The following is a 54,940-nucleotide window of genomic DNA, read 5'->3' as shown; positions in this document are numbered from 1 at the left end:
GGGAGGACGCAGTTGAAAAAAAAACTTCGTCAAAGAAATTATTCGAGAATGTTCCCACTGTCCCAATGTTTTCACTCAACTTGCAGTTGATCCGTGGTGTGATTTAGTACCTCGAGTAAAGAGACTTGCTTTTAGGTCACGGAGACCACTAGAGAAGTTATTAGGTTGACAGACAGGTATGAGATGCTAATTGTTAGAGATTCAATCGACTTAGTTTGTAATTTTCATTATAATATTATTTTATATCAATCAAGTATGCTTTGACTTTTGAATTTTGTTGTATTGTCAATGTGAAAATATTTTTTCATTCCCAAATAAAATTTCGTGTGTTCAAATCGTTTGTTCTCGAAAGGAATATTTTTTCCACATATTGCGCCGCTAACAGGATAACGTATGTGTTAATTTACGTTGATGACATATTGGTTGCTAGCGAAGAGAAGTCAAACGTCGACGAAGTAGAAACATTACTCAGAGGTAACTTTGATATAAGTAACCTTGGAATGGCGAACCACTATTTGGGTTTGGAAATTTTTCAAGACAAATTGTCGAACTTTTGTATTCGTCAGAGAAAGTACATTAAGGACTTGGTCAAAGAATTTGGAATGGAGAATTCGAAAGATTCAAAGTACCCTATAGATCCAGGATATGGAAAGTCTGAATCAGAGCAACTGCTTGATAACACAAAATATCAAAAATTAATTGGATCACTACTATACATAAGTGTCAACTCTAGGCCTGATATAGCCGCTAGTATTTCAATTTTGGCTCAAAAAGTGAGTGCACCAACTCAAGAAGATTGGACGGAATTGAAACGGGTCCTCAAGTACCTAAAGGGAACCAGTGAGTATTTCTTGCGACTAAACTGTGTTAATGCCGAGCAATATATATTAAAAGGCTACGCCGACGCAAATTGGGCAGAAGACAGGGTTGAAAGGAAATCAAACTCTGGTTACATATTTCAAATTAACGGCGGTACTATCAGTTGGACATGTAGAAAACAAACATGTGTATCTCTTTCGTCTACAGAAGCTGAATTTGTTGCCCTTTCCGAAGCATGCAAAGAAGCCATATGGATTAGACGATTATTAAGCGATATGCGAATCAGTCAAGAATTACCAACAACAATATTTGAAGACAATCAAAGTTGCTTACGGCTCATTAAGGAAGAAAAACTTAGCAATAGGACAAAACACATTGACACCAAAGTTCATTTTGTGAAGGATCACATTGAAAAACAAAATATAATATGCAAGTATTGCCCTAGTGAGTTAATGGTAGCAGACATGCTAACGAAACCGCTCCCTGTATCAACATTTGTAAAATTCAGAAAATCTGTTGGTGTTGTAGTAGAAAATGATAACGAACACACCCAATGTAAATAAACCGATTACCAATTGTATTTGCTATTATAAAACAACCCTGTAATTGTAAGAGATTAACATGTATGTATATGGATATAGAGAAATAAATGACGCCGCGCCATTATTGGTGTGACTAGCAAAGAGTTAACAGCTTCAGGTGTGTGACGGACATCATAAATCAGAGATTGTGAAATAAAAGCCAACCGAAGGAAAGCTGAAAATTTTAACAATTAAATTAAACTGAAGAAAAGAAAAAAAACTTGAAGAACTGAAGAAGCAAAACTTGAAGAACTGAAGAAAAACTTGAAGAACTGAAGAAAAAAAACTCGAAGAACTGAAGAAACAGAAAGTGAAATAAAACAACTTAATTGGAAAAGAAGTGGTGGTGTACGTGAGTTTGGAAAAGAAAATTTTAAGATGGAGCGCGAGCAGCTGATGGCCCAGTTAAAACAAGGAGGGATAGATTTCCCCGAGACAGCTACTTTAGAGCAATTGCAAGAATTGGTAAAGCAAATTGTTGGGGCCAGTAAGTCGTCAGCACCACGACAACCAACCAATGAGTCATCAACATCGCCGTTAGCAAGCATGGCAACGGCAACAACACCAACTGTACAAACAAACACAGACACATCGTGGCAAGCACATATGGCAGAAGAAGGCGAAACAGATGTCACTGAATTGCGAAGAAAGTTGAGAATTCTAATGCTAGAAAAAGAGATACGCGAACTAGAGAGGTACAAAGAGGAACCTAAAAAGAGCGTTGCCACCTTCGCAGACATTCAGGGGACATTGCCCAAATTCACCGGTGATGATGAATACACTATCACAAAGTGGGTCTCCGAGTTTGATAAAGTCACGAACGTTGTGGGCTGTACAGCAGCGGACAAGTTTCTTTTCGCACGCCGTATGATGGCAGGTAGTGCTGCCCTATTCTTGCGAAATGCCAAGTCGGAGAGCTGGGAAGGCCTAAAAGAAGAGTTATGTGCTGAGTTTCGGAAGACAGTTGGGGTAAAAGAAATCCTGAAAAAACTGGACAATAGAAAATGGAACAGGGCCACAGAAAGTTTGCATCGATACGTTTTAGTTATGCAAGAGCTGGCAGAGGGTGCTCCTATAAACGAGAAGGAATTAGTAGAATTTATCATCGAAGGGATGCAAGAAAAATCAGTGGCCGCATCGATTTTCTTTAGCACCACAACAATATCAGACTTTAAAGATTTGATCCCACGATATGAAAAGATGACATTCGAAAAAAGCCAGCGGCAGCTTAAAGGCAGTTTAGTGGATCACACCTTAGCCGAGGTCAGGTGTTTTAATTGCCAAAAACTAGGGCATTATGCAAACAGTTGCACCAAGGAAAAGCGGCAAACGGGGGCCTGTTTCAAATGCGGACGAACTGGGCACCTAAGATTCCACTGCCCACTTAGAGCGGTAGCAGCGGTTCCCCAGGAGGAAGAATTAAACTGGAATGCAGAGGTAAGAGTAGCTTTGGGTCCACAAGTGACTGGGTCTAATTCTCGTCTTATCTCTTCTCTTATTGATACTGGTAGCCCATGTAGCTTTGTTAACAGCTCTGTGATCCGATCGTTGTGTCCCAGGTTTAAGTTGAAGGAAGAAACATTTTCACAATTTCGAGGTTTAGATGGAGGATTTTTAAAAATGTGTGGGCGAATAGCTGCAGTGGTAGAGTTTAGAGGCAAGAAAAGAAAAATGAATTTTATTATTTTGGTTGAGAGTGCCCCGTGCACCTTGGTGCTTGGGAGGGATTTTTTAAACTTATTTTCTGTAATTTTGTGCGTAAGAAATGGAAATCCGGACCACAATGGACTTTCGAATGGTTCCGGAAAAACTTTTATAAATTTGCTATTATACGCGGACCCAAACAATGAATTAAACCCAGGGCCGCTAGAAATAAAAAATAAAAAGAAATTTAATTTGTGTGTTGCTCTGGCGGGGGTCGACGAGGGAAAGGTAAATGAAGATCTTAACCCACTGAGGACCATGCATGAAACAGAAGTAGGTAAGGATCTTAACCCTCTGATGACCATACAACATCTTGATGAAACTGAGGTAAAGGGGGATCTTAACCCACTGAGGACCATGTATGAAACGGAAGTATATAGGGATCTTAACCCACTGAGGACCATACAACATCTTGATGAAACTGAGGTAAATGGGGATCTTAATCCACTGAAGACCATGCATGAAACAAAAGTAGATAGGGATTTTAACCCACTGAGGACCATAAAACATCTTGATGAAGCTGAGGTAAATGGGGATCTTAACCCACTGAGGACCATGCATGAAACAGAAGTAGATGGGGATCTTAACCCACTTAGGACCATACACGAAATAGAGGTCGTTGGGGATTTTAACCCATTGAAGACCAAACAACATCTTAATAAAACAGAAGGATATGGAAAGTCGAGTAATCTGCAGGCAATATGCAGCATTGACACCATAGATGGTGAAGAGGTATGGGACGTTAACCCTTCGTTGAGCTTGGAAAATAGGAATAAAATTAGGAAAGTAATCAGGGAAAATTACTTTAAGCAAATTAGTGGTAACCAGAAGATATCGGACTTTAAAGCGTCAATTTTAGTAAATTCAGGAAACGCCACGTATTGTTCGCCAAGGAGACTATCCTTTGCAGAGAAACAGGAGGTCAACAGAATAATAACAGATCTGTTAGATAAAGGTATTATACGCCCAAGTAACTCGCCATATGCATCCCCTATCGTGTTGACTAAGAAAAAGAGTGGGGAAATTAGAATGTGCATAGACTATAGGTCTCTTAACAAAATTATAGTAAGAGATAATTATCCCATTCCACTAATAGAGGACTGTTTAGAATATTTAGAGGGAAAAACGTGGTTTACCCTAATGGACTTGAAGTCGGGATTTTATCAGGTTGAGCTAGAAGAGAATTCAATAAAGTACACATCATTTGTAGTCCCGAATGGGCAATACGAATTTTTAAGATTGCCGTTCGGCTTGAAAAATGGTCCAGCTATATTTCAACGGTTCATTGCGGGAATTTTCCGGGATTTTTTGGAAAGAAACGAGATAGTAATATACATGGATGATATCGTGATAGCTTCAGGAACGCTAGAGGAGCACATTCAACTTGTAGGAAGAATTATGGACAGGTTAGCAGCGTATGGTTTAAAACTCAAAATCCAAAAGTGTAAGTTTGCTTATACCGAAATAGAATATCTGGGATACAGGGTGTCCAGGAGGGGTATTGAACCTTCGGAAGGACATGTAGAATCAATTAAGCAATATCCATTGCCGAAGAATGTTAGGGAGATGCAGGCGTTCCTGGGGTTATGCTCATATTTTAGGAAGTTTGTGAAGGGTTTCTCTCTAATAGCGAAACCTTTGTACGAATTGACAAAGGACGGGATTAAATACACAATTACAGAGGAATGTAAAAAAGCTTTTGAGACACTTAAGCAACGACTAACGTCTAGTCCGATATTAGCGATTTACAACCCCAGAAGGGAGACAGAACTACATTGCGATGCGAGTGCAGCAGGGTTTGGGTCAATTTTGATGCAGAAACAAGACGATGGGGTATTTCACCCTGTGGCCTATTTCTCCAAGAGAACCACGGATGCTGAATCAAGGTACCACAGCTTTGAACTCGAAGCTCTAGCTATCATTTATTCTCTGAGAAGATTCAGACCGTACTTAGAGGGGCTAAAATTCAAAATTCTGACGGACTGCAACTCGCTGGCACTAACACTGGCCAAGAGAAACATAAACAGTAGAATCGCAAGATGGGCTTTGGAGTTAGAAAATTACAGTTATGTTATTGCACACAGACCCGGAGCAAAAATGGCTCATGTCGATGCGTTATCCAGGGTGGACCAAGACAACAATTTAGTAGCGACGATAGAGGCGGAAGATATAGACTTCCAACTATGTGCAGCCCAGGCAAGAGATCAAGAAATAAGTGATTTAAAACTGAAGTTAGAAAAGGGAACCGTGGGTGGATTTGACATGGTGAATGGTGTAGTTTACAAAAAGGTTAATGACGTTTTAAGATTTTTTGTCCCAAAGGGTATGGAGACTGAAGTGATTAGGAACATACATGAGAAATTGGGCCATCTAGGAGTCGATAAATGTTATCTAAAAATGAAGGATCATTATTGGTTTCCGGAGATGAAGCAGAAGATAGACAAGTACCGGAAAAATTGCGTAAAGTGCATTATGTATTCTGCCCCTCATAGACCTAATGCGAGAGCACTGCACAGTATTCCAAAGGAACCGAGACCATTTCATACAGTCCATTTGGATCACCTAGGACCGTTGCCATCGCTACAGTCAAAAAGAAAGCATATCCTAGTTGTTATCGATGCGTTTACAAAGTTTGTTAGACTCTATCCAGTCCTCACAACGAGCACCAAGGAAGTCAAGGCGGCACTATTAAAATACTTCGACTATTATAGTAGACCGGTTAGATGTATAACAGATAGAGGGAGTTGCTTTACGTCGAAGGAGTTTTCAGAATTTTTGGAGGAACGAAATATAGATCATGTGAAAGTAGCAGTACACTCGCCTCAGGCAAATGGACAAGTCGAACGAGTAAACAGAACATTAGTAGGAATGTTGGCTAAACTTAGCGAGCCAGTAGCACATGGTGACTGGGTAAAACAATTGAGCAAAATAGAATTTGCTTTTAACAATACGGTTAATAGGTCTATTGGGAACACTCCAAGTAGAGTTTTATTCGGAGTCGATCAAAGAGGAGAAATAGTTGACAAGCTGTCAGAGTACCTAGAGGAGAACTTTTTGGACCCCGGGGGGGGGGGGGTATAAAGGAAATCAGAGATAAAGCGGAGGTTGCTATTGCGAGGGCGCAAAAATATAACGAGCAGCGGGCCAAAGAAAGGATTTGTAGGGTCAATGAGTTCAAAACAGGTGACTTCGTAGTAATCAAAAACGTAGACACAGCGGTAGGGGTTAATAAAAAGCTGTTACCGAAGTTCAAGGGGCCTTACGTGGTGCGCAAGGTGCTACCAAACGACCGGTATGTGGTTGGTGATATTGAAAATTGCCAGATCACTCAAATTCCTTATGATGGAGTGATAGAGGCATGTAATATGAGATTGTGGAGGACAGATGACCCAGGTAGCGGGACCCAGGGCTGCTCTGCCCCGTAGTATATAGTAGTAGCTTAATTGTACATAATATTAGTTTAAGAAGTATATGTATGTAGTCGATTAGTTTAAGTACACTATCCATTAGTATAATTATCTTAACCCCCGTGTGACCGGGGCGGTCACAAATGTCAGGTTAGCCGAGCTGTAGTAGAAAATGATAACGAACACACCCAATGTAAATAAACCGATTACCAATTGTATTTGCTATTATAAAACAACCCTGTAATTGTAAGAGATTAACATGTATGTATATGGATATAGAGAAATAAATGACGCCGCGCCATTATTGGTGTGACTAGCAAAGAGTTAACAGTGTGGAAATCGATTGAGGAAGGGTGTTAGAGATTCAATCGACTTAGTTTGTAATTTTCATTATAATATTATTTTATATCAATCAAGTATGCTTTGACTTTTGAATTTTGTTGTATTGTCAATGTGAAAATATTTTTTCATTCCCAAATAAAATTTCGTGTGTTCAAATCGTTTGTTCTCGAAAGGAATATTTTTTCCACATATTGCGCCGCTAACACTAATGAGGGTAGTTGTGGGGAATGAGAGGTTGACGGAGAGAATTGAGGCCTACGAGAGAATGCCGACCTTGTGGATACGACTGTAATGGCGCCCCTGTTGTGCCGTTGGCTAGTGCGCCTACGGTGCCAGATCAGAAGCCGGTGGAAATGTGGTTTGAGCTGTGTTAGGGGGGCAGCTATGTCATTTGTGGACTCCAGGACAATCACGTTAGAGGGCCGGTCAGCAAGTTGAATAGATGGCGTCAATGATGTACTCCTTGGCAGATACCGTCAGGACGCAGGTTTGATGCGGAGTGGAGTTGCGTGTCTGAGGAAGGGTTTCCAAAGAGCAAGGCGAACCCATGTGAAAGATGTGGTTCAGCGTAAAGCTGATTTCCTTGCTACATGGACGAGCTGTTTGGGTCTATCTTGTATTGCCACTAAACTTGAGTTGCGTTGTCAGTTGTCTGCGCGACTGAGACGAAATGTTGTACCATTAATGTCAACTCAATTGGGTTGTCGATAAACATGTTATCGATCAGTGTTTTTTCAAACTTGTGACCTCTATTCGCCAAAAAAAAAAAAAAAAAAAAAAAAAAACATTTTAAAAATAATTGCGCTTTGGATAACTCTTTTGTGTATTCTGGACAATATTTTAATATTTTGGCTGAGTTTTCGAGCAAATTTGGAAAACAACCCAAGATTGGAATATAACCTGCCCATTGAATCTTCGGATCGTCAAGTTTTATTTGCTGTCCAAAAAAATTATAAGTTCGGTGAAATTATTTTTTGATGATGAAGAAAATGTACAGGACATTGCATCTATTAGAAGAAATTTGAGGGACAAGTCGAATCCATTGGAATTGCCATCTGCACTGTAAGCTGATGATCATGTGGAAAGATCTGTATAATCTGTAAATTATTTCAGGTTTAAGGCGTATTTTGGATTGCCAAAGGATGCCGTAGTTTACGTTGTGGAAACGTTAAAGGATGACTTCAAAGAAAGTTACAGATCAACAGGAATACCCCCACTTTTAAAAGTGTGCGCAGCGTTGCGATTCTTGGAGGACGGAAGTTTCCAAAAGTCCCATGGCAATGATTTCAACAATTGCATGGCTCAATCTACATTGTCGAGAGTATTGAAGGAAGTTGTCCACTTGATAGCGGACAAATTGTGCCAAAATTGGATCGTTTTGAAGTTGACAGAGGAGGAAAAAAGGCAAAATAAAAATCATTTTTATTCATTTTTTTATTAGTTGGCTATATAGATGGAGGATGTTCGTCATTTGTACTTAAACTGAACCTACTGTATTTGTCACCAAATTCATTTGCAAAAGATTTGCTGCTGTCCGCTCCAAAGGCGATAAATTCACTTATTGTGATGGACCAGTGTCGTTGAAGTTTATTTTATTTTGAGGCATTTTCTTTTTCAACTTTGCTTTAAAGTGAATCCAGACTCTGCCACTCTTCAGGTGTTCGTGTTGGAGGTTCATGGCTGTTTAAACTGTCCGAAATGGACCTCCACGCTTCATCCGCTGTGGCTTTGGTTTCACCAAAACTCCCGAACTCCTCGGGCTAAGTTTGGATTTTCACTCAGTTTATCAATTAATATTTCGAACTGCTGCTTTGTAGTTATTTTCACCATATTGATACACAAAATTAATTAATGATGCCAAGAATCAATAATTGTTAACAAAATGTTTATTTTTCCTTCTATTTTATTTCTTGTTTCTTCGAAAATGTTCACTGCAACTGAAAATTGGTGGTTGCTGAAAAACAGCCGCTTCGTCAACTGAGATTCGCAACTTCAGTTGAGAGTTGCCATACGTGGATCAATTTTGACAACTGGCAACGCCACTCAACGATAATTGTTATCGATGATCGACCCCTTAGATCCTTACAGAAACGCAAATGTATTACATTCTTGGTACTTTCCTTACGAAATTTAAATTTTTTGTTCACACAAGCGAAAAGGCAGAGAACTGCAGTGGCAGTGACTGTGTGGGTTAGGGTGGTTTTAAAAAATCGATGTCGGTTTTTTACGCAGCAACCCATAAAGTGTTTAGTTTTGTTAGGTTTGTCAAAGTTTGAGCACAATCGGAATATGTTAACACTTGCCACTGGGGCCCCAAAGTTTCCATAGTAATCACGGTGCTCTTGAATCAAATTTAAATGGAAGGTGCTTACACCTGGGAAGTTTTTGCGGATTCTGAAACTACAATGTTCATAGATGAGAAAAATCAAAAAACAAAAAAATCGACGGAGCGCTTTTTAAATAAGGGGTCGATCATCGATAACAATTATCGTTGAGTGGTGTAGCCAGTTGTCAAAATTGATCCACGTATGGCAACTCTCAACTGAAGTTGCGAATCTCAGTTGACGAAGCGCCTGTTTTTCAGCAACCACAAATTTTCAGTTGTAGTGAACATTTTTGAAGAAACAAGAAATAAAATAGAAGAAAAATAAACATTTTGTTAACAATTATTGATTCTTTGCATCCTTAATTAATTTTGTGTATCAATATGGTGAAAATAACGACAAAGCAACAGTTCGAAATATTAATTGACAAACTGACTAAAAATCCAAACTTAGCCCGAGGAGTTCGGGATTTTTTGTGAAACCTAAGCCACTGCGGATGAAGCGTGGAGGTCCATTTCGGACAGTTTAAACAGTCATGAACCTCCAACACGAACACCTGAAGAGTGGCAGAGGCTGGATTCACTTTAAAGCAAAGTTGAAGAAGAAAATGCCTCAAATAAATAAAATAAAACTTCAACGACACTGGTGGTGGTCCATCACAATAAGTGAATTTATCGCCTTTGGAGCGGACAGCAGCAAATCTTTTGCAAATGAAATTGGTGACAAATACAGTAGGTTCAGTTTAAGTACAAATGACGAACATCCACCTAATTACACCAGGGAATTTCGTTTTTGAATAAAAATGGTTTTTATTTTGCCTTTTTTAACTTCGAAACACACAATTTGTCCTCTATCAAGTGGACAACTTCCTTCAATACTCTCGACAATGTAGATTGAGCCATGCAATTATTGAAATCATTGCTATGGGACTTTTGGAAACTTCCATCCTCAAAGAATCGCAACGCTGCGCACACCTTTAAAAGTGGGGGTATTGCTGTTGATCTGTAACTTAATTTGAAGTCATCCTTTAACGTTTCCACAACGTAAACTACGGCATCCTTTGGCAATCGAAAATGATCATCAGCTTACAGTGCAGATGGCAATTCCAATGGATTCGACTTGTCCTTCAAATTTCTTCTAATAGATGCAATGTCCTGTACATTTTCTTCATCATCCAAAAATAATTCCGCCGAACTTATCATTTTTTGGGACAGCAAATAAAACTTGACGATCCGAAGATTCAATGGGCAGGTTATATTCCAATCTTGGGTTGTTTTCCAAATTTGCTCGAAAACTCAGCCAAAATATTAAAATATTGTCCAGAATACACAAAAGAGTTATCCAAAGCGCAATTGTTTTTAAAATGTTTTTTTTTTTGGCGAATAGAGGTGACAAGTTTGAAAAAAACACTGATCGATAACATGTTTATCGACCACCCAATTGAGTTGACATTCATGGTACAACATTTCGTCTCAGTCGCGCAGACAACTGACAACGCAACTCAAGTTTAGTGGCAATACAAGATAGACCCATAAATCGCGATTCAAGTTGACATTTTTAAGGGTTGTTTAGGTATTCACGATTTTGCTTGTCCTATCAAAATGAGACTGAAGAAAATGTTGTAGCTATGAAAATTCTCTACAAAATTGACCTTTACGGCGTTTTCGTAGGTTTTACCATTTTTGAGATATTGAAGTTGAAATTGGGACAATGCACTGACTATATCGCCCTCTTATAAAACAATGTCATGATGGTAGCGCCTTAACTAACTTTTAATGAAAACCGCTTGCACATGATAAATTTTTGTGAATTCTGAAACAGCAATGTTCATAGATGAGAAAAATCCAAAAACAAGAAAAAATCGCTGTAGGGATTTTTAATAAATCGCCGTCAAAATTCACATTTTTAGGTGTTTTTTAGGTTTTCACGATTTTGCTTGGAAACCGCAAGTCCAATCGAAATGGAGCTAAAGAAAATGTTGTAGCTGTGAAAATTCTCTACAGGATTGACGTTTATGATTTGTTCTCAGACTGTACCATTTTTGAGATAAAGAAGCTCAGTTTTCATTTTTAGGTTTTTTGTTAGAGAGTTTCGCGATTTTGCTTGAATACGGAAAGTCTTATCGGCATGGGACCTGAGAAAATCTTATAGCTGTGAAAATTCTCAACAAGACTGGCTTATGTAATTTTTCCTAGGTTGTACCATTTTTGTAGATATATAAGTTTAAGTTGGAAAATTGCAGTCATGACATTGTTTATAAGGAGACGACACAGAATTGAATTGTCCCAATTTCAACTTCTATATCTCAAAAGTTGTAAAACCTACGAAAATATCATTAAGGTCAATTTTGTAGAGAATTTTGATAGCTACATTATTTTCTGTATTCCCATTTTGATAGGACTTGCGGTTTCCAAGCAAAATCGCAAAAACCTAAACAACCCCTAAAAATGTCAACTTGAATCGCGATTTATTTAAAAAGCGCTCCGGCGATTTTTTTTTTTTTGGTTTTTTGATTTTTCTCGTCTATGAAAATTGTAGTTTCAGAATCCGCAAAACTTCCCAGGTGTACGCACCTTCCATTTAAATTTGATTCAAGAGCACCGTGTAATTTGTATCGGGCCTAATGTGAAAATCGGGCCTAATCAAAATCATCTTTTGAACAAGAACTAAGAAATTTGCATTGCTTGAATCTTCATACGAGGACTCCAACAGATTTTCAATAGGAAGTTTGTCATCTGATAAAAACACGGAAGTTGTCATACGAAAATGAATTAAAGAAGTAAAATTTTTATTTATTTTAGTTATATTCCAATATATTTCATTAATCATTGCCAAAAAATTCTTTTGAAATTGATTTGTTTTTATTTTTATATGCAGTCGTTAACAAAATCAGTCACGACTCTTTCCTCGCATTTCAACGCCATACGTGATACCGATTTGTCGTATCAAAAAAATAAATTTTATTTATAGCTTAAGAAATCCGTCCAGGGAATGATGAATGTGTTTCTTTCGATATTTTATGGATCTATGATACTGTAAAATAAAAAAAATGTTCGTAGTATATAATTTTTCATCATATAAAAAATGCAAACTACGACTACGCCTACGACATTTGAATGCATACGACTACGCCAACCGTAATAATGGGGATTGTTATTTATTCCCTGGGGTAGTCGGCTGTATAGATGGAGCCCATGCGCACATTGGATTTGCACTGAATTTATCAATTAATATTTCAAACTGTTGTTTTGTCGTTATTTTCACCATATTTTTGATACACAAAAATAATTAATCATGCAAATAATCAACAATTGTTACGAAAATGTTTTTTTTCTTTCAATTTTACTTCCTGTTTCTTCGAAAATATTCACTGCAAATGAAAAATAACTGGTTGCTGAAAAGTAGCCGGTTCGTCAACTGAGATTCGCAACTTCAGTTGAAGGTTGCCATACATAAAGTAATTTTGACAACTGGCAACTCCACTCAACGATAATTGCTATCGATAATCGACCCCTAAGTTTTATTAAATAAAATAATCAATTTAATTTCAATTAAAATTTTCTTTTTATTCACAATCAAGGAAACAATAGTGTGTACGTACATAATAATAATATTCAATAAAAAAACTCTTGAGGTTTCTTCTTTTTGTTTTGTATGCAATTGTTACAAGTGTATATAAGGAATAACTTCAATATATCATCATGTAGCATAACATTAGAAAATTACAAATTATTACTCTCCATACAAGAAGAAGATACATACAATCTACATCTATATCTATATAAATGTGTTGTTGATATGAACAATTATTATTAAATATAGCAAGAAGTATCGTATTCTTGTTCTCTTTTTCTGTAAAACTCAAACTAATTTTATTTGAATAGCTTTGAGTTGTAACGAAATATATTAGAGAATATGATTGGGAGTTATGCATGCACAGGATGTTTTTTTCTTTGTGTGATTTTTTTCAATAAATTTAACAAAATAATTTTTTATTTAAATAACAAATGGTTTCTTCTTTTAGGAGAAAAAAAAAAAATTAGCAACAAAAAAAATTTTTAATAATTTTTATAAAATTTTAAAGTCTTTCTTAAAGATGGTGCGCAGTGTTAGTTCACAAATAATATTTGGAATTTAAACTCACGCAACGTTGTGTGGGTGTGTGGTTTATAAAAGAAATCAAATTAATATAATCTTCTTTCTTTTAAATATACAAATAAAACATGTTGTTCTAAAAGGCCAAAAATCTTAACAAAAATGATGGAGGGAGGAACACCCTCCCTCATCCTTCGTTGGTTATAATTTTGTGAGCAATATTTGCATGCATGGTGAATTGAGGAGGATGTTATTGTTTATATGGTATTTGTTTTGTTTTTCTTTTCTTATAAGGCAATTATTACTGTTTTTTGTTTTCATATATGTGTGTATGTATGTTGTATATGTGGTGAATATTCAGAAATCTATAAAGATGTTCTGATTAACTGGTTTAACTATAACACTAGCCTACATTTGTTGTTGTTAAATATTTGTGTGTAATAATAACATTATTAAAAAATTACCTTCTCTAATAGCTAAGTAAACAATTTGTTGTTGTGTGCTTATGTATGTATGATGCATGCATTAATATGTTATGATGAAACACGACGGCGATGATAATTCGATTGTTTTAAATACAATTTTTTTTTGTAGAGGACGTGTTTTTTTTTTCTTGATAGATTGGTTGGTGGGTGTTGTGAAAAATGAGTTTGTGTTTGTGTCCTTTACATATCCATTTCAAACATCATAGCATTCTTGTGATTATCCACATCTGATGATGATTCGGACTCCAGTCTAGGTCGATTATTTTTCTGATTGGATTTTTTGTCCTTGTTTTTATTGGAACCATTTTTATTATTTGCTGTCACAGCAGCAACTGCAACCGTAGAATTGTTTTTCGTTTTTAAATATTGAGCACTGGAATTGGAGGTCGGCAGTGGTGCCATAGGCTAAAAAAAGAGCAAAAAGAAAAAATATAATAAAATTAGTTATGTTTAACTTGTGAAGTTGAATTATTACAGGAAATGTTTGTATTGAAAGCCGTTTAAAAAAGTATTTGAAGGCTAGATCCATATAGTTGTTGGATTGCGAAAACTTCGCATGGTGTAGTGAGCATATACTTTTAAGCAAGGGTAGTCTCTTATACACTCGGGAACGATTTTGCTCGAAAAATAAACGAAAATATTTCCAAAGAGGCAAGAAAGACCTTCTCTTATATTCTTATTTTAGAATATTGATATGGAACCACGTTTTTGTCTCCGAGTCCGAACGACGTGACGCCACTTATAGATACGATTTTTATATCCAAAATACTCAGAAAATGTGGTTAGCATTTTGCTAAGGGCCACCTCCGAAAACCATGATATTATCGTCGATCACCCGACTTCATAATCTCTGACTGTCGTTCTTTTCTGAACCATGGAAAAGCTAATGGTCAAGATTTCAGAGAGCTGCCCATTACCTCAGATTCTCGGGAAGCTTAGAAAACAGCACAGCTGCAGCCGCTCGATTAGCGCGTACCGGAAATTAGACCAAAATTTCCAACAGAGGCGACAGGACTATCAAATGGGCGTGAACCCTGGAGACCAAGAGTCATCGAACTTAAGGTAAGGTCACATTAGGCAAATATTTGCTCCAGTTAGCGGCAGTGTGCGCTTACTGAGAGCAAGTGAGCGTAAATTATGCATTGACATGTATGCTCACTTGTTCTCAGTAAGAGCACACTGCCAGTCACTGGAGCAAATATTTGCCTAATGTGACCTTACCTTTACACTTCTAGTCTACATGCTAGTAGGCGAACATGGCAAAAGGAGGTCGTGTTGTTTTTACCGGCAGTCTATAGAACATCCCTAGAGTGAGAGGGCCGAGGATGAGCAATGTCACAGATGGCATTCGAAAATCAAAGTCTTTCGAATCGTTTGGCATACATGAAATCTCAATGTAATGTTTAAGAAACTGGATGAACCCGGAGTTGAGTATTCAACCCAGAAGCCAGGCAAGAATGCCAGCAGAGGTGAATCAAAATCGGTTCTGATTTGTATATAGCTCCCATATATATTTTCGGCCGATTTCACGTATTTTCTGTACAAAACACGCTATATATTTCCGATTTCGATGAAATTTGCAATGTGTGACTGAATTCGGTCTGGAAATAAATGTGCCAAATAATATCGAAATCGGTTAAGATCTGGATATAGCTCCGATTTATATTTTACATACTAACAGTGGTGTAGGGTATCATATAGTCGGCCCCGCCCGTCTTTGATCCTTTCCATACTGGTTTTATTTGGAGTTGATTCATCCCTTTTGCCTTCGACATCCTCCACTTTGAGGGAGACTCTGCTTGTGCAGCACCTTCCTTTGAAGTCAAGAGAGGTGAATATTTCGCGGGCAGAGCCACCATCGCTCTCAATTTGACCTTTGGAGGCTATAGGGGTCAATGTTGACTTGGCCTTTTCGGCCATTGGGGTGAATAAAAGCTTATTCAATTCAGGATTTCTCTTGGGTAAGTGAGGATGTTTATTTTCAAGCTTGCTCATCACCCCGAGATTAATCCTGATTAATTTGATTTCCCTCATCGAGATGGACCATATTTTCCTGTCAGTTGAGGTGGTAGTTTCATCCTAAAATTCGGCCTCCCTCATAATACTAGTTTTATCGGCCGATTGTCGGTGTGCTGGTGCTTCCGATGGTCCTGGCTTTAAGGAGTTACGTGCTTCTGTTAGCGCTACACAGTTAAAGAATACCAAACCAAGCCGAAATGACGCCCTGAAGACTGTAATGCGTACCTCCTTAAAACACCAGTGGACCATATTCATGAGGAGACGAAGATGTTGTCGATGCACTACCTGCTTGCACATCAATAGAGATCTTAATGATCAAGAGAGAGAGGACCAAAGATGCAAACGAAATACTAGTTTTATAGGCCGATGGTCGGTGTGCTGGTGCTCCCGATGGTCCTGGCTTCAAAAGTTGCGTACAGTTGAAGAATACCAAACCTGCCGCAATGACGATCTGAAGACTGTAATGCCTGCCTCCTCATAACACCAGTGGACCATATTCATTAGCAGACGAAGGTGTTGTCGATGCAGTACCTGCTTGCACATGAAGAGAGATCTTAATGATCAAGAGGGAGAGAGGACCAAAGATGCAAACGAAATACTAGTTTTATCTGCCGATGGTCGGTGTGCTGGTGCTCTCTATAGTCCTGGCTTCAAGGAGTTGCGTGCTTCCGTTAGCGCTACACAGTTCAAGAATAGCAAACCTGCCGGAATGACGCCCTGAAAACTGTCTCCTCATAACACCAGTGGGCCATATTCATGAGCAGACGAAGATGTTGTCGATGCAGTACCTGCTTGCATATCAATAGAGATCTTAACGATCAAGAGAGAGAGATTATCAAAGATGCAAATGAGAACGAATTTGATCACACAGATTATACACAGATTAAGGAATGTTTTATTTACCTAGATTAAAATTAGAACGACACTCGATCTTCAAGCTAAAGCTCAACCTGACTAGAGAGCACAGAACATCTTCTCTTGCTTAAACGTGGACACACAGGACATTGGTTATTAATAAAAACAGGGATGGAGGAAAAATTTGTTAAGGAATGTTTGTTGTGTTATTTGATACACTAAAAGGTCTCAAGGTGTTTGTTTAAGCAACCTTAGCCAATGTAGAATATTCTTTATCTAACAATGCCAGGAGTGCCTGTCATTTATATGGTAGACAATAATAACTAACCTACATCAAGTGAACACATCTTTTGAAAATATTCACATTGATATTATTTAATCTCTATTAAATAATAACTATAAATAAAAATATTAATAGATAAGATGAAGAAGAAGCAGAATGGCCTATAAAATATTCAAAAGAAAAACAAATATAGTATTGATAAATTTAACAAGAAAACGACATACTTGGCCTAGTGCCATCAATTATTTTATGTTTGTTGTTATTACTCTTTACAATGTCTGTTTTTGTTCACTTGTTGTAGATCAAAAGAAGAACATGCACCCTTACCATGGCACTCACTATCACTGAATTCGATAAAAATAATGGTTATAAAAAATAAATGAAAACTGTGATTTAGAAAAACAAATAAATTTGCCAATTTACAGTAAAAGATTCGCACGTCATCACAATAATTTGGCATCAGGCGAGGAGTGCAAATCTCGTTAAGTAAATAAATGAATACATAACTGGCAAAAATTGTTGTTGATAAACAAAAGACGCAAGACTTGTACTCAAAATGATGTGTAGCGTTGGGGTAATTTGAGATAAAAACAAATTTAAATTGGCCACACATAAACAATGCTGACGGTGATGGGGATGATTTTATGATCATCATGGTGGCAGGCATATTTAATGTTTGGTGTCGTTGACGTGGGTGGGTAATAGGCAGGTTGTTAATAAAGATAAATATGTCATAAATGGGCAAGTGTTTTATCTTCAATTTACCTTATTGTCTTCATAATCTGCGGAATCACCTTCGCTAAGACGCCGCTGTAAAGCTTTTTGTTTGCGATCACGACGTTTTTGATTCTTTTTACGTTGACCCAAGATACTGGAATCCAATCTGAAAGATAATTGTAAGATACATTTAGTAAATTGAAATAATGATACATTTAAGACGGAAGTAAAGTATTGAAATAATAAATATGGAAACAATGATTTTTAGCTAGTGGCCAAGTTGGGATAAAGTCCACGTGATATCTTATTTGTGGATCAAGTAGATAGGAGGTCAAAATCAATGTCTGCACTTGATATGATATGGGAGAAGTTTCCCCTTATCCATATAAGAATGTTTCCGAGGAATAGTTTTTAAAGCTAAATCTATGGCCATAGTGTTTACCAAATGGATATTTGAGATAGGAACCATTGAATGTGTAAGTCGACAACGCACAGTGGTGGCACTTACATGACAAGGTGTGACAAAAATACTTGTAGATAAGCTATCGAGCTGAAATTTGTATCAAAGGCCCGTAGCGGGCTACAAATACTATAACAAAAATATTGTAGCCCTAGGTCCAAGTTTTCGCGTTGTTACCAAATAACGAATAATCCGGATTTGAAGTATTTTACTGTTACCAACACATTTTCCACCGAATTTGCTGTAATCCCGTACAAAGAGTTATAATTGTATAGTAAACCTGCCCGCGAAAAATTGTCGGTACTGGTCCATGATTTGGTTTACTTCCTCTATGATTTAAGGTAGTTTAAATATATTAACAGAATGTTCAAAAGAAGTAGGCTTTAATAACGACCTAAGAGTTGAGAACACCACCTTATAAGGAAATGGGATATCGCTTCACTTTTGGCCACAGCCTCCATATAGGGTTACCATCCTTTGGTACTTGGCACTTTATAAGATTTAACCACATTAGTCTGCAGAATTACTTGTATATTATTGTCGCACTTCAAGACCCTTTGGAAAGAGAAATCAGTGACATACACCCAAGCCTGGGAAGCCAAGTCACTATTTGGTTCTATACTTGACTTAAAAATAAGATCAACAGTGGTTTCTGGTGGTAAATATCGGATTTACCTGATAGTTTATCTAATTAGGAACTGGAGTAGTTGCCTACTTCTCAGGAAGAGAACATCTCTTACGAAATTTGGGATAATTTATCATTGACAAAGGAAGATGAACCCATGAACACGACAGTGATCTATGTCTCCACCTCCAGTTATGAGCGGAAAGGAATTTCATTTGATAAGATCGAACATCATCTCACGCAATTAAGAGGGAACTTCGTATCAACGTATCCCACTTCAGGAAGAGTGGTATCAAATTCCTCAGAGATAATTTCACGTGACTCCTCATCTACTTAACTCCTAGTGTTATTAAATCTCGTTTAGGAATGTTATGCTTCCGAATTCTTCTGAAGCACTAGTAGGACTTAAGCAACAAGAGCTTAGCTTTGTGCAGATAAATTTTGCAGAACTGATGCTGCCAAAGTTCTTCAAACTCTCCTGACCTTAGACGTCGCCCAAATCCAGAGGTCCGTACTGCCATTTAGTCCGCCTCGAAGGGATGACGAATAGGAATGAGTGGGTGCATGATAACAAACTAATTCCGGACAGATTACCATTTTCACAGATGGGTCGAAGATGGAAGAAGGAGCGGGAGCTGATTTGTATTGTAAAGAACTGAACATCAGGCAGTCATACGACCTTAGCGATAATTGCCGAGTATTTCAGATAGACGTTTTTGCAGTGTTGAAATCTTTAGAGCTGTTAGTGGGAATTACAAATTTTGAAGGTAGGGCGGTCACTTGTATATGTGAACAGGCAGAATGGACTAGGTTCCTTCACCATAAAAGCTTTTCAAATTGTTAGGTACCAGGGCACTGCAATGTTGAGGGAAATGAGAAAGTAGATGTACTACCAAGACGGGGTTTCCAGCCTGCTGATCTAAAGGCCAAATACACGGCATCCAGATGGAAGACAACATCATAGACACGACAACGTTTCTTATTATTGACGAAATCACATCGGTGCGGCGGTACCTGGGCCATGGGAATGAACCAGTTCAATTTCCGTTGGCCGGTCGCATAAGACCTGATTTGTGGGCTTGCCCACATGCTCGCTTTTGGCGTAGTTTATAAAACATTTTTGTTCACCATTCTGTGATGTTTTAATAACAAACCCCGGTTGAGGATGGACAAAGATTACATCGACACATTTTCATCCTTAATTTGTTTGATTTCTTCTTCATAGGGTTTACCATTTTCCGGATCTTTAATATAATCGAGAAAAATATTTTTGCCTTCTGACCTATGTATAATTGGTGGGCTGTGTGAAGCCACCGTTTGCTTCTTCCTCGACAAACTCAACAAATTCTACTTTGAGAAAACCGTAGGGCATGACCCACCTGAATACAAGTATATCCCTACTCTCACGTAGCAGGCTCTGTGAAAATAAGGAAGAGACTGAGACGATCAAGTACCTTCTCTAACGGTGTCCTAGTCTAATGAACAAGACATGAGGTTGCATTTCTCCCTCACTTCTTTTTAGATCTTCCCAGCAAACCAAATGTCGGATGTCCGACACGTCTGAACAATTTCGGAAGCAACGTCGTTCAGATTTCGTTACGATTTCTAAACGATTTTTCGGAGCGGAAATAGTTCAGATTTTGTACCGATTTCGGAACGAATGTCGGAAAGAAACTTCATTTCCGAATTTCCCAAGGATTTTCTTCAGATTTCGTTACGAAATCGATACGATGTCGCTCCGACATTTCGTTCCGAAATTATGTCAACCATTTCATACAACTTTCGTTACGATTTCGGATCAGACATCGGACGTATCGTCCGAATTTTGTTCCGATTTCGTTAAGATGTCGGTACGATTGGTTTGCTGGGTTCTTACGTTCTTCTCCATCTTTCCTTGTCAATTTTAGTCAGCCGCTGCCAAACGATATATCTAGAAAAAATGTTCCTTGATACGTGCTTACTGATTTCAAAGTAATTTCTTTCCTACTGATTTTTTAGAATTCTAACAATATGATGTATAGTTGGTTTTGAAACCGGTTATGACCCATAGGGTTAGGTTATTATATTAACATAAATAAAAAAATAAAAAAAAATTGACAACAATTTAATACACTTACCTAAATACTTGTTTACGTATAACTTCACTAAAGCGTACAGTTTTCTTACAACTCTCCGATAGTCCGACAACATTCTCTTCGGGTATATCGCTGAATGATTGTGAAAAACGTAAAGCATTAAATGCATTTGTCATGCCGTCAACGGAGGTGGAATAGGCCGACGACGAGCATTCATCAATTGAAGAGCATGAATCGGTTAGCGATGGACGTGGACCATAACGGCTATAATGTTTAAGGATACCCTTATATGAGCAACTACCAGCACTAAGGCTTATAACGCTATCACGTGATTCCGAGAAACTACGTTGTTTGTTGCGTTGTTGTTGTCCCATGGAATTCGAATTGTTTACATTGGATGATGTGTTGGATGGCACATTCATTGAAGATGATATGGGATGATTGGGAGGTTTTGTTGATTTCTCACAACGTTCTGGTGAAGAATCTTCATCATCTTCATCGTCGTCGTCATCGGCATCAGCATCTGCCTCATGGTTTATAATGGTAGTGGAGGATAATTTCTCCTGTTTTTGTTGTTGATCTTGCAGCTGATGTTGTTGCTGCTGATCTTGTTCCTGCTGCTGTTGATATGCTTTAATGTCATCACAGGCTGATTCAGATAAAGAACGTCGCTTCTTATTTTTACGTTTTTGTTTTTTATTCACTTTCTTGGAGCTACTTTGTGTTAATGAATTTTCTCCATTTCCTGTGGTACCACTATGAGTATCTTCATCTTCTGTGGTATTTGCATTGCAGGTAGAATTTTCGGCTAAATGTGGTTTAATTTCTATATCAACTGATTTATCACATTCTGAACGTTCTATGGTTATATCCAAATTGGATTGTGTTGTGGTTGGTGATTTGCTAACCTTTTGCCTTTGCCTTGATTTGTGGGCAATTTTAGTTTTACCATAAATCGAATACTCTTTGAGATGTTCACTATCTAAACCAGCTAGATAGCTAGTTAAATTCTCGGCAGTTTCACTGAGTTGTAGATTTAGAATGACATTGTTTTCCCAAGCCTCAGCTTCAACACCGGTGATATGTATGTCATTTTTACTTTCTGGCAAGTGGATATAAAAGGCATAATAAGTGGGATAATAACCCGTTCCGACAGAGCTAAATTGCACATGTAGGGAACGTTCTTGCCTTTGCATTTGTATGGAATCCTCTTGGACATTGCGCACCTGCAGTATAAGTGACATGGTGTTATCCAAGACATTACAATCAAATTTATTGGGAATTTGATAATCCACATTAGCTTTGAGAAAACTCTGTAGAGAAGTATCAACATTATTCACAGCCTTTTTTAAAACTTCATCCAAGGATGATGTATTCAATTCTTCTACAGGAGAGTCGGTGTTACTTGACGACGACAGCAAATCCTCGTTTAACATATCACTTTCCACACCACTATCTTCACGATTCAAGTGAAGCAGTGCTTCATGCATTTCCTTTTGTTTGGCCAGTGAGGGCTGTACTACGGGCAGTGTTATTACCAAATGCCTGGTATCCACATCAAATTTGGCCGTGCCATTTTTCTCATCTACCCTTAGGGGCAAATCTAAATTGAGACGATATTTAGCTCCTGCTCTGTCGCTGAGCAAAAATATCGATTTCTCTGTTACATCTAATTGGCATTCATTGCTGGAATTCAATAGAGGCAGTTCTATGTCTACAACTAATTCCCGAGGTTTGGTGGCATTTAGTTTAGCATCTAATTCATTTGTATATTGACTGAGATCAACATCGTGGCGATGTGTTAGTGTGTACTTTGGGGTGCAATATTCGGATTTTTTGATCGTTTCCATGGTTTTTAGGGGTAATATTTTAGGTTTCTCCGATTCGGCTGAGGGTTTTGCCGGATACATGTGCTCCAAAGGATGGGGTTCCTCAGCATCCTTATAGGGATTTTTTGATAATTTACGTATCACAGTGGGTCGGGGTAATCCTTTGTATTGTAATTTGGGGAATTTGATATTGACACGATCGAGTGTAACCTAAAAAGACCAGAGAAGGGTTAGTTAGTTATATTGGCGAGGTATATTTGTTGCTATCTTACCTTATATTCCCTTTCTACGGCATCCAGTGCTGTATCTACCAGGCACTTATGAAAGGCGGAATTCTTTTCGGCCAAATACAAGGCATCCGGATGGAAGACAACATCATAGACACAACAACGCTTCTTGTTGTTGTCGAAATCATCACGTGGCGGTGCCTGGGCCATGGGAATGGACCAGCTCAATCCCCGTTGACCGGTCGCATGATTTAATGAGACCTGATTTGTGGGCTTGCCCACATGTTCGCTTTTGGCGCAATTTATAAAACATTTCTGTTCACCATTCTGTGATGTTTTAATAACAAACCCCGGTTGAGGATGCACAAAGATTACATCGACACCACGTTCAGCCTCAATTTGTTTGATTTCTTCCTCATAGCGTTTACGATTTTCCGGATCTTGTATTTCTTCAATGTAATCGAGAAATAATTTACGAAATTCCTCCTTTTTTAATGCCTCCGATATGCGTTCAAATTCGTCCTTTGTTATATCGAATTCAGATGCTTTTGATGGTGGTGATGCAGAGGATTTGGTTGCCTTCGAGCAGTTGGATGCTGGTGATAATTGTGCAGGAATTGTATTATGATGGGCGGTGGATGGGATCGTTGTAGCAGAGGACATAGCCGATCGTTTTCCGTATGCAGTTTTATGGTTTTGATTTTCAACAACAGATGTTTTGGACTTTCACACAAGCGATCCGTTTTGAAATTCTTTTTTTTCCTTCTAAACAACAGATAGTGAGTTTCTCAAGCTTTTTTTTTAATTTGTAGGTATTTTTTTCAACAAAATGTGTTTTTTTTTTGTATTTGTTTGCTAATGTTGGTTTTGTTGTTGTTTTACGTTTTTCTTTTATCTGAAATTATAAAAACGAGTTAAAGAAATTAGTCAATACACACTTGAAGATAGTAGTTCGTAATCATTATTAGTCGCTCATTTGTTTTATGATAGCGAAACATGTGAGCCGGTCGATAAGTCTTGAACAAACAAAACAAAAAACTTATCTACTAAATATCTTATCGCTAAAGAAAATTTCGGCCTTGTTTTGTATGGGGCTTCATCTTTTAATGTTGTTGTTTTTAACATTTTTTCTATATTTTGATTCTGTTTTGTTATTAAAATGACACAATTTCTCCGGCAATTGTTTTCTACGACGTCATTTTGTTAAGAAATTCTGATAACTGCTAAGCGTTGATATGTTTGTGACTCAATTTAAATTATGGCATAAATTAAGGGGCCATTTCGAAATAAACACTATCTAACATTGCTAAAATCGAGATTAAATCTAGGAAATATGATTGAGTTACAATTTTTGGAACATAAAGTTATAGATGTTTCCCACGGTAAGACCCAAATAGGTGCTGGAATGAAGTTATAATATTCCTATGAAAAATATAGGTCAACAGGGTGTCTTTAACTACGAAAATTGAGGTATATGAAGGTACATTTTCGAATCCGGCGCCTCGATTCAAACTAAAGGCCTTGACATATAAGAAGAAGCATGGCATTCTTGCTGAAGTCGACCTAATAAAAAGATTTCAGAATCACATTTGAATTAGGTCGAACTTGGTCTTTAGTCATTTACCAGATATGACTTAAGCAACAATGCCATGCTTCTTATGTGTCGAGACCTTAATTTTTCCAAAAGCACTACTTTTCCTGCAATTTTTTTGGGGAGTCAAAATCTACTCCATTCAGTTGATATAAACTCCTACAGGGAGCTGACACTGCAAGTTAACAGGCTGGTCGGTGAGCATAAGCGGATCAAGTGATTAATGGGTCGATTCCGTATTGCGACTCGAGTCGTGTCGCGTTGCCAGTTGAAATTTTTCCATTACGTATGGCAAAAGTCGCCCGACGACGACAAATTCTGTCGCCATAAAGTTCATTTTCTGGCGACAACAAATTAGCTGTCGCCATGCATTTTTACAAACGAATAAAAACGAAAAATTTAAACGTAAATAAGATTTTCATTTATTTTATTGCCAACAAAACGTTTAAACTAAAATATCCTTTTCCTATCAGATATAAATGACGAACATCTTCCTTTTGTGTGTGTTCCGTCAATACAACCGACAAAGCCCGGGGTTTTTTTTTTTGTTTTTTGAATAAAAATAGTTTTTATTTTTTCCTCTTCTGTTAATTTGGAAACAATCCAAATTTTACACAGTTTTTCCTCTATTAACTCCAGAACTTCACTTAATACCTTTGACAATGGCTGAGCCATCCCGAGGTTAAAGTCATTGCCATGGGATCTTTGAAAGCTTCCTTCTGCAAAAAATCTTAACGCAGCACACACTTTAAGGAGTGGCTATATTGCTGTTGAACTGTGGGTTTTTTAAAGTCATTTTTAATGCCTCTACTATATAAATAACTTCGACTTTTGGAGGCCGAAAATAAGCATTCAACATAAAAAAGGATTCGATTTATCTCTTAAGTGTCGCCTGATAGATGCTACGTTAACTATATTTTCTTCACTATCATCAAAAAATAGTTCCACTGAGCTTATCATTTTAGAAATCAAAACAAAAAACGCTCCGCTTCATCGCCGATAACTTGTTATCGACGAATATTTTCTATCGCTGTACGTAGTACAATTTTTAAATTTCGTCGCAGAGATGATTGACGACGCTACATGACTCGCGTCGCAATACGGAATCGACCCTTAAATTATCTTAATAAGTGAATTGTGGTTTAAGTTACTCTCGAACCCCGGGAATGGAGGTAAATAGGACCTCAGTCACGTTTGGCGACGTTACGCTGTTTAACCCAAACCCAACCCAGCATTAAAGCTATGCTTCTACGTAGGTTTTCATGCTGCTATAACAACAACAACATGGATGATGTTGTGAATGTCATCAGGAACGCCAAATCATCCAAAGAGTTGGGTCCTAATGGAATCTCCATGGTAATGCTGAAACTTATGAATATGCCGCCGAGAGTCGAGTATCTCACTAAAGTTCTCAGCCTATGGCTAGCCACCAACATCGTTCCTAAAGTTTGAAAAATGGTCAGGGTTATCCCGCTACAGAAGCCAGACAAGGATGCCATCAAAGGTGAATCATTCAGACCGATTTCGCTTTTGTCGCCCGTAGTAAAGATCATTGAGGCTTTAGTTCTCTCCAGCGTCAGAATTAACTATTCAGTTGCCGATCATCAGCATGTGTTCCGAAAGCAAAACATCACAATTGCGCATTTTGAACGCAGGTAGAAAGCAAACAATTTTATTTGTGATGCATTTGGTTGCATTTTTGAGGAACAATGCATAAGTGTGCAACTGAAATATTTTGACGAAGTTTAAAAATTCCAAAGCATCTGAAGAAGCCCAAACCTCGTACAGTGAAACAGGGAGCTCCCAAGGTGGGGTGATATCACCGGAACTGTTTAACCTCTACCTCTCCTGACCCCCTCCAGATGTCATTGAGATCGTAACGATTTTTTCTCAACGCGATGAATATGCAAATATCCGATACTAAATCAACAGACACTCTGTTCAACACACGGGCGGCAGAGGTGAGAACAGAGTTGAATGTCATTGTCAATGGTAGCATAATTCCGACCAGAAACTACCCCAAAAATCTAGGAGTCACATTCGACAGCATGTTCATGTACTCCGCGCATGCCACAGCTATCTGCGACAAGCTGAGATTTAGGAACGAGGTCCTTAGCCGGCATTGGGGTGCAGATAAAAAACCATGTTGACCACTATTAGGGTAACCCTAGTACTACCACATAAAATGCAACAATCTGGCAGCATCGTAGCAGTGTTGCATGCATCAGTAGTTTTAAGTTATTATCTCTCTCTACTCATTGTCAGTACACAGTCATTTAGTTACTTTGCAACCACCAATTAATAGACATCTCATCTGTACATATTTCGTCATATTTCATTGTTCTTCATAATTAATACTTTATTACAACTCATAAAACAACTTAAAGTTTTATTCAATAAATGAATTGATTGTTATGTTTAAACATCGTCTTTCATTCAATCGACCACCTCCGTAAGAACATAACAATTTGGCGACGAGGATTTTGGAACAAAGATGTATCATTCTCGCTAACAATTTGGCGACGAGGATTGTGAATTGAAAACAGCACTCAGTAACAAAAGGAATTTCACAATTTCATCAGAACTTTCAACAAGGCTGCGTAATAACATCAAGACATCGCACACAATAAAAGTTGTGGCAGGAAGATTTTCAAGGAAAACATCAAAACGCACAGGCGCAAGTTCATGAGGAATATTCTAACAAGAATTTTCAAGAAATCTTCAGCGATCAACACTCACACTAACAACAGTTTGCAGTCTCACATATACATAAATTTTTTCATCTCAACACACACACCACTACAACGTTGGGAATTTCATCATTTTTGCAGCGCACACATACAGACATACGACGGCAGCGTCTCTAACAAAATTGTAACGGCTGAAAACACAGACACTAGAAAAATCTAGACATGTCGGAACAAGCGAATATTGTAAAATTACTTGCACAGCAGCAAGAGCAAATAGCAAAGCAGCAGGAACAATTTGCGCACCAACAGGAATTACTAAATAAACTCACACAAATCATCGCTGGACAACAAGGTGCAAACGCAGTTTCATCATCAGTTCCAGGTGGAGAATCATCAGTGGCAAAAGCCCACCTCATGGAATCTTTAGCTAATTCCATGACGGATTTTCACTATGAGCCTGACAGTGGTTTATTATTTGAATCGTGGTACAATCGTTTCAAACACATCTTCGAAAGGGAAGCAAGTGCACTGGACGATGCAGACAAAGTAGGACTTTTGTGGAGAAAAATGTCCAACCACATTCATGAACGATTCAAGAATTTCGTGTTACCAAAACAACCTCAAGAACTTTCATTGGCAGACACAATCAAGCATCTTATAAGACTATTTGGCAGAACAGAAACACAAGTAAGTCTACGATACAAGTGTCTCCAAATCACAAAGATGGAAAATGAAGATTTTAAAGAATACGCTAGTCGTGTCAATCTTCAGTGTGAACTTTTTAAACTGGATGACTTAACTACAGACCAGTTCAAGTGTTTAATTTTCATACTTGGTCTTAAATCATCACAAGACAGTGACATCAGAATCCGTTTATTAAGGCATCTCAATGAAAGTAAGGAAGTAGTCAACTTAGAAAAGCTAGTTGATGAAACACAAAGTATTTTGGATTTGAAAAGTGACACAGCACTAATTGAGGGAAGTCAAAAACAGTGCAACAAAATTGGTAAGCCTCAACAAAAACAAAAGATACCAAAAACAGCATGTTGGTATTGTGGAGATATGCATTATGCAAAACATTGCCCCTACTCCAAGCACAAGTGTACCAAGTGTCAACAGATTGGTCACAAAGATGGTTTTTGCAACAGCATGCACAGGCAGAGCAAACCAAATCACAACAACAACAAACATCAACAAAGCAAAACCAATCATGATCAAAACTCAGAACAGAACAATGTGAGTCATCAGAATTTTAACAACAACAAAACAAAATTCAGCACAAAAACAGTATCTACAACAGATCCAGTCAAAATCAAGCAGGCAAGAAAATATGCTACAGTGAGTATTAATTCAAAGCAAGTGAAACTACAGTTGGACACGGCATCAGACATTACCATAATTTCCAAATCAACGTGGAAAAGAATCGGAAAGCCGGATGCATTTGAAACCACAGACACCGCCGAAGATGCAGGTGGCAATAAACTCACATTTTTTGCAAAACTTTTTCCAATAGAAGTGTCAGTTGCAGGAAAATCAAAAATTGTGGATTGTTACATTTCAAATTTGGAATCATTAAATGTCCTAGGCATAGATTGGATTGAGAAATTTAATCTATGGGATATTCCAATAGCGAAATGGTGTCATCAGATCAAGTTCACAGGAACTAAGTCATTTAACAATGTTTATCAAGTACTCAATGCTCACTTTCATCCCAGCCCAAATAGGCAAGTCAAAACAGCACTCAAAAAAAGGGAAGAGGAAGGAGCGACCGCAAAAGCATCTTCAAGAAGAAAAACTCACAACGTATTCAACGTTCATAAAAATCTATGTTCATCAGTCATGGACAGAAATCAGAAAAAGGAAAGTCAGTATAATTCCAAACACGGAAGTCGCATCAAGGTACATGCAGATCAACTTCAAACAAAAATAGGCGATACTTCTGCTTCATCAAACAAATTATCACCTTTGGACATATTACTTCGAGAATTCAACATTAAATTGCCGTATACAGATTCTACAGCATATCAACCAGAATCATCCACAGACGACAACCAGTTGAAGTAATATCCAGAACCCAGGTTTAAACTTAAAAGGGGAGATATTAGGGTAACCCTAGTACTACCACATAAAATGCAACAATCTGGCAGCATCGTAGCAGTGTTGCATGCATCAGTAGTTTTAAGTTATTATCTCTCTCTACTCATTGTCAGTACACAGTCATTTAGTTACTTTGCAACCACCAATTAATAGACATCTCATCTGTACATATTTCGTCATATTTCATTGTTCTTCATAATTAATACTTTATTACAACTCATAAAACAACTTAAAGTTTTATTCAATAAATGAATTGATTGTTATGTTTAAACATCGTCTTTCATTCAATCGACCACCTCCGTAAGAACATAACAACCACATATAACGCGATGTGGTAAGCTATGCGGCGCCTGCATGGTACGCGAATATATGAGCAACGCGATGGAAAAATATTCAAACCTTTCAGAATGCCGCCCGGAGAATTGCAACAGGGTGTCTCCTCATGTCTTCAGTCGACCACCTACCAGGTTTTATTTAATAGCATTCAAACGGATGCAGTAGCAGATGCCATAAACAACTATTGTGTGGATGCGTTCCTTGGAGAAGATCCCTGAGGAGCGTCAGTCGCCACGACAAACCAGAGTAGTTTTGGCTCAACTACGGTCGTAATGGCCGTCTAAATTCCTATATGGCAACACGGTGCTCTTGAAACAATTTTAAATGGAAGGTGCTTACACCTCGGAAGTTTTTGTGGATTCTGAAACTACAATATTTATAGATGAGAAAAATCAAAAACAACAAAAATCGCCGGAGCACTTTTTAAATAAATCGCGATTTAAGTTGAAATTTTTAGGGGTTGTTTAGGTTTTCGCGATTTTGCTTAGAAACCGCAAGTTCTATCAAAATGGGACTAAAACAAATATTGTAGCTATGAAAATTCTCTACAAGATTGACCTTTATGGTATTCTCGTCGGTTTTACCGTTTTTGAGATATAGAAGTTCAAATTGGGACAATTCAAATTCAATTCAATTCTGTATCGCCCCCTTATAAAACAATGTCATGACTGCAAATTCCCAACTTAAAGTTATATATCTAAAAAAATGTTACAACTTGGAATAAGTTACTTAAGCCAGTCTTGTAGAGAATTTTCACAGCTTTAAGCTTTTCTCAGGTCCCATATCGATTAGACTTACCGTATTCAAGCAAAATCGCGAAACCCTAACAAAAAAAACCTAAAAATGTAAACTGAGCTTCTTTATCTCAAAAATGGTACAGGCTGCTAACAAATGATTAACGTCAATCCTCTAGAGAATTTTCACAGCTACAACATTTTCTTTAGCTCCATTTCGATTGGACTGGCGGTTTCCAAGCAAAATCGTGAAAACCTAAAAAACACCTAAAAATGTGAATTTTTTATTTCAAAATCCCTACAGCGATTTTTTCTTGTTTTTGGATTTTACTTATCTATGAACACAGCTGTTTCAGAATTCACAAAAACTTTCCCTGTGCAAGAGGTTTTCATCAAAAGTTAGTTAAGGCGCACCCGTCATGACATTGTTTTATAAGGGTCAGAGCATTGTCCCAATTTGAACTTCTATATCTCAAATATGGTAAAAACTACGGAAACACCGTAAAGGTCGATCTTGTAGAGAATTTTCATAGCTACAACATTCATTAGTCCCATTTTGATAGGACTTGCGGTTTCTAAGCAAAATCGTGAAAACCTAAACAATCCCTAAAAATGCCCTTGCCCTTCAAAACCTACTCAACTAACTCCAGTAAATTTGTGGTTACATGCCAACGAAGCAGCCGCATTCCTAGAACTGGAGGCAGACCCAGAAGCCAGATAAAGCAGAAAAAATACTGTTACAACAACAACTGGCAAATACATACGTAACGAAAATTGGCCATTAAATATAATACAAAATTAATTAAATAGACGATAACTGCAGCCGATTTGGTAATAAGACTTGAATCAAGTCTTACAGGACGCGTCACTAAATACCTCAATAGTCAGGTGACCCTCAAATCGTGGGCTATATCCACAAACAATTACTGATAAAAAACCAGTCCCAGCATGGGCGAATGGGGGATGGATTCTGCACTCGTTAGAACATATTAAATATCCCGAAATAGTACTTTGGCTTAGAAAATGTAGAAGTACATTTTTACTATAAACAAGGCCATAAAAAGCTTTGTATTCAACTCTTTTTTTTTCGAACGTTCCCAAGGCCGCACTTACCCGCCCCTGCCGACCGAGGGGGCGACCTCCCCATAACGTGGGGATCGCGCACACAGCATAGTCCGAATCATGGTGGGGCAGTATGTTTAGGGAGAATACCAGCTACAGAAAATTCTTCAGCCAGTTAAACAATATTATACCTAAATAAATAAAGATAGGCTATTCCTTAAGGATAGGCTTTTCCTTATGTGTTATATTTCCGTTTGGCTTTCAATCATTTTCGGTTTTTATCACATTTTGTTGTACAGAGGAGTTTGTTTATAAATGTTTAACATTTATCATTTAAAAAATCATTCAATATATACTATACTAGCAAAATGCCCGCTACTTCGTATGCGGAAAGGATATAAAAAAACAAATAAACAATATATAATATGGAAATGACAAACACTGAAAATTTGTTCGCACTAATACCAATTTTAATCAATATTTATTTTTATCTTAGTACTGTACGTACCCCTTAAGTTCGATTTTCAAAAAGATCAGCCGTATCTCACCCTTACACATTAACAGCGAGATCAACGTTGCACACCAATACACACCCTAACTCCAAAAAATAAAAATTCCAGCACTGTTCTACACCCAAAAACAAATTGAGTACCATTAAGTAATTTTCGTATACTTATGGTACGTATTTCGACGACATATCTCAGCCATACACGGACATTAATACAAAATAATTACAGTAAATTCCATAATAATTACAGTAATTCCAAATCTCAAGATTCCAGCTGTATCCGTTCGTCCAATTCCAAATTGTACCAAACTTAGTATCAAGTCGAACTCTTCGTACCCATAAGTAAGATTTTCCAAAACTACCTCAATCCTTCACTTTAGTAGTAATCTTACTTCCAAATTTCAGGATTCAAACTCTATCCGTTAAACCAAATTAAAATTGTACTAAATTTAGAACAATTTATAATTTTCGTACCAATTTTCAAAACTTCCTCAACGCAACAGGGCTACAATAATCATACTTTCAAATTGCAAGATTCCACCGCTATCCGTTCACCTACATACAAATTGTACTAAATTTAGTACCATTTAGTGCTTTTCGTAACCATAAGTTTGCTTTTTCAAAACAATCTGAATCCTACTCTTCGACTGTAATCGTAATTCCAAATTTCAGGATTCCAGCTCTATTAATTCACCCGAATCCAAATTGTATCAAATTTAGTACCATTTCTTTCCCAAACAAAAATTTCAGGATTCCAGCTCTACCCGTTCACCCAAATCCATATTGTACCATATTTAGTACCATTTAGTACTTCTCTTACCCATACGTAAGACTTTTCAAAATTTCCTTAATACTACACTCCTACAGTAATCTTAATTCCTAATTCCAACACTATCCGTTTACTAAAATTCAAATTGTACCAAATTTAGTGCTTTCTGTACCCATAAGTACGAATTTCCAAAACTACCTCAATTCTACTGTCCGGCAGTAATCTTAGTTCCAAATTTCAGAATTCCAGCTCTATCCGTTCATCCAAATCCAAATTGTACCAAATTTAGTACCATTTAGTACTTTTCGTACCCAAAGGTACGAATTTCCAAAACTATCTCAATCCTACACCCCTACAATAATCTTAATTCAAAACTTTAGGATTCCAGCTCTATCCGTTCACCTAAATCCAAATTTAGTACTGCTCGTAATCATAAATACGAACTTCCAAAACCATTTCCTTATTTCAACGCCATTTCCCAACCTTGATTCCCATACCAAATTTGAAGATTCTAGCTTTATCCATTAAAAATATGCAATTGGTACCAAATTTTGAAACTTTTAGTACTTTTCGTACACTTATAGGTCGAGTTTCTAAATACCCTTTGGTACATCTTCCTAACTCTCCATCAATGACCACTCGTTCAAAATTTCAGAATTCTAGCTCTTCGCGTTTGCATAATACAATGGATTCCATATTTAGTACACTTTAGCACTTTTCGTACCTTTCTACGACGAATTTCCAAAAACCCCTTTACACAAAAAAATGTACCAAATTCTGTACAATTCGATTTTCCAAAACAACCTTAATCCTTCACTTCAACAGTAACCATAATTCCAAATAACAGGATTCCAGCGCTATCCGTGCACTCAAATCCAAGTTGTACCATTTGGTACATTTCGTACCCATAAGTACGAATTTCAAAAACTACTTCCATCTCAATCCTATACTCCAACAGCAGTCTGACCAAATTCCAGGATTCCAGCTCTATCCGTTCCCCCAAATCCAAATTGTACCACTTAGTACTTTTCGTACCCTTACTACCTCAGTCCTACACTCCAATAGTAATCCTAATTTCAAATTTCAGGACTCAAACACTATCCGTCACCCAAATCCAAATTCTACCTCTATAGCCTACCGCGAACGGGTTGCAAATTCTAATTCTTTCCGTTTACAAAAATTCATACTTTAAATTAAAATAAATAAAATTAAAATACTTAAAATTCAGGATTCCAGTTCTATCCGTTCACCCAAATCCAAATTGTAATAAATTTAGTACCATTTAGTACTTTTGGTACACATAAATACGAATTTCCAAAATTTCCCCAATCCTATGCTCCAACAGTAATCTCAATTTCAAATTTCAGGTTTCCAGCTCTATCCGTTCATTCAAATCCAAATTGTACTAAATTTAGTACCATTTAGTACTTTCCGTACCCATAAGTACGAATTTTCAAAACTACCTCAATCCTACACCCCACCAGTAATCTCAATTCCAAATTTCGAGATTCCAGCTATTATCCGTTCACCCAAATCCCCATTGTATCAAATTTAGTACCATTTAGTACTTTTCATACACATAAGTACGAATTTCCAAAAGTTCTTCAATCCTACACTCCAACAGTAATCTCAATTCCAAATATCAGGATTCCAGCTCTATCCGTTCAGCCAAATTCCTATTGTACCAAATTTAGTACTATTTAGTACTTTTCGTACACATAAGCACGAATTTCCAAAACTACCCTCATATGTCAATCCTACACTACAACAGTAACCTTAATTCCAAATTTCAGGTTTCCAGCTCTTTACGTTCACCCAAATCTAAATTGTACTAAATTTAGTACCATTTGGTACTTTTCGTACACATGATTGGTAATTTTGCAAACCATTTCCTTTTAGAAGCACCACTTCCCAACCTTGATTTCCATACCAAATTTCTATATTCCTATATTCCTGGGGCCTATTATTGATTTCATTAATTATTTAGCGATTTCTTCAAATTACAGATTTTGAAATTGAATAGTTATAACTGTACATCTCCATGTACGATAAAATTCTTAATTGCAAATAAATCGTGGCAATATGCACAATTTTATTGCACTTTCATTGATTTGCAAACATTTAGTTATTACCAAAAAGTGAGGTCCATACAGTTTAGTTGTTGTTATTTCTGGCCGATTTCTGAATTTATTCGCCTAATGTTGTCTTCAACAGCAACTCATTTGTTCAACAAACCCAACATCATTTATTGAAAGAATTTTTGTTTTAATTTTAAATTGAAAATCAAAATTTTTACAAATGCATCGTTTGTAATCATCTTTTCTAACTGTATTTTAACGAATGAAAATCTTTTGTGCGACACCTGTTATGTGAAACTAAATCAGGATCGGTTTGTATTTTTCGCGTAATTGATGTTTATTCCATTATCACCAACTGCGACATCTGTTGCAATGGAAGATAACAAATGTCTTGTCTTTCTATTATTTAGTGGTTTACGATAAAATAAGTGCGCCTAGAAGTAAACTACAAAATTTGAAATTATGTGTGATCGTTTACGGTATCATGAAGTTATTGCATTGTTAATTTGACACATGTCTTGCAGAGGGCCAACTAAGTGCATAAGTACGTAATAGTAATGAAAAATAAGGATTTTTGTTGTTGTTATTTTTTGTGGTTCCAGGACGAATTTTCTAAAACCCGGCCTTATCTCGCACATTTGCATCAACAGTGATCCACTGGTAAAATTTCAAGCTCCTAGCTTTAGCCGTTTTGGCTGGGCGTTGATGATGAGTCAGTCAGTCAGTCAGTCAGTCAATCAATCACTTATCACCAAGCTCATTTATATATATAGATTGTGCAGTAATTTGAAGCGTGAATAAATGTAGGTTTTTTTGACCTCTAAGATATTATTACAATAAAATTGTGTTCGTGGTGAAAATTATCACATTCTTGTTACATTTACTTAATCAATTAACAATTTAATTTTCTATTAATTTCACACGGCTTGTCACGTTTTTGTGGAATTTTACCACCAACAACCATAACAAACACATTGTTCAATATTTAATTTAGGATTTGTTATACCCTATACCACAATGTGGAAAAGGGTATAATAAGTTTGTTTTCCCAAAAATTCATGTAACGCCGCGAAATATTCGTCGTAGACCCCTCATGTGGTATACCAAACTTCATATCTCGACGAGATAAAGCGATTTAGCGATGTGTGTCCGTCCGTCCGTCCGTCTGTCCGTCCATTAAAAATTGTAATCAAGCTAGAGGCCGCAATTATGGACCGATTGTCACGAAATTTAGTATGGAGGTCGGGTTTGGACCAGAATAGAACTGATTAGTTTTTGGCGATGATCGTGAAATGTTAAAGGGATGAAATGGACCAAAAACAAAATTTTTGCTCGATTTTGTAGCCGCTCTGTAGGTCGCAATAATAGTCCGATCGGCGCGAAATTTTAAACGTAGTTTTGGTTTGAGATGAAGAAGTAGCGTGCAAGTCAACGGTATGATCGGATAATATTTAGCGGGTTAAATTGATCAAAACTTTTGTGTGAAAATTGGTAAAATTTCTAATGCACATCTTATAACAGCTAGCCCGGAAAGCTAGTGCACAGGGATAGTGGTATAGGGTATCACATGGTCGGCCCCGTCCGACTATAGTCTGTTCTTACTTGTTTTTTTTATTATTTAGATTGGAATGAACTTAACATTTAAACATTTCTTCCTATATTTAAATCTTCTTACAAAATATTGCTATTTCTAAAAGACAAATTTTAAATAACTTTGCAAACATTTGTTTCAATTTAAATATTTTGCTAAAACAATTTGTTTCACCTAAAGGCAACAAATCAAATCACATTTCACATTTTTAGCCGGCTTTTTCAAAACCGGCTTCGAACACCTCCAACAAATATTTATTGTATTATTTTTTATTATATTTGGGGACACATTTCAATAACAAAACACACAAATATACACCACGACAACTTACGCAATTCCTTCGTTTATTCGAAAAATAAAATGCGTTTTAGAAAAACAACAGAAAAAAATACTCGAAGTTCTGAGCGAATACAAAATTCTTAATGTTTTCGCCAAGAGCGAACAACAGTGAATAGATTTCAAAATTGTTGAGGAAAATCAGACAACACATACAATTGTTACCGGTAACAATCAGACAACCAACCGTCTGCCGACCACCATTCACAGTCAGCCGGCAAAAAAGATAAACGACGAATAATAACAAACGAGACGCGACAAACAATTCAAAATATATAGACAGATGTTAGGTACATACATATATCGGAATACGTCACATATATATATGTACATATATAATGTACCTATATATGTAACAAACAGTGTGTGTATATTATACACTGTATAAAAACAAAACAATTAAGTTCGAGATGAAATAGAGAGAAAAACAATAATATGAAAATAAAAAACCACAACAACAGAGTGAATAGAAAGTAGAAATAAAAATAAAAAAAACATGTGAATACAAACAAATAAAGCAATGCAAAGTGGCATGAAGAATATACATATTTGTCCTCAATTTTTGTACTCTAGTTAGTACTCAACACAAATGTGGAGCGGTATTAGAAAAAATTTTTCTTTTGGCTTTTTTAAAGAATATTTTGCAAGTGAAATTCTAAAGAATATTTATTGCAGGACCTTCGGTGATATACAGTCAGGGACAAAAGTTTACATACACCCCATAAATCTCGGGTTTTAGGACAAGTAATGACTTTTACGAAATTCCAAGTATGCAGTTTTATTTCTTCTCACTAATAAACAATATTTGAAACAACAAAAGTATAATCCATAATACACATAACGGTAAATTTTACAAAAACCAAAAAATGGTGGGGACAAAAGTTTACATACACCCCAAGGAAATTGTGTATTACCGTAGAATTTATGGAATTAGCGGCAAATTTTATACATTTTATTGTTTCAGGGAACGTCTCTGGGTGTCCAAGATATATTTTAGAGAAACAAAAATAATTTTTGGGGCTTAAATGCCGTTATTTAAGGTCAGAATTCTTGTATTCCTCATCAATGCTGACCCTTGCTTAATTCTTTGCGTTTTAAGGTATTGTACTTTATAAAAAGCATAAAATTAGTGTCAGATGGCAAATTTTGAGACTCTAAAAAGCTTTGAAGTTGTTCTTGCTCATAATATACCTTCCTGGACGTCGATAACGCACGTTTTCCCTGAGATTTCGCTGGAAGTTAATAGACTCCGCCGAATTCTTTGCGCAAAATGGATACCGAAGGCCTTGAATTGCCTTGTAATATGGTCTGATACAATCCTTGGACATCAGTTGAACCAGAAATGTGAAATATTCTGTTACAAACCTGCTCCCAAAGCTTCCATAGCATCAAAATATAAACACTACCAAAAAAGCATGAAATTTGTACCGTGAACAATGTCGTTTTTGTATTATGATAATTACCGTCACTATAGGGGCGAAAAGTTTCGGATAATTATACATTTCTGAGTCAAATGATGTCCAAGGATTGTATCAGACCATATTACAAGGCACTTCAAAGCCTTGTGGATGTAATTTGCGCAAAGAATTCTTCGGAATCTATTAACTTCAAGCAAAATCTGAGAAAAAACGTGCATTATCGACTTCCAGGAAGGTATATTATGAACAGGAACAACTTCAAAGCTTTCTAGGGTCTCAAGATTTGCCATCTGGCACTAATTTTATGCTTTTTATAAAGTACAATACCTTAAAACGCAAAGAATTAAGCAAGGGTCAGCTTTAATGAGGAATACAAGAATTCTGACCTTAAATAACGGCATTTAACCCCAAAAAATTATTTTTGTTTCTCTAAAATATATCTTGGACACCCAGAGACGTTCCCTGAAACAATAAAATGTATAAAATTTGCCGCTAATTCCATAAATTCTACGGTAATACACAATTTCCTTGGGGTGTATGTAAACTTTTGTCCCAACCATTTTTTGGTTTTTGTAAAATTTACCGTTATTTGTATTATGGATTATACTTTTGTTGTTTCAAATATTGTTTATTAGTGAGAAGAAATAAAACTGCATACTTGGAATTTCATAAAAATCATTACTTATCCTAAAACCCGAGATTTATGGGGTGTATGTAAACTTTTGTCCCTGACTGTATGTATGCTTTTGCGGGTTTACTTTGCAATAGTTTTTGAAGACTAACAAACAAAACTATTAGAGATGACTTGATTCAAGAGTACTCGTACAAGATTTTCTTTAAGAGTAAACTGAAAAATTCATTGTTAAGGCTTCTTTAAATGAAACCTTTTCCAAAATGAATGAAACCTTTTCCAAATCAAATTAACCCTGTTCCTTAATTGATGCCCAAAAATTATGAAATATTTAAGTTTTCTTTTTTTATTTCTTCCTCTTTTAAAAATTGTCTGGATTTTTTCTTTCAATATAAATAAAGGTTTCATTCAATTTGGAAAAGATTTCACTTGATTTGGAAAAGGTTTCATTCAATTTGGAAAAGGTTTCATTTAATTTGGAAATACTATATGTTGGCAAAAAATGTATTCCCTAAGTAAATTATTATTATTATTAATATTATTATTATTTTTTTTTTTTTTGCAAAAAATTTCATACTCCTTTTAGGCGTTCATAAAGCTTATTTATGGTATATTCGTCCTCTGCTTCACGACTAGACATTGATACAGATAAGACTGATGTGGAAGAAATTGGCTTTAGTCGAATTTTTGCTAGTCTTTCATACATCGATATAAGTCTGATACCTTTAGATATCGTTGTGATTCCTGTCCCGCTGCATTGGCCTACATTTAATACGGTAGTGGTATATGTAGGTCGTGGCCATACTTTTCTTCATACTAACTCGACATCTCATCCCAAATTTTTATTGTTCTAGCTCCACGGGTGAGTGTTTCCTTGAGATGGAAGGGAGTCGAAATACATCTTGAATTTGGAAATGACAAAGCCACACCTTTTATAGATGCGTCCTATAGAATCAGGGGTATATGCCATTAAGGGGTTACCCCACTTGTATCTTTCGAAAGATCAATAGCTTTTTATTTAGTAATTTCAAAGAATCGGATCGGAACAAGATTGGCTGAGTTATGAAACAAGTAAAAAATATCAGCCGGCTTTGCCGACAGAGATATACCCTCAGCCTGTGTATATTGAAACAATTTTTCCCAAAATACGTATGTATTTAGGTTAGGGGGTTTTAAAAATTTTGGACAAAAATGTTGATTAGCATTAAAGATCACAAGATTTGCGGAGGTGAAACTAAAAGGAATGGATAGACATTGACCGTTATGGAAGTGGATCTCCAGCCACAACATATGGTGCCATAGGGGGTTTTTACACTCTTCGGGCTGTTTGTTCAAGAAGTATGGTCTTGCCCCTAAAACAACTTTTACCATCGTAATTGAGGCAGCGAATGCAAGTTGCTTCAACAAAAATCAAAGTGATTCGATATCAGGTCTTAAAGTGAACTTATTTCGAAATTTTGTGTGGGATGTACCGGATGGAGTGGACAAATATAGTCCATATTTGAACCTGATCTATATCTGGTAGATATATTAGGATGTGTAAAGTATGGACCAATTCGGCCACTCCTTTCAAGAGTTACCGTATGAACAAATTTTCCAAACATTTTTGAACTTTTGTGGGGGAGGTACCTGAAGGAGTGGACCGATATGGCTTATCTTCAAACTTAAACTATGGTTGGACAAAATATTACTAAGGCCAATATTTGGACCGAATCGGCAGATCCGTTCTAGAGTTATCTTGCGCTCCAACCACCTAACACGGTGTCATAAGGATTTTTTGCAACTTTCAGGCTATTGTCGCAGGAAGTATGGACTTGCCCCTGATGAAACTTGTACCGTCGTATGGAGGGCAGTGAATACAAGTCGCGAAAACAAAAATCAAAGCGATTCGAGAAATGGCCCTAAACTGAACTTTTCCGAAATTTTGTGTGGGAGGTACCCGAAGGAGTGGACCTATTGAGTCCATATTGAAACCTTATCTAAGTCTGGTACACATTTCACGATGGGCAAAGTATAGACCAAATCGGTTACCCCCTCCAAGAGTTATCGTGCGCACAAATTTTCCGAACATTTTCGAACTTTTGTGGGGGAGGTACCGGACGGAGTGGACCGATATAGCCCATCTTCGAACTTAAACTAAGTTTGGGCAAAATATTACGAAAGCCAAAATTTGAACCGAATCGGTTTATCCGTTCTAGAGTTATCGTGCGCTCCAGCCAGACAGACAGACAGACGGACGGACATTGCTCAATCGACTCCAAATTGTCTGAAACACATTTCGTCCAAACATACTTGGGGTCTAAAACCATTATTTCGATGAGGCACATTTTGCCCGTATGAAAGTGTATATACCCTCGTTAGCATAAATGCGGAGGGTATAAAAAATCATTGCATTGCATTGCGTTTTTAAGGCGGGTACCTACTCAACTCTAGCCAAAAACGAAAGAAACGATCTTTATATAATTTTTTGTTGTTGTAACCGTACATATTTGATATATAGGCACAAATATTCGTTTTTCTGCGTTATCTGGCTCTGGGTCTATCTCCAGTTCAAGGAATGTGGCTGCTTCGATGTGATGTGACCACAGATCTACTGGAGTTAAGCAGATTTGGCAGGGCCGTTGAAAAGGTGCAGTGTGTCGGGCCTGTGCCGAATGCTGGGCAGAAGCTTTGCACGGTGTCGATTCTTGCCCTATAGTCAATAGTCAGTCACATGCGCAAAGTTTGCGATAAAGAAAATTGAGTTTTTGGGTGAGAGCGGGGAGGAAACAGTATAGAGGGGTTCTTTCCTCTCCGCTCTCTCCCAAAAAACTCAATTTTCTTTACCGCAAACTTTGTTCGTGTGACTACTGACATAGGAGTACTGCAACGAAAGAATGCAATTGTGTTGTGGTACTGGATGCATCTTGTTGTTGTTGTAGCAGCATAGAAACCTACGTCAATCACAGGTTTGATGCTGGGTTGGCAGCCGCTGGCCGAAACACTATGGTTTCGGGTCAATCCGGTACGATAGAACCCGCTGTCGTGGGTGATGCAACTTTGTCTCCTCTTGTTGATGGTCCACTGAAGACATGAGGAGGCACCCTGTTGCAGTTTTCAGGGCGGTATTCTGGCAGATTTGAATTTTTGCCATCGCGTTGCACTTATATTCGCGGACCACACTGGCGCAGCATAGCTTACTTCAGACCGACCTATTGCGTTACATTTGATAAACAAGTTTTCCTTAACTGCGCCCCAAGTGCTGCCGGCTAAGGACTTGAGAACATTGTACACCTACATCTTAGCTTGTCGCTAATAGCTGTGGCAACGCCGGGCAACGTAGATTTAGGGGCGGATATTTGCATATTCCTCGCGTGGAAAAAATTGTGATAAGAACAGTCAAATATGAGCTCAGCCTTTTACAAATGACATCAGGGAATGTACATGACCGGCAAGTACAATCATCCGCATACGTTACGATCCCAATGCCGTCTCAAGGGGGTGAATACACGAGACGTAGAGGTTAAACAGTTCCGGAGATATCATCCCACCTTGGGGAACTCCCTGTTTCACTCTACAGGCTGGGGCTTCTAATTCCTGAATTCTACGTACGACTGGCGTCCATACACATACATAATTGATTAACCAATGTGGTGGCGAGATCGTGCAATAAACCACATAATTAACTCTTTGCCATTTTGAGAACTTGGAATACAAGAAAGGTAGATATCACTTCTCCGTATGACTGGCGTTGATTATTAAAGTAGGGCGGAGAGTGGTTTGCTCGATATTGGTTGACTGTATCAAAGGCTTTAAATAGGTTAACTATCACCAAAACGTTCCATGACAGACAGCTCATTACGGTGACTTGTCGTTGTTAGTGTTCATCATGAAAAGAGATAGGAAGAGGAAAGGGAAACGGGAATGGGAGAGAGGGAGGAAAATAAAAGTAGAGAGAGAGTGTAGAAATCAAAGTAGAAGGTAGAATGGAAAATAAATTAGTAAAACGTTAAAGTAAAACCTCAAAGCAAAACCTCTTTTTATACACCGTTGCTGGCTTACATCAAAGGTAAATCTGTGGAAACCGCTCTTCATGAGGTCGTGAGTTTTATTGAGAGAAACATGGATAATTCAAACTTTACCTTGGCAGCTTTCCCGGATATAGAAGGAGCTTTTAACAACGTAAAACATGAGTCCATTCATCTCTCGCTTAGAGCGGTCAACACCCCGGAAACCCTGATATGCTGGATAAATAGGATGCTGGAGAGCAGGATCATTAATTCCAGTATTGGGGAGTTGACGATAAGGAAAACAGTAACTAGAGGTACCCCCCAGGCAGTTGTACTCTCACCGCTGCTACTTGTGATAAACAATATTTTGGCGGAATTCGACAATCAGGGCATCAAGGTTGTCGCATACGCGGATGATGTATTTATACTGATAACTGGCAAATTCTTGTCCACAATATCGGAGCTTATGCAAAGAGCCTTATCAAAGCTGTCCCGTTGGGCCACCGCAAATGGCCTTGGTGTAAATCCAACGAAAACAGAACTGGTATTGTTCACCAGAAAGCCGTAAGCTCGGCGACTTCGTGCCACCAACATTGGATGGAGTGCAATTACATCTATCTCGTGACGCCATATACCTAGGTACAATCCTGGATTCACAATTGAGATGGAAGAGGAACGTCGAGGAACGGACGAAGAGAGGTATGATTGCATTTTATTCATGTAAGAATTCGATTGGGAAAAGCTGGGGATTAAATGCAGCTATTATACACTGGCTGTATAATGCTGTTGTGAGACCCATCTTATCCTACGGATGCCTTGTCTGGTGTCACGCGCTTCGACATAAATCGAACTCCGGCAACATAGACAAGGTGCAGAGGGCAGCCTCGATCCTGATAACTGGAGCTTATAGAAGTACACCGCAAGCAGCTCTAAATGCTATGTTGAACCTCTTGCCCATGAGACTCAGCATCAACGGTCAAGCAGCACGTAGCTACATGAATTGAATCGTTGGCGTGACAGCTCCTATGGACATGCATGCATTCTTCGGGAGCTAGGACCAAACCTTAGCTTAAATCAGCAGGGCAAATTCAGCGACTACTTCTCACCAGCCCAAAGATTTGAAGATATTGAGGTCGTTATCCCTAGTAGAGATGACTGGATCCGTAGTAACCCTCCTCTGGACGGTCAGGCTTTCTACACAGACGGTTCCAAGATGGAAGAAGGTACCGGAGCTGGCGTCTACTGCGAAAAGTTTGTCTCGAATACTCATATAGGTTGAACAGCGACTGTAGTGTTTTCCAAGCCGAAATCTTAGCGATCAAAATGGCTGCAGAGTTGATAAAAAGTCTGGATGCAGAAATCTTTGAACCGGTGACTATCTTCGTTGATAGTCAGCCGGCTCTTAAAGCCATCAAATCCTACAACATCAAGTCTGAGGCCGTTCTTGAGTGTAGAACTGCTTTGGTGAACCTCACAAACGCTGTCCGACTCTGCTGGGGTACCGGGACACTGTGACATTATGGGAAACGAGAAGGCAGATGAACTGGCAAGAACGAGCCAAGGAACTATGGCATAATGAATCAAGGTGCAACGTGTCAAGGGCCACTTGGCCGACTCTATAAACAAACAGAACAACTTCACTAAGAAATTTGAGCAAATCAGAAATCAGGGTATTGACGGGTGTCATTACCGGTCATTGCAACATCCGAGCTTTCCGAGGTCTCCGGACTACACATTGACTACACATCCCCAAACCTAACCTAACCTAACATCCGAGCTTTTATCGGCAAATGGCAGGATGATGGCGTGGATTATTGCAGGCTCTGTGAAGATGAATAGGAAACGGAGACTCTTGAGCATATTTTATGGCTGCCCGATGTTAACTCGAAAGCGATATAGATTAACGGGAGTATGCTCAATCCCACGGCAGCGGGTTCTTACGTACCGGATTGACCCGAAACCAAAAGTGTTTCGGCCAGCGACTGCCAACCCAGCATCATATGCTGCTACAACAACAACAGGAGTATGCTTTCCTCCAAGCTTAACCTTCTACTCAAACATGGAACCAACAATCATCAATAACATCATCAAACATTTTAATTGGCTGGGACGGCGCAACCCGTAAGCGTAACTACTTCTCTGATAGTTTTCTAACCATCACCAAATAAATCCATCCTCCTCCTTTCTTTATTACATTTTCATCTTTAAATTCCATTTATTACTTTCCAAACCCCACCCTCTTTTTTTCTTTATTTTTCTCTCGTTTCCCTTCTTTTGTCTTTTCCGGTACTTCTGAACTTCCTTTTCTGATTTATGCATGATCATAATTGGCCGAATGATCTCCGAGTGGCGTAGTCAATATATATTGGCTACACATCCCCAAACCTAACCTAACTTACACCGTTGCTGGCTTTCTTGTCTGGCTTCACTAGCGGAACCACCCTGCCCTGAATAGAAGCAGCTATATTTATATAAGAATACAAATTTCCTTATTTTATACAAAGAAATTTATTTCCTATTGCGACCCCTAATTCATTCAAGCATCACAAACATGAATAAACATCATCATCTGTGGAATCCCATCTCCACAAAAAATGTTGTAACAATTCGAAAATTGCGCAATGCAGCATGATTACATGGTTTAGGTGGACAGACTGATCGACTCAGCTCCCCGAGCCCTTAATTTTGGTATGTACATGTAAAAGTGGGTCTACGCCCATTATTTGGAAGCTTTCGAGCTAAAACCAACTTGTAATAACCTGCCCACACATATAATTATTTTAAACGGCAACTTTGTCTTCCATAGCATTTAGTGTGTTCTCCTTGTGCAATGTATTCACATACAAAAATCTCTTTCATAACATTCTGTCACATAGTGAATGACCTGATGATATGTCCTTTAAAAAAAGGATTTTGTTCTTGTTGTTGTTTTTTTTTCACACCACGTGTGTATTATATATTTTATAAATAAAAAAGTGGCGTACGTGAAAATCTCAGAAAAATGTGTTTTTTCCTTGTCACATCAAAACATGTGTTATTGTTTTTATATAGAATCTCATTTATATCTATATATGTGCACATACATATATAAATATATATACGTAAGTACATACATATATAAAAAGTAACAGAAAAAACTATAATAAACAAAATAATGACAACAGTAAACAACGTCTGATTAGCGATACACTGCGTTGTTGTAATATCATTGGTGGGCTGGTGTGCTCCCTGCTCTCTCAGATTTTAGCTATTGAGGGCAACACCACGCAATACATTTATCAGCTGGTTATTGTCCACATTTTCTGTTGTTTTTTTCTCTTTTTCCTTAGAATATATTTTGGATAAAATAAAATTGTGCATTAAAGAGTGGGCTTTATGGCTATTTAAGGTACTTTTCTTTAGATAATGTTAAGTTTATGGGTGGTTGAAGGTTGTTATAGTTTTGTTAAGAACTTTAAAACACTATGTTTCCTAGGTTATAGGATTACATAGTATACATTACACTCAGTTGGGGTCATAAACAACAAATTTTTATATAAGCGGGGGGAACAGGTGCTATTTCCCCATTTCCAAAGCAACCAAAAGGTAGATAATGCCTTTTTGTTTTATCGATATCGAACAAAGTCTATAAGTGTAATAAATAGAATCATTTATGCGTCCTACCAGGTCCAAAAAATGAAAGTTGACGTAAAATATTTCTTCCGGAAGGGAATTTTTAAAGCCTTTGGACCTTTAGCTCACACGTAATGTACGTCGTCATAATTAAAACTACAATCTTGTGCAAGAAATTCAAAACGATCTGAAACATTCAACACATTAAATTTGAAATTAATGATCATGCTTTTCATTAGACCTGAAAACTATCAGTTTCTGTAAGGACCGGCATTAAATGATAGTGTTTGCAGAACCCCTTACAAAAACAAATCAATTGAGTCTCACTCAGTTTTCTTATTTAAATGTACATTTAAATATCGTTTATGTATTGCACAAATCAACAACAACAACAACAAGAATCAGCACAGCATTAAAAATCAAACCTCCTCCTTCTGCCCTGTGCTACAAATATGCATAACTACCAAGCAGACTCCTCTACCCACCATATGCAATTGTTTAGAGGTCAAAAAGTCAATAAACTTATTTCACTTGGTTTGTGATATACAGTTGTAGTGGAGAGATGGATGGATGGTTGAATTGGTTAGGTGGATGGACGGGTATATGTTTTGCAGTTTTGCTTGCATATAGCGGCCGGTGGTGCAGAACGTTAGGGACGAAGATGGCGAAGACGACGACAACAAACAAGTTGAAGATACAAATATACAACATACATACATATATAGGTGCCTGCCTGCTATTAAACACTGCAAGGCAAAAATTGCAATAGTTGTTGTTGACAACTACGTCGTTGTTTGCCGTTTTTTGGAGGCAAAAAATAATACAACTTGCATATCATGGAGAAAATGTAGTTTCCACAAACAACCACATAAGCTGCTGGTGCAATGTGAGTGAGTCTGGTGGTATGGTTACTTGTTGTGTGGAGGAAAGCAAGCAAGAAACGAAAAACAAATCCGACTAACAACAGAAATGCAATGTAAAAAAATCCCTCCCACAGAAAGTCAAGAGGAGGTAAGGCAAAAATAAAACAAGAAAAACAAGGCAAAATTGGCGGCCGGTAATGATGATGGAGGTTGCAAATAGAAAAAAAAAAACACAATCTTGTATGCCTAGATTAGCTTTCTGCTGCTGTGGCATATACAAAATCCAGATCTCAACACATACAAAAGTTGTTTGAAACTAATACTTTGTGTATGTATATTAGCTATGAGCGACTTACTAGTAATAAAGTTAGTAATTTTAATTAAAGAAGAAAATTATTTCCAATAGCATTTTCTTGTAAGCCAATATTTTAGAAGTTGTCAAAAATTGTGTAAATTATTTTCTTTACATATTTTTTGATAAGAGATAATCGGTCAATGAGGACGCCCCTACCAGAGTTAGTAGAGAGTTTCATAGTTTGCCAGACATAGTCATCGTGTCACCTCACCTCAATCCCAGGGTCGCGGGTTCTTTCGTACCGTATTGACTCGAAACCATAGTATTTCGGCCAGCGGCTGCCAACCCAGCATAGAAACTATGCTACTACGTAGGTTTCTACAACTAACCTGGCCTGAAAAATGACGTCAGCTGGCAACCCGTCGTTTCTCTTGGGTTAGACCATCTTCCCATAAATGTCTCCATCAGCAGACCGCCGGAATTCATGACCTCTAAACGCCGCACTTTCATCAATCATGGGAAAGCTAATTGGCGTAGTTTCGAAGATCACAGTGCGAAGAGAAGAATAATACGTAGTTTTAATGTTGAAACAACTGGATGTGCCGGAAGTCGAGTATTTCACTAAAGTTCTCAACCTGTCGCTAGCCATCCACATAGTTGTCAAAGTCTTGAAAATGGGCAGGGTTGTCCCGCTACTGAAGCCAGCAAAGGTAAATATTACAGACCGAATTTGCTTTTGTCAACCTTAACAATGTCCCCTTGAGGTTTTAATCCTCCCCCCGCTATAGAAATAGCTACTATCCAGTTGCCGTAAGCAGCACAGCACGACAACAGTGCTGCACGCCATCTCCACATATATTTGTCGAGGACTCAACCAGAGCAAGCAGTGTGATAGAACAGTGATGGTGGCGCATGACTTGCCAAAAGTATTTGACACTGTCGAACACTCCACGCTGTTTGGGCACATCAAGTTTGAAACTTTGGATAATTAATTATATATGTGGACGCCATTCGAACATGAAATTCAGGAACAAGAAGTCCAAGCTCCGTAGAGTGAAACAGGGAGTTCCCCAATGTGGGGTGATATCTCCTGAACTGTTTAACCTCTATCTCTCCTGTATTCCACCTCATCCAGACGGCATTGAGATCGTAACGTATAGGGGTGGTTGTACGACCTTGGCGTCAGGTACCTTCCCTGGTGTCATTATACCACATCTTACCACATTTTCCACGCGAGGAATATTCAAATATCCACTAAATCTACGGCTATTTGTTCACGTGGACGGCAGAGTTGTGAACAGAGTTGAATGTCTATGGTAGCAGAATTCCATCCACAAAGTACCCCAACATTCTAGGGGTCGCATGTTCATGTCGTCAGCGTATTCGGATAAGCTGAGATGTAGGAACATGGTCTTCAAGTCTCTAGCCGGCAGCATTTGGGTGGAGATAAAAAAACCTTGTTAACCACATATAAAGCGATAGGTTGGTCTGTGGTAAGCTATGGGGCGCGGGTTTAGTCCGCGAATATGAAAAAAATATTCAAACCTGTCTGAATGCGGCGCGGGTTTAGTCCGCGAATATGAAAAAAAATATTCAAACCTGTCTGAATGCCTCGCTGAGAACTGCAACAGAGTACCTCATCATGCCTTCAGTGGACCACCTACATGAGGAGACAAAGATTCTTCCAATACAGCAACACAATGGCATGTTTTTGCTGCAGTACTAGCTCGTGGTACTGCGAGAGCTATCCTAATCACCATATGGTGGATAGGACCGCCCCAATCTTTATGATCTAGAAATAGAGCTCCAAAACATAATAATTTTTCATTTTTCACTAACATCCCTCAAGTGAGACTTCTCTCATATCAATGAGTACACCCCGATTCATACTGGCTCAATGATATGGGACCTACTGTTTATCGCCGAGTCCGATGGCGTTTCTTAAGATATCACTTGTAGAGATGTTTTTTAGGACAGAATACTCGGCAAATGAGAGGTATTTTGCCACAACCACAATGGTGTTAAATTAAGACATATCCGAAAAGTCAAGACCCATATCTCGGGAAGTATGAAAATCCTCCTGGAAGAACTATATATTGCTGTGATCAGAATACTATAGTAAAAAATGTTAACCCAATCCGAGAGGTGTCACTAAACAACACTGGTTGTTGGTAGGATGGAACTTTTCGGCTTAAACTACCCACTTAAAATTTAATTAAGTCTCAATTAAATTCAATGTATTACATAGAAGGATATTTTAGTGCATTTTATTTTAAATAATCTGTCATACTATAATATTTGGCTCTAAATAGCTTTATTGAAAGATGTTTAACAAAAAATCTTTTCAATATTCAATAATTCCACAGATATTAGGTGTGTTCGTTTACTCAACAATTTGTACAAATTTGTACAAGTACAGTAACTTCTTGTAATCGACTAAGGTTTTTTGCATTGTACTGTGGAGTAAACGAACAACATCCAGTAACAATTTTTACAAATTTTGAGTAAACGAACACATATATTTTCAAGTGTTTTTTTGTCAATAAATTTTACATCTTCAGTTGCACTCATCGATAGGTGGGTGGGGTAAACAACAACAACAGCTGATTTAATAAAGTGAAGAGAGTGAGAGTGAGGAAAATGTAAACAGATAACGTTGGCGGGCTGGTGTGAGGAGGGTAATGGATTTTGTAATCAAGTAAAAAACGATGTAAAAAATAACGTGGTCATCGTGGTGTACGTGCCAGAAAGAACCAAGAACTATTTTGCATAAGTGTTAAGGAACTCGTATTCCAGCAATACAAAAGATTGGCAATCACTGTCATGAAATTAAATTAGGTGGTTTTGGGAGAAGAGTAGTCAGCGAGTGAGAGAGGGGAAAATAATAACATATGAAGAAGCGAATAAACAAGTCAATAACAAACAAAAATTTAAAGTTTGTTGTTTTGGAGAAAGAAATTTCTAGACCAACAACAACACAACACGTGGTGTTTCAAAAAATATTGAAACAAAGTCACTTATTTTATAAATTTAAATAAAATAAAAAAATAAATTTATAACTGTTCAGTTACTTTAACTAAAAAAGCGTAAACAAAACTTTCATTCCAATAAAAAATTTTTGTATTATACCTATTTGAATAAAATGTCATTTCAATTCCTCTATTTTAACATACATACTCAGAATAGGAATAATATTCCCTTTGGTATATAGAAATTATATTTTAATTTGGTACAAGTTTTAATACATAACACCATGCAAGATATAACACGAACCGAACCGGCTTTTTTTATTCTTATTTCGTGGTGAGCTTGTATTTGTTAACTTACAAGTTTAATTAGTTGATGCTGTTATTTATTAATTTCTTTGTATAAAGTTCTATTTTATTCACACAACAATGTATTGCTTTCTTTTGAAATTGTTAGATTTTTTTCATCAGCACAATATATAAATCTGTTTTGTAATATATGTATTGCCGGGTGTTTTTTTAATTTGTTTTTCCGAGAGCGTTTTTTGTGTTTTCCTCCACAAAATCCATACAACGAATAAAGTTTTTCCTCTGCACTGCAGAGGTGGAAGCGAATCGATTTTCGGTCGGCGGCGCGCCGCCTTTTCTCTTTTTTTAAGGTTTTCACCGCCGCCGATTACATCGACTCAAATCGGCTAAAAATCGCCGCCGTCAACTCGACAGGAGATGGCGCGCGCCGATATTTTTTAATCAACATAACGCCAAAAATGCATTATTGTAAATAAAATCAAGAGTATTTCCACTCCATGATCTCTCAAAAACCCACTTTTCTTTACGGCAAAATTTGTACTACAAAATATGCCACAATTAGCCGCAATCGGTAAACCAGACGGCGCGCCACCGCCGATTGGCTACCATATGAACTGAGCGAGCCGAAAAACCAGGTCGGCTTCGTTGTCTGCTCTGTAGGAAATCAAGGGCTCAACAGATCTAGTATGAAAATCCATTAATCGATTTTTTTACTTCGATAATTATTATCGATTATCGAAGTTTCAGATGATGCAATGATGCCACATCGACTGTGAGGCTTGAATAACCACCCAGCAAAAAGTTTGGATCCGCGGATTCAGTTGAATCACTACAAGTGTACAGTACAAGTGCCGTTGGAGTACATATTTTTCCAGCAAAAAGTTTGCATCCGTGGATGCAGTTTAATCATTACAAGTGTACAGTACAATTGCCGCTGGAGTACATCTTTTCCTATGAATTCACCTATGAATTTTACAAGAGAGCGCGCAGCTAGGATGCACTCCATTTTGCTTCCACAGCACACGGCTAGGATGCACTCCATTTTCGATCCAAATCACAGCTTTTTATTTATTTATTTATTTACAATTATACTTATAGTAAATATAAGGATAATTACAAAAAAGTGGTAAAAGCATTAGCTACAAAGGCCATCAGCTTATACATTGATATAAATGATTAGAGTAAAGTTAATTTCCTTATATGATAAAATTATTTCTTTTAATGAAATTGAAGATGAGATCAATATTGTTTAAATTAACAGTTTTTAGCAAGTTAAATCCATTGTTTTGTAAAAAGGCTTGGTGTTGTTGAGATAATGATCTACATGAATGAAGAATATGTTTGACGTCGACGATTGCGCCACATTTGGGGCATTTGTTGTCAGCGTTCTTGTTAATTAAGTGTTGATGTGTTAAGATCGTATGTCCCATACGTAAGCGGGAGAAGATCTTTATTTTCTTCTTTTCAGCATATGTGGGATATACTGGAACATGGTTGTGTGGGTTTATAGCGCTATAATGATGATGTTGAAAGATGTTCATGTTACTTGTATGTTGTTTTTCAAGATAACTTTTAATGTGAGATTTGAGATCAATGCTTTCAATAATTGAATCAGCTATTAGGGGTGATTTACATGCATGTTTGGCAGCTGTATCTGCGAAGGTATTTCCAGATAAGCCAACGTGACCGGGGATCCATATAAGTTTAATTTTATTTGCGTTTGATATAAGAAGGTCTCTTATTTTATTGATTCCAGCCCATTTTGAATTTGATGTTTTTAATGGACTTGATAGCAGATAAACTATCGGTCAAAATCAGTGTTTTCCCTCTGTTTTGTTTTGCTATGTATATAGCTTCCAATATACCAGCCACTTCACCGGTGAAAATGGAACTGTAGTTTGTCAAGGTTTTGGAAGCGAGTACATTTCCATCATTATTAACGACAGCGTAAGCGGTCGTGTAATCATCTTTTGATGCGTCGGTATAAATCATTGTCCAGTTGGCATGATTGGCAATTATTTGATTAAAAAGTGAAATGAAGACGTTGTTGGGTGTGTTTTCTTTTTTATAGCAGCATAACGAAACATCACAGGATTTCTCAGATAAGAGCCATGCAGGGTATTTTGGGGCATAGGTTGTTATTTTGCCCTTAAAATTCAAGATGTTGTTGTGTATGCAGTCATATATAACACAAGGTACTTTGGGTATTCTTTTTGATGCGAGTATTTTGGAAACATCTTCACTTATTATTGACGTGTTTATAGATAAGATTTTTGGTAGTAATCTGTTTCTGCATACGATAAATCTTTCCTCTAAAGAGGGCAACCCAGATTCGATAAATAGTATCTTTAAAGGAGTTGTTCTATACGCATATAAGCTGGATCTTATGCATGAGTGGTAGATGGACTTAATGTATCTTAAGGTGCAATTAGGACTATTGCCGTACAGGTAAAAACCATAGTCGATTTTGCTTAAGACTAGGGTAGATACTAAGTAGGTTAGCGTATTAATATGGACAAAACTCCTGCTGGATAAGTATTTTATGATATTGGCTCTAGAAATTAGTTCTTTCTTAAGATTTAGAACGTGACTTGTCCATCGGTAATTTTTTTCGAATGTTACTCCCAATATTTTAAGTTTATTTACGTAAGGAAATGTTATATTGTCGACAGCAAAGTCATTTTGTTGACATTTATGCTTGCGGCAGATATGGAGTATTGAAGATTTGGTAGAAGAAATTTTTGCACCAGAGGATTCGCACCACATCAGAATATCGGATATAATTTGTTTAAAAGTTTCATTTGTGTCATTGCTATCTTTTCGTTGACTTAAGATGTATACGTCATCCGCGTAGAGACAGTGATAAATTTTGTTATATTTACTGATTATCGTGCTGATTTGGTTGAAGGCTATTTGGAAGAGTGTTACTGATAGCGGTGATCCTTGAGGTATCCCATTTTGTAAATTAAAACTTTTTGAGAGATAGTTGTTAATTTTTACACGAAAAGTCCGTCCAGTTAAAAACGATTTGATGTAGTTTAATAACTTGTGGCCACAACCCCAAGATTTTAATGAATCAATAATGACATGAACACCAACACGGTCAAAAGCTTTTTCAAAATCAATTGCAAGGATTGATGTGTGGTTCTTTGCGGAGAGCGCTTTGGCGGCATAATAATCAATGTGTAGCAGAGCATCGTCACATCCTTGGCTGGCTTTAAAAGCAACTTGATTAGATGCAATTAATTTTCTAGTTCTCATAAACCATGCTAGTCGATTGGAAATTATACGTTCAAGTAGTTTTGAGAGGCATGGCAATAGCGAAATTGGTCTATATCCAGAAAAATCGGTTTTGCTTTTGTTTGGTTTCGGAATAGCTACAACTATTGCCGACTTCCATGAGAAAGGAATTACTCCGGAATCGAAGATGAGGTTGTATAAGGAAAGAAGCTTTTCCTTGCTATAATTGGATAAGTTTTGTAGCATTGCGTATGAAATGCGATCATGGCCTGGTGTGTTGCCTTTGACCTTTTTTAAAGTTGAGGATAATTCTGAAAGTTGTATAGGATTTTCCATAAATGAGGCACATTTTGTTGGTAGCTGGGTTAGAAAATTGGTGTGGCATGTTAAATCTTGCTCTGCGAAAAACTGTTGAAAAGTTTATATCCGAAGATTCGGATGACCATCGTTGCCCAAAGATTGGGAAGTGGTCACTGCTATATAGGTTGTCTATAGTCATACATGATGTAATGGGTAAAAGAGCTGTAGAGCAGCACGCTATATCAATGTTTGTTAGTGTGTTTAGAGTGGAAAGATGGGTAGGATGTCCATCGTTCAGAACAGACAAATCTTTAAAATTTAGCGCATTTTCCAAAACAATACCTTTAGCGTTGTTTCTGATGGAACCCCACAGAATATTCCAACAATTTACGTCTCCAACTAATAGCACTGGTGTTTTGATATTTTCAAAAAGGGCTATAATATCACCAACTGTAAACATTTCATTGGGATGAATATAAACAGATATTATTGTTATTTTTATATTTAATGTTATCTCTATCACGATATTCAAAAGTTTTGAGGAGTTATAAATTCTTTTGTGTGGAATGTGATTTTTGATGAAAACAGCCAAGCCATTCTTTGAAGTTGTGTTTGATGGGTGGTTGACTGAATAAGAATGATACGAGTTAGGTGCAATTGGATGAGATTGGAATGGGA

At 37.4% G+C, this 54,940-nt stretch overlaps 2 protein-coding genes across 3 annotated transcripts; one reads left to right on the top strand and one right to left on the bottom strand.

Annotated features, from left to right (window-relative positions):
• The first annotated feature begins 1,478 nt into the window (after nucleotides 1-1,478).
• Nucleotides 1,479-6,832, top strand: LOC141405157 (uncharacterized). The gene is made up of 2 exons (XM_073989218.1): nucleotides 1,479-2,837; nucleotides 2,912-6,832. The coding sequence occupies exons 1-2, from the start codon at nucleotides 1,779-1,781 to the stop codon at nucleotides 2,918-2,920; spliced, it is 1,068 nt and encodes a 355-aa protein (XP_073845319.1). The 5' UTR covers nucleotides 1,479-1,778; the 3' UTR covers nucleotides 2,921-6,832.
• Nucleotides 6,833-12,722: 5,890 nt separating this feature from the next.
• Nop17l (PIH1 domain-containing protein Nop17-like) lies at nucleotides 12,723-51,264 on the bottom strand. 2 transcript variants are annotated; one of them, XM_073957053.1, is made up of 5 exons: nucleotides 50,775-51,264; nucleotides 22,893-23,742; nucleotides 20,834-22,830; nucleotides 17,680-17,797; nucleotides 12,723-14,162 (listed from the first exon to the last, which is right to left on the bottom strand). In XM_073957053.1, the coding sequence occupies exons 2-5, from the start codon at nucleotides 23,508-23,510 to the stop codon at nucleotides 13,938-13,940; spliced, it is 2,958 nt and encodes a 985-aa protein (XP_073813154.1). In that variant the 5' UTR covers nucleotides 23,511-23,742; nucleotides 50,775-51,264; the 3' UTR covers nucleotides 12,723-13,937. The 2 variants fall into 2 exon arrangements, with proteins under 2 accessions (XP_073813154.1, XP_073813153.1); XM_073957052.1 differs by lacking the exon at nucleotides 50,775-51,264 and adding an exon at nucleotides 36,635-36,888.
• Between the last annotated feature and the right edge of the window lie 3,676 nt (nucleotides 51,265-54,940).

This window comes from Musca autumnalis, unplaced genomic scaffold, assembly GCF_047663935.1.
Source record: "Musca autumnalis isolate F117 unplaced genomic scaffold, ASM4766393v1 scaffold_5, whole genome shotgun sequence".
Classification (NCBI taxonomy): Eukaryota; Metazoa; Arthropoda; class Insecta; order Diptera; family Muscidae; genus Musca; species Musca autumnalis.
This window is presented reverse-complemented; position numbering and strand designations above follow the sequence as displayed.

What these genes read in the sequence shown, in the direction of transcription:
- LOC141405157 (XM_073989218.1), top strand. Translation starts at nt 1,779, where the DNA reads ATGGAGCGCGAGCAGCTGATGGCCCAGTTAAAACAAGGAGGGATAGAT.
- Nop17l (XM_073957053.1), bottom strand. Translation starts at nt 23,510, where the DNA reads ATGTCCTCTGCTACAACGATCCCATCCACCGCCCATCATAATACAATT. An exon ending in CCGTAGAAAGGGAATATAAG is followed by an intron (nt 22,831 to 22,892) that starts GTAAGATAGCAA and finishes TGGTCTTTTTAG; the next exon opens with GTTACACTCGATCGTGTCAA. An exon ending in CAGATTATGAAGACAATAAG is followed by an intron (nt 14,163 to 17,679) that starts GTAAATTGAAGA and finishes CTCTTTTTTTAG; the next exon opens with CCTATGGCACCACTGCCGAC.